At 49.3% G+C, this 70,104-nt stretch overlaps 3 protein-coding genes across 11 annotated transcripts in view; 1 reads left to right on the top strand and 2 right to left on the bottom strand.

The window, feature by feature from the left end:
* Nucleotides 1-5,334, bottom strand: part of Ttc22 (tetratricopeptide repeat domain 22) — a 17,748-nt gene extending 12,414 nt beyond the window's left edge. The window contains exon 1 of the mRNA NM_177667.5: nt 4,666-5,334. Coding sequence (NP_808335.1) covers nt 4,666-5,232 — 567 coding nt within the window. The 5' untranslated portion in view covers nt 5,233-5,334. The remainder of the gene's footprint in view (nt 1-4,665) is intronic.
* Nucleotides 5,335-10,385: 5,051 nt separating this feature from the next.
* Nucleotides 10,386-36,875, top strand: Lexm (lymphocyte expansion molecule). 9 transcript variants are annotated; one of them, XR_003954944.1, is made up of 12 exons: nt 10,557-10,658; nt 11,310-11,373; nt 11,794-11,881; nt 12,280-12,444; nt 12,626-12,748; nt 14,281-14,415; nt 14,531-14,674; nt 16,209-16,370; nt 17,258-17,383; nt 20,361-20,494; nt 36,096-36,267; nt 36,774-36,875. XR_003954944.1 is itself a non-coding variant. In XM_030253564.1 (11 exons), the coding sequence occupies exons 6-11, from the start codon at nt 14,377-14,379 to the stop codon at nt 36,166-36,168; spliced, it is 678 nt and encodes a 225-aa protein (XP_030109424.1). In that variant the 5' UTR covers nt 10,541-10,658; nt 11,268-11,373; nt 11,794-11,881; nt 12,280-12,444; nt 12,626-12,748; nt 14,281-14,376; the 3' UTR covers nt 36,169-36,875. The 9 variants fall into 9 exon arrangements, 6 of the variants coding, with proteins under 6 accessions (XP_011238830.1, XP_011238831.1, XP_006503149.1 ...); XR_376322.4 differs by lacking the exon at nt 11,310-11,373 and having other exon boundaries at nt 10,511-10,658; XM_030253564.1 differs by having other exon boundaries at nt 10,541-10,658; nt 11,268-11,373; nt 36,096-36,875.
* Nucleotides 36,876-38,669: 1,794 nt separating this feature from the next.
* Dhcr24 (24-dehydrocholesterol reductase) lies at nt 38,670-66,745 on the bottom strand. Its single transcript, NM_053272.2, has 9 exons — nt 66,386-66,745; nt 63,227-63,382; nt 56,266-56,371; nt 55,440-55,558; nt 53,792-54,055; nt 49,450-49,593; nt 41,796-41,993; nt 41,260-41,438; nt 38,670-41,171 (listed from the first exon to the last, which is right to left on the bottom strand). Exons 1-9 carry the CDS (start codon nt 66,614-66,616, stop codon nt 41,018-41,020), a joined length of 1,551 nt encoding a protein of 516 aa, NP_444502.2. The 5' UTR covers nt 66,617-66,745; the 3' UTR covers nt 38,670-41,017.
* Nucleotides 66,746-70,104: the final 3,359 nt, after the last annotated feature.

The following is a 70,104-nucleotide window of genomic DNA, read 5'->3' as shown; positions in this document are numbered from 1 at the left end:
TACATCAGGAACCCTGTGGAGGTGTGTGCCCAACTGCACCCGTGTGCACACAGGGATCCTGTGGAGTTGTATGTGAGACTAACGGCAACCATGTGTACCAGAGATCCTGGGGAGGTTTGTGTGTGTGTGCCTAAAGGCAGCCATGTATACACGGGGATCCGGGGGCTGCTGACTGAGGGTCCCCTCCAACCCTGCTGGGCATGAAAGATGGAATGCCCTCTCTGTTTGTGAGACAGGCCTGTGGCATCATCACCCATAGTGCAATCCAAATGGCTTAAGTGCACTGGACGCTCGCTTTCCCTCTGGAGCCTGCTGTGCCCTGCATGTGAGGGAAACACAGTGTCTGATGGGCAGTGTGGGTCTGTGAGGCCCGAGTTAGACACAAACATTTATGAAAGTGAACTTCTGAGCTCACACAGCCCACAGGCTCCAGTTTGGCAGTGGGTCTTACCGTTACCGAGGCCTGCTGTGACAGGTGGGGAGGAGCTTGTGTGTGTGAGTGTATGAGCATAAACGTGTGTGAGCACTCACTTGTGTGGGCATGCATGTGTGCAAATGAGTCTTCATGTGTGTTCACACGTGAATCTGCACTTGTGTTAGCAGGCACGTGTTGCACAGGACCACACACCAAGCAAAACTGCCACCATCTTCAGGAGTTCTCTTTACATAGCCCTGAACTTGCTGCATAGACCAGGCTGACCTCAAACTCAGAGGCCTCTGCCTCCTGAGTGCTAGGATTAAAGGTGTGTGCCACCACAGCCTGGCAAATTCTGTGCTCTTAATGTCCACGGAGCCTTGAGATTTGTGACCAGGAACCACCAAAAATCAATCTCTGTCTCTTTTTTTCTCTCTGTCTCCCTGTCTCCATCTGTCTCCTCCCTCTCCCTCTCCTCCCCCCACCTCTGTGTGTGTGTGTGAGTGTGTGTGTGAGTGTGTGTGTGAGTGTGTGTGTGTGTGTGTGTGTGTGTGTGTGAAGGTGATCTTCAGAGGAAGGGAGGAGTGATAAAAGCCACCCATCTCTTTATAATTCTGTCAAGAAAGAGGAGCCGGCCTTAGAAAGATAGCTCAGCAGTCGAATGCTTTGTCTAGTGTAGCAAGGCCCAGGTTCTACCCCCAGTACCACAACCCCAAACCTCCCAGCAGGGAATGAAGAGCAGAGCACAGACATCCCAAAGACCCGGCCCCTCACGCAGGTTACAAGTTGAACACACCAGCCTCCCACCGTTCCCCTTTGAAGTTAAAAGAGCAGCCATTTTCATTAGTCCTCTGGCCTCAAGGAGCTCCGGGCTCACCCTGCCTGCCTGCTGAGCCTCTCCTATCAGCTAATAAACCTCCTGCATTGCACTAGCTGTGGTAGCCATGGCTCGCCTCCACAGCTCCTGCAAGTGGTGGTGATTCTTGCAGGAGTCCTTTTCCCTACTCCCTGAGTGCCTCCACCTCAATCAACCACCTTCCCAACAAAGGGTACTGGCTTACCTGAGAGCTCTCAGTACTCCCCATCCCAGATTTGTGAGAGTGCCCATGGGTGTGTGTGTGTATGTGTGTGTCACTCTGCCCTCCTTTTCTGATCCCAGAGAAAAGCAAAGGCCTTCAGACAAGTTAGAATGGGACTATTCAACTCCCACTTGATAGCTCAGTGCCCTCAGGCAAACTGCTAGGCTCGAGAGCCTCAGCTCCAAGAGAACCACAGGATTCTGCTCTAAGATGCAGTGGGGAGGTGCCCAGAGTGGGCAGCTGTGTGAGGTTCCCAGGCGCAGGTGACATGCGGAATAGGCTCTGATGGATGCAGTTGCTTTCTAGGCCGCGGGTGGTCTAGGGATAAAACTGCATGGGGTATCTGGAGAATCAGGTTAGAGTCTCATGAAAGGGGGCTGACAACGTCAGGAAAAAAACGTGGCTAAAGTGGGAGGTGGGAGCCAGTTTCAGAGACTGAGTCAGATTGCTACAAAGTTTCAGGCTGCCTCTCTCTGGCCCTCTTCTCCTGCCTCAGGCAGACTGTCTCTGAAGTCCTGCTCCTTAGGCTCCTGCTGTCTCCGGCCTTTGCAGACTCCATGCTGGCAGTGCCCTCAGCCTACTCCTGTCCGCAGATTGCTGCCTCTTCTACAAGCTTCCACCGGGCACTTCTGCTGGACAGTGTCGCTTCTCTGGGACTTGCTCACTGCTCCTCTATTCCACCGGACCTGGATTTTCTGGGTCACTGCTGATGCCAACCTTGGGTCCCCATGTGCCACTGAAGTCCACTTCCACTGTCAGGCCTATCTAGGTCTGTGTAAAAAGTGTGTTCTTCTGTATACCGCAGAACATCCCAGGCAGAGGTCCAGAGCTCAGCACTGGCACCTGTGAAGTCTTCATGGCAGCCAGAGACAAGCAGCTTGTTAAAGCCACACGGCAAAAACAGCAACAGCTGAGTTCTCACGGCCAAGTTCCTGCCTGACTCCGATTGCGGAAATCATCACGGTTGCCATGTTTATTGAGCACCTATGTAGTACCAGGTACTTCATGAGTGTGGGCTCACTACTCTTTGGCGGATGGGGCAGGGGGCAAACCCTACCTCTCTCCTGGCCACAACTGCTCCCAAGCAACAGCCTCTTAGCGTTCCATCCTCTGGCTGATCACCGGCTGGGCAGTATCCACCGTGGCTTGTGGTGACTATACAGAGAAGAGCTGGTCTCTGTTTGCCTGCCACTCCCAAACCTTTGCCTCCCTTTGCCTCCCTGACCACCTCTAATAGGAAGCCTTCCGTCCCCCCAGACACCTCCTGAAAAAGACCTTGGTGGTTATAAATCTCCCTTCCTGTGTTATTCCACGGATGAGAAACAGCACCATGGAGAGAGAGCTTCCCCATGGGTGGCCCTGACACTGAGTCTCTGAGCCTCAAGCTTCCTACCCAGGGCCTTTTAAGCACCACACCGTTGCTGCGACCTGTGACCACAGCCGCACTCAACACACACACAACGCTGGCTGTTCTACCCATGCCCTGGCATTTGACTTCATGTTCAGGCTGGAGGTCCCAGCTCCCAGCCACACTCCCAGCTACACCTAGCTTGTGGTAAGAGGAGGAGGCTTCGTAGGTGAGAAAATAGATGTTCACCTATGGCTGCCTCTGTGCAGGCCCTTTCTAGGAACTTTACAAACATTAGCCCTAAATTATGTCATCAACCAAATGGTACCACCATTATACTAATGGGAAAACCCATGACACACATCACGTCATTATCTCACCTCACTGAGAGGGAAAGGGTACGCGGAGAGCCCGGAATCGGTTGAGTGGAGCTGGAGAGCTCAGAGAGCCTTGAACCTGCACTCCCAGGCTAAGTGCCCTCTTGACTTGTACCCTGCACTGTTGTCCGGAGGTCAAGTCCATGCCCTCCAACGGGGCCTCGCTAAAGTCACCACTCCAACACTTCTCTTTAAGAACTTGCATCTTTTGGTGGAAAAGACGCTCAAGATGTGTGCAGAGGCTTTGGAATGGTGTTGTGCCAGGGCATAGCGCTCAAGAGAATAACATTCCCACATCACTCTTCCATCAGTGACATGCAGCCCCCAGTGAGCCTACCTGACGGTATTTCTGACCTGTATAACCCTTTCCCCTGCAGTGTAGGCCAGACCCAGTGACATGTTTCTGAGAATGAGAAAACAGCCGAAGTATCAAGAGCCAGCTAGGAACCATACCCTGTCGATTATGAACTGGTGTGGCTGTAGATGGCCCCCAGTCAGGCAAACCTTGGGAGGACAGCATAGCCACACCTAGATCCCAGGGCTGCTCAGTCGTAAATGCTTATTGTATAGGCTGCTGCACATAGGACTCTTGTACTGCAGGATAAACGACAAGTATGCTAGGATCTATTTAGTGCCAGGACTTTTGAGAATCACTGTGATCCAGTGACACTCAGACGACCATTGTGCCCCCTCTCCAAACTGTTGAGACAGAGCTGGAGGGACAGGCTTGAGGGACAATTGGAACAGGGCTGAGGAAGCTGTGAGGGTGCTGTGACCAGCCTGGAACCATGGAGGCATCCCTCAAAGGGAAATTTCAAAGCAAATCTGAGAGCTACTGGGGGCTATGCAGGCCACAGGACCAGGAGGTACCCCGGGTAAGACACAGGAAGGAAGAGAGCTATGTGGAGCCCACCCACTGTAAACGGAGTGGATGTGGGGTGTAGTGAAAGCCTGGATAGAGGACGGAGGGCCTTGGATGTCACTCAAGCCTAAGTCATTCTGCCAGCAGGAGGAGGGGAGGCTGAGTTGAGGATGTAGCCAGTGAGATGCAGCAACTGTATATCTGCTGAGTGAAACGCTGGCACAGGAGAGCAGAGCTGGAGAGTGACCACAAAGCCAGGCAGGACACTTCAGAGGCTGGGCTGCCAGAGAAAGCTCGTATAAGCTGAGGCAGTGGCAAAATTGGGGTTTAGAAGGATAGGTGGATGAGGGGAGAAAGGAGGAAGAACAATCTGTCAAGTTTTGGTGTCTGATTGTACCTCTTACTTGTTGGCAGAGGAGGGAGAAGGGATGTGTTAGCCTGATTGGAGGATTTGTCTTGGTGCTGAAACAGAAAGCTAGGTGGGCAGCACCCAGGAACGCAAAGCTACCGGGTGACCTGGGGCGGGAATGGTGGCGGGCACCCCAGCAAAGGAAATGAATGACCACAGTCCTTCCAGCACCCACCTGCTGACCATAGCCCAGCGCTTTGTCGTAGAGGGCGATGCCCGCCTCCAGCACCTGCGCGCGCTCCTCTGGACTGGCACAGCCCACGTCGAAGCCATGCGCATATCCCTGCTCCGCCAGGCAGCGGGCAGCGCGGAGCCTGGGGTCTCCAGCATCCTCGGGGTCCCCTTCCAGGCCCATGAGGCTGGCCAGTCGCCCGGCGGACGCCTCCTCCTCTTCTTCCTGGCCCAGCTGCCCGTAGACGTGTGCCAGATTGGCCCAGGCGTTGAGGTTGCCAGGGTCTTTGCGGGCCACTTCCAGGAAATGCTCGCGGGCATCACCCAGCTCCTCCAGGTAGAAGGAAAAGGTTCCCAAGAGGTGACGCACGGCAGGCAGCTGCGGGGTGGCCACCAGCTCCAGCTCCTGCCGCAGACCCTCTCGCTGGAGCTTCAGGTCCCGGGCGCGCAGCTGAGCGGGTGAGCGCGGCTCGAAGTTGAGCTGCATCTCCAGGTGGAAGTGGCCGGGCAGATAGTCCAGTTCATCGAGAAGGGTGTCCAGGTCCTCGGCTCCGACCTCGGCCTCCGTCATGGCTGCCCCTGACTGCCCTGGCCTCCCCTAGCTCCCAAGGACAGTGGATGGGGCGGCCCCGGAGGGAGCCCCGCACGGCGGTCCGGGGCACCTCTTGCAAGTGGGTGGTACCCAGAGCCGGCCAAGGGCTCGCCCTGTAGGTGTTTCCGCTTTCGCTGCTAGACAGCAGCATTGCACAAGCAGGTGTGCCTGAAAAACAGGTGTGGTGCTTTGCCAAACGGGAGGCTCACAAACCCAGTAAGTGGCAAGGGCAGATTTCGACTACTCAGCAGATGAAGAGAGAGGTTCAGAAGAGAAAGGTGCCAAGGTCACAGAACCAGGTCAAGCTCAAGGAGACCTGGAGCCTCGGGTTGCCCAGGCCGGCCAAGTCCTTCCTCCATTGGCAATGCTCCACCCTCCACACAGAGCTGTCAGGACAGGCCCTTCCAGCTGAGCAAGCCTTGCCCACTCCAGAGCTGTGTGTGTATTCTAGAGCGCTTCCGCTGAACACAGCAGGCCACCGCCCCTCCAGTCTGTGCATCTGGCCTCTCAACTGAATATCTTGGCTCTCCTCTGCTCAGCAGGGGCCCAAACAGCAAAAACTAAGGTGCCTAGGTGCTAGGTTCTACTTCTGTTTCTCCATCCCTAATAAAAAGCACTACCCCTTATACTTCCGCTTTCCTCCTCTGTGACAGGACGCAGTTCCCTGTGAGGGACCAGGAGATACCTAGGTAAAACCAATGAATGCCTGCCCTGGGTATGCCTGGGCTTCACTCATCTGGATCAGTGTCCAGCCGGTCCTGCTCCCTGCTCTGAGACTGCTGTCTTCTTGCTCTATGCTGTCTCCCTCAGGGGCCCACCTGGCTTCTAGTGTGCAGGTTGAACTGGGGTGCCCTGTGTGATAAAGCAGAGTCCCCTGTAGACTAGGCTTTCCGGAATGTCTGGACCTTGGACTCTTCCTCACTTATCCTGAGGCTGGGCTCTTGCCTCCCTTGCCTCAACCTCGTTGGAAGGAGGCCAGCATTTTCACTAGAGAAAATAGAGCTGGTTAGTGAATTTGAAGAAACTATGACTTTAGCAACTTTTTATTAAAAAAAAAAGATTTATTTATTTTATGTATATGATTACACTGTAGCTGTTCAGGTGATTGTGAGCCTTCATGTGGTTGTTGGGAATTGAATTTAGGACCTCTGCTTGCTCCAGTCAATCCCACTCGCTCTGGCTCGCTCTGGTCGGCTCCACTAGCTCAGGCCCAAAGATTTATTTACTATTATACATAAGTACACCATAGCTGTCTTCAGACACACCAGAAGAGAGCATCAGATCTCATTATGGGTGGTTGTGAGCCACCATGTGGTTGCTGGGATTTGAACTCAGGACTTATGGAAGAGCAGTCGGTGCTCTTACCCGCTGAGCCATCTCACCAGCCCTTTAGCAATATTTTCAAGTCAAAACATTTGGATGCTATTTGTACTGGTTTTAGACTTTAATGTAATACATTTAATAATGTTTTAGCCTTTTAGAATTTGCTTTGATGGTTCCTTTTTATTTTTCATTTGCATTGGTGTTTTGCCTGCATACAGGCTGATGTGCGGGTATGTCAGATTCCCTGGAACTGGAATTACAGACAATTGTAAGCTGACATGTGGGTGCTGGGAATTGAACCAAAGTCCCCCGGAGCATCCAGTGCTCTTAACCTCTGAGCCATCTCCAGCCCCCATTTAATATATATATATATATATATATATATATATATATATATATATATATTTTTTTTTTTTTTTTTGGTTTTTTTGAGACAGGGTTTCTCTGTGTAGTCCTGGCTGCCCTGGAACTCACTTTGTAGACCAGGCTGGCCTTGAATTCAGAAATCTGCCTGCCTCTGCCTCTGCCTCCCAAGTGCTGGGATTAAAGGCGTGCGCCACCACGCCCGGCTCCATTTAATGTAGCTCTGAGATGGAAATAGAGAAGGTCCCATCCCAGTCCCCACTCTTTCCTCCAAAAAGGTCCTCAAGTGCCCAGTAACTGCCACTCCACTTTCTCTTTCCACATTTGAATACGGTAACACTTCAAGTAAGTGAAATAATATTTGGGTTTTTTTATGCCTGCCTTATCATTTAGCATAATGACTTCAAACTTTATCCATGATGTGGTGTAAGAGCTTCCCTTATTAATTTTGTACCTCTTTTTTTTTTTTTTCAGACAGGGTCTCTATGTAGTCCAGCTGGTGTCATGGTTACTAGGTAGCCCTGGTTGGTCTAGAACTCTCCTAACTGCCTCAGGCACCCAAGTGTTAGGATTACAATGCACACAATCATTGTTGGACAGCATTTCCTCCCTTTTTAAGGGTGAGCACTATTTCACGGTCTATATTGTCTGTATCTATCAGCCCTTGTTTATCCATCATTTACCACGGTAAATATGGGTCGTGATTATTGTGAATGAAGTTGCTACAAGCAGGGCTGTATTATACAGATATGTGTTTGGGTTCGCTGCCTTTACTCCTACAGCACATACTAAATGGGATTGCTGGGGCGTGTTGTAAGTCTATGTTTACTTCTTTGAGGAACCACTGTGCTATCCCATAGCAGCAGAATCATTATATTTGCCCATCACCAAAGCTCAAAGTTTCCAATTCCTCTACATCCTTGCCAAGACGTGTCATTTTCTCTAATGTTCATATTAACCATCCCGGTGGGTGGGCTAAGCTTTTGATCTGACTCTAGGAAGATGAGTAGGTGTTGGGAGGGAAGGGAGTGAGCGGGCGGGCATGCGTATCGCAGAAGCTGGAAAAATTGAAAAGGCCAGTGGTTTCTCTGCAACTTAGGGTAGCCCTCGGGGCCAGAGTTGCCCGTAGCTAGGGCTCACAGAGAGTGGGAAAGAGGTTGCAAGAGATAAGACTTATAAGTAAGCCGGGCGATGGTGGCGCACGCCTTTAATCCCAGCACTTGGGCGGCAGAGGCAGGTGGATTTCTGAGTTGGAGGCCAGTCTGGTCTACAGAGTGAGTTCCAGGTCAGCCAGGGCTATACAGAGAAACCCTGTCTTGAAAAAACAAAACAAACAAACAAACAAACAAACAAACAAACTTAAAGGTAGCAGCCAAAGCCCCCTCCCAGGCTCCGTCCTGGTTGAGACACTTGACTAAATTACATTGACAATGATCTCTGGGTAGGCTGAACTCCTGCAGCTCCAGACCTCTCAAGCGTTGAGTCCTGGATGGGTTGTGCGACCCATGCTTTACTAGACGTGACCAGGACCATTTATTCTGTCTGAGCCTTCAATTTCTTTCCTGCAATAATTAGAGTGGAGATGGAGGGGTGGTGGTAGCACCTATGGAAAAGGATGAATTAGTTGGCCAGGCAAAGTTCTATGACAGGGAGGAGCTGGACTGTTCGTGGCAGGTGGCCTCAATACAGAAGTGACTCACCATGGCCTGCTATGCCTTCTCTTGCAGCCAGGACTCTGGCCCATGCATGGACTTTGGCTGGTGTCTTCCACCACTCCTTCAGCTGTCCTGCAGCCAAGGGGATCACTGTAGAAGAGAAGACATGGGCAGCTACAGGCCGGTCTGTGCCACTTCCCCAGGAGTGCCTAAGGAGGCCCAGGCTGGTAGAAGGGCCTCCTGCTTAGGGCAAGGACAGCTACGACGCCATGACATGTTAGTATAGCTCTCCAAGGAAACTCTAGTCACATGCCCTGTCCCAGGTGGGGGAATGGAGGCCTCATGAGCATACCATGTCCAGGGTCACCTGGCGTCACCAGCAGGACCAAGCTTCAAATTTATGGGTTCCTGATAAATCGTACTACATTTATTCACTTATTTATCACCCAACAAACATTTGCTGTGTGTTTGCTATATGTCAGGTACTGTGTCAGGAATGAACAAGACAGTCTCTCTCTGTGGGCCTCTGAGAGGCCCTTTCCCAGGGCCAGGAATTGCCTCCTGTAGATGTTTTAATCCTCTCAGGAGCCTGGGAGATAGAATGTTGCTTCATTTCCCAGGTAAGCATGAGGAGACTTAGAAAGGGACGCCATGGGCTGGTGAGATGGCTCAGAGGATAAGAGCATTGACTGCTCTTCCAAAGGTCCTGAGTTCAAATCCAGCAACCACATGGTGGCTCACAACCACCCGTAATGAAATTCAGACGCCCACCCTCTTCTGGTATATTTATAGACATCTTTAAAAAAAAAAAAAAAGTAAAAAAAAAAAAAAAAAAAAGGGACACTACAGCTGATGTCTCTGACACACACACCCCCCCCCCCCCCGCTCAGTGGTATACTGTGGTCGCTCTATCAGCTGTGACTCTGTGACTGCCAGGCCTGGAGCCATTAGTCCAGCTTTCCATTTAAATACCAACTGTGGTGTGGGTCTGCTGTAGGAGGCTGCTGTGCCTCTGGTGTGCTTTGCCACTGGTTGGATGCAGGACTGAAGGTATCTTCCATCGACCTCCAGTTATCTTGTCACAGGAGTGGGGTGTAGACAGACATCTGTTCCATCTCTGCTGAAAGCCCTTGCAGGGCTCTGGGGTAATGAAGGAGACATTAGCACAGCCAGAGGATGCTATCAGTAGGGGAAGGGAGGAGGAGGGAGAGCTGGTCACACCAGGTTGGGGGCACACCCTCCCCTCTTTCTTCACCTAGCAAGTGATTCCTCCTTTGGGATTCTTCCCTGAAGTGCCTGTCCACAGGCTGGGCCCCACCCCATTCCCCACCTGCTAGCCTGGCCAAGCTGTGGAAGTGGTTGTCAGAGGACAGGGACCACATTTGGGGGCCAGTCGTCCTTTAGTGTCTGCTCAGAGTGGATATCTGAGGTTCTGATGCCACTGCATCCCTTCTGATGTCTCTAAGTACCTTCACCTATCTCTCTACTTGTCCTCCACGTGCCATCTTCCTTGGCTTCCCCGCCCCACCCTGCCCTGCCACGCCCCTCTCCCCATCGCTCCCCTCCCCCGCCAGAGTTCCATCCAGCAGAGAAGGACCAGAATTCCCAAGTCTGCTCTCCCCTCCGTTTCCCTTACAAGGTGAACATGAAGGCAATTTCTGAGCCTGGGCTCTCCCCAGTATAAGCAGAAATAAACAGATTCTCAGCAAGTGACAAGAGCTCTCTCATTAAACCCCAGGGGGATCCTAAGGTCTGAAGGAGCCCAGGAAGGGTCTCAGGCAAGGCAGCATTGGGAATATAAAGTGAATGATAACGTCAGGGGGCAGCCAGCACGCTGGAGAGCTCCCACGTGTCACGAAGCAGGTCTGTACTTGCTGAATCATAACGCCCCGGTTGCGGGTTGCCGTGGCAGCGCGCGGTGTCAAGGGGGTGTTGTGCCGGGGTGGGGGCAGGCTGGAGTCTAGGCTCAATGAGACCTCGCACCCACGGCGCCCCCCCGCGCAACATCATGTCCACCATCCCCAAGTGGTTCAAAGGGGCGCCCTTTGGGGTGCAGAGCCACAGGTGGGGCCCAACTGCTTCCTGGCCTAGCACCCAGGATCCAAGGGAGTTCCTGTGGCCCCACCAGCGCCTCTGCCTCCGCCTCCGGGAGGAAGGCTAACCCAGAAGGCTGGAGCCCGGGAAGGAAGGGAAGAGGGCTGGCTCGCCCCTCCCCCACTCACTTTCTCCTCCTCCTCCTCCTCCTCCTCCTCCTCCTCCTCCTCCTCCTCCTCCTCCTCCTCTTTTCTCCTCCTCTCTTCCTATGTAGCCCTGCTTGGACAGAACTCACAGAGATCTGCCTATCATTGCCCTCTCTGTGCTGGGATTAAAGCCTCTAAGTTTGTTTGTTTTCTGTTCCATTTTTGTAGCAAGTTCTTGCAAACTATTTCCAAACCACCTAATGTAAAATATTCATAGAGGCCACATGGTCTGCCCATCCCATGAAATTTAGCTAAAAAGTTTTGTTTGCAACCCAGGTGTCTTATTTCTTTTTTCTTTTTCTTTTCTTTTCTTTTCTTTTCTTTTCTTTTCTTTTCTTTTCTTTTCTTTTCCTTTCCTCTCTCTCTCTCTCTCTCTCTCTCTCTCTCTCTCTCTCTCTCTCTCTCTCTCTCTCTCTCTTTCTTTTTGAGACAGTCTCTCTACATAACCCTGGGTGTCTTGGAACTCACTCTATAGACCAGGCTGACTTCAAAGTCATAGAGATCCACCTGTCTCTGCCGCCCAAGTGCTGGGATTAAAGGTGTGCACCATTATGCTCAACTGTCATATTTCTTTTTATGTTCTATTATGTAATATAGTTGCATATAAATGACCTACTATGTGCCACACACGGTTCTAGAATCTGTGATCATGAGGTGGTCTGGATAATTAAACGTATATGAAAGATGATATGAAGTATCCACCCTGTAGTATAACATCTATCTATCTACTTGAGCTGGGAAGGATAATGGTAAGAACTCTGAAGAAGAATGAAGCTGTAGGGAGAGGCAGAGCATAGGGTGGGTGGCAGAGCATCTCAGGAACTCTCAAAATGATGAAGCAGATCCAAAGTGACATTCAAGGGTCAGCTCCAAAGTCGCCTGTCCTGGGAAACCAACTGCCTGTCCACCAGGGCTGCCCCAGTCAGGACCAGATGGGCCCTCACTTATACCTCTCTTAGGTTTGATGTCTCCGCTGTCTATCCCAACCAGAAGAAATTCAGCACCTTCACAGAGGCCCCATACTCCAGACATCATTCGGTGGAACTGGTGAGCCTGCTTCCTTTCACGTGGTCTGTGTCCCGCCCCCAATACGCCCGCGCATGCTCCAACCGCGTCCCTTCCCCAATACACCTGCGCATGCTCCAACCCAAGCTTGCCTCATTCTTGGCTCCAGATGTTTGATAAACTCAGGACTATGCTAGAACCCTAGGAGTTTAAGGGCCGCAGGCTTCCTCTTCCACAGCTGTTTCTACTCTGTATTTCCCTGAAGTGGAACAAGGCCAGTCACAGAGGTGGTCAGGACTCGATCTTGAGTGCTGAGCTCCTCCTGGTCGTCAGACTGGGGAACTGTCTAGTTTAATTCCTAGGCCAGGGGTGACTTGCACATGCAAAGGGGTGGGGTAGGTGGTTATGACCGACTCAGCTGAGAGCCTGCTTTAACTTAGTCCCACATAGGACCTGGGACCTATAACTCCAAGGATACCTGCTTCAGCAAGAAGTTCCTGGAACAGAAGTTGGGCTCAGGATGGTCCCAGGCCCACGAAGCCACTCGGCTGACCCAGCTACCCCACTTCCACTACCAGGCCATCAAGAAGGAAAAAGAGCAGCAGGTGAACTTCGGGGCATACCCTTCCCGACCTCTAGGAGCAAGGCTTCCTGTCCACATGGCTATCCCTCCAGAGTCCTAGTGGATACAGCTTCCTCTTGGAGAACACCGTCACCCTTTGGGCTCTTCCTGGCTGGACCTCCCCAGGTTCCTTTTCCATCCTGCGTTCTTTTCTTTTGGGGCAGGTGCACAAGCGTGGCCCTGGCTCCTACAACATCAAAGACTTCATAACTGAGCTGCAGAAGAAACCACAGAGCAAACGGGGGCTGCTCAGCTCTGGGGAGACACGTTTCCGAGGTTTTATTGGGGTACGTGAGCTTGTCTCTTCCACCCTCCGTCCTCTGTGGGAAGACTGTTGCTGTTTGGATGTTTGACAAGCACCCTTCTCTGAACCCGTCTTCTCCCTAGGCTTGCCCAGACCTTCCTGGCTTTCTTGTTGGCTCTTCTGCTCTCCTGTGTCTTGAGCCTAGAGAAACCTAGAGTATATTAGAAACCCAACAAACATATTCATTTAGCTAGGCAACCAGGAAATAATGATTAAGCAGCAACTGAAAGCTGTGTACTGAACTAGGCTTTGGGAGAGCGGGGTGTCTGGCAGTGACAAACGTCAGAGCGGGCATCTTAGTGACACACACCACAGTATGAAGAAGGAAATACATATCGTTCTTATGGAGTTTTGAGGGTAAATGGCACAGGGAAGGAGAGTGCTGTGGGGTGATTTACAGAGAGCAGTCTGGGGAGGCCTCACTGGAACAAAATCTGCAGGGGACTCATAATACCTGATCCATGCACTGGCTTTCTGAGCTATGGACGGAAGCAAGACCCAGTCTCCTTCTTTGGGGGACAGACAGAGCTGATCCTCACAGTGGCCTGATTTTTGTAGCACTGGCCCCACCCCCTCTACCAGGTCTGGCTCCCCAAGGGTCTGGTTGCAGGGTCCAGAGAGGAGGGTGGATTGCATCACCTATGGAACAGCAGTGCCCCCATGTGGCTAGAAGGGGCATACCAGCCTCAGAAATCCAGCCAGGTCTCACCTCCCGGCACCACTTAGCTCTGTTCACTGTACTTCAAAGACCACCTTTGTGTTTAGGCTCCTAGCCACAGTTCTTCTGATCTCAGGACTTCCTGTCACCTCACCCCGACTTGTGGAATGGGACCTACTATCTGCCGGGCCCTGGGCAGAGGGCTTTGCAGACATTCAACTCTATCACTATTCCTTGAAGGAAAGTATTACCATCGCTGTGTTAGTCCCATGGACCATGAAGCTCAGAGGCCTGAGTTCGCCCAGCTAGGAAGTAGCAGAGCCAGGTTCCTAGCCTAGGATTCCGGTGCTCATTCTTTCCAGCCTGTTCACAGCATAGCGAGGAAGTTGATCAGCTTTGTAGTTGTAAAGGGCAGATCTATGGAGGCTGCGGAACAGGAAGGTGGGTCTCAGGGAAGATGGTGTCTGGGGATCTTAGTGTGGTTGATGTGGTTGACAAACCAGAGGGTAGGGAAGGCATTGGGAGAAAGCATTGTAAGCAAGTATGATCAGGGAGACCAGGCTGAATATGAGGTGCTGAGTCAGAGGTGCTGAATCAGATGTGCTGAGTCAGATGTGCTGAGTCAGAGGTGCTGAGTCGATGTGCTGAATCAGAGGTGTAGCTGGACTTGGAGATAAAGGAGTGAGCAGAGGAGGGGGCTCACCGGGGATGCTGTGTGGTGGGGTGGGTAACAGGTGCTCACTCCAGAAACCCTGTTTCCCTTCTTGAGATCTGAAACCCCAAACATGTCTTCCTCAGATGAACCAGAACAAAGACTGGGACTGACAGTCTTTGCATTTCCGTCTCCTGCCCTGCAGAATTATTATCCTGGCCCTGGAAATTATGGGGAGAAGGGGAACCCGTACACACAGCTGGAGGAGAAGGCCTGGAACCGCTCACATTCTGACGGCCTGATGTGTAGAGTGTCTAACAAGCCACCCTTGTTTCATCAGGTACCCCCTCAGCAGCCTCATCTTGCATGGTCCTATGGGGTGACCTCGGGGTAGAGAGGCTGAAGCCCCACCTTGGCCACTCCCCTACAGGCACCATTACCGCTTTTGTCTCTAGGGCAGTGGCCTGGGACCTGGTACCTACACCATCAAAAGCGATCTTGAGACCTTTGTGAAAAAGTCCACTGGTAATCGTGGCCCCTATGACATTTTCTCTGGTGAACGGAGCAGTCCTTTGCCCTATGGACATTACTCTGTGCAGGTATGTGCCTGAGTGGGTGCTGTGAGGTCTAATCCTTGGTGAGCTAATTTTTGATTATCCACAGGAATGTGGCCGTGTGTACCAAGTGCTGCCGGAGAAGGGGGTCTACTCTGTGCTCCTGCCAGGGCAGGGTATGGCTCCCTGTGTGAGGCGAAGAACCTGAGGTTGGCCACACAGATATGATGGGTCAGAGTCACAGTTTGGACATCTGACCCCGCGGCTACTTCTCTCAGCAATAACATGAACTGTACTGATAGACAGGTGGCCTGGCATGCACCAACAGGCCTGTGGGGACCCCAAGGGCACAGGCGCAGTGTCTGGCTGTAAACATTTCCCAGGCTTCATGGACTCAGCTGGGTTAATGGCCTGGGTTAAAGGAGCCCTAAACTGGAAGGTGGGAGAGGAGACTGGGCTAGAAATGTAGCTTGCCAGACTTCTTTCCCATCCCCATCAAAATCCCTTACAGGTTTGGTGGCTTTCTCTGCTTTGCTCTCTTCATGCCTATGGCTGTGGGGGCCAAGTGTGTGTCCAGACTTATTTGTCTTGTCCCCAACTTGGGGTCACTGAAGAGCGGGATTAGTCCAGTTCACAGGTTAGATGCAGGGAAAGAGACCGTGTGGAATTTCCAGTCTCAGGGAAAGAAAAGTGCAATCAATGGAATAAAAACAGCAGCTTTAGTAGGAGACCCTTGTAGTGGGAGTTCCTTGGTAGTCACTGTCCTATGTCCTGTGACATGACTGATCCTAGGGTCTCCTACCTGCCACTAAGACCACTGCCCAGTACAGCAGGCCTTGGGACCCGCCTCCCTCACCCCATGTTGGTACTACAACCAGAGCTGAGCCTCTTTGCTTGAACATTTTTGTTATAGATTTATTTATTTATTTTAAAAGATTTATTTATTATATGTAAGTACACTGTAGCTATCTTCAGACACCCCAGAAGAGGGTGTCAGACCTCATTACAGATGGTTATGAGCCACCATGTGATTGCTGGGAATTGAACTCACGACCTTCAGAAGAGCAGTGAGTGCTCTTAACCGCGGAGCCATCTCTCCAGCCCTATTTATTTTTTTAAGAGCAATTTTAGGTTCACAGAAAAGTTGAGAGACAAATATGGAGTTTCTGCATCTGACACCACATACAGACTCTCCTCACTATAAATCTTTTGAAATGTACATTTGTTCCCTTATATGGGTGTGCGGGATTGTTTCATGTGTTTGTGTGTTTGTGGAGGATAGAAGACAGCTTGCAGGAGTCAGCACTCTGCTCCCACTAGGCAGGGCCTAGGGCTAACACTCAGGTGTTTAGTGGTCTTTACCTGCCTCCCTCCCCCTACTGTCAATGTCCCAGGTCAGAGCAGAGCCTCTGTTAATCAAGGAGTCCCATCAGCATCACTTGGTTTTCTGTGAGGGTTAGTGAACCTGCGATCCCTGGTACAGTGAACCTGCGATCCCTGGTACAGTGAACCTGCGAGCCCTGGTACAGTAACCTGCGAGCCCTGGTATAGGATTTCTTTCTCTCTTCCCGTTCCTCAGAAAATGAAGCCCAAGGAACTGACAGATTACAAGAGCTTTCTGGACGAAATGAACTCACAACACAAGAAGAAACAAGGGGTTTTCTCGAAATATCCCCGAGATCCGAAACACCCCACAGAGAGAATTTTCTGGACAACCCTTAGTCAGTGCCCCAAAAATATGGTCAGTGTACCCCATAGCTTGTTTCTCTCCTGCAGCTTTCCAGTCGGCTAGGGAGGTTGAGGGAGGTGGGGTGCAGCGGTCGTGTAGTGGGGAGCTGCGTCTGTTATTGCAGCCATGATCAGGATTATCCTTGTAGAACCATAGCTGAGCCAGGCCACCAGGAAATCCCAGCCAGTGAGACTTTCTACCTGCGCTCCCTCCTCTGGATCTGGAGAACGGGCCAAGAAAGCCGGGCAGGAGGGAGTGCGATAGGGTACTTGTGTATCTTCAAGTTTGCCTACCTGATCTACCCAGGGAGGGGCCAGGTTCTGCCTGCCTCAAGGCAATCCTCTCTGGGGGACAGTGACCAGTTCTTTGAGTGACTTTTGGTTTTTGTCACTACCACATCTGCCACCCCCTTCTCCCAGCAAGGCCTGCCTCAAAGGCCATAGGAAGAAATAAAGTAGGGGAGGCAAAGGGTGTGTACGGTCTGACCTCCTGCTAACCACTGCCATCCCTCTCCCAAGGGAGCTTGGGAGGGCCATCCCTTGCATTTAAAGGGAAACTAGGCTGCACAGGTTAAAAAGGGTTCACTGGGTCCCCCAAGAGGGGCCAGGAGACTCTATATAAGGCTCAATTCTCTGGCTCCAGGGTCAGTATGCTTGAGTCCCAGGCTGCACTCTGCTCATTTCGAGGGCCCCTGGGAACGTGTAAAGAGGTGTCTGGCTGTGGGGTACATGGAGTGGGTGGTATGGGACATGTAGAACTTAAGGACACTTCCCTTCCCTCATCCTTTGACAAAAGGTGCAGTAGCGCGGGGCAGGTGAGGTCAGCTGCCATCAGCCTTCAGTTATCCATCCTGGGCTGAGATTGCTAGGGCTTCCTCAATCTTTCTTCTTTATTCCCAGGATATAGCTGGCCCTGGTTCTTGGCTTCCTCATGAGACGGAACAGAAACATGTCAACCGGCCACCGTTCCTCCTGGCCTCCAAACGGTGCGGCCTAAAGGCCTACCAGATGATTTTGGGAACCTGGGTGAGTGGGTCTGGGTTGGGGAAGCATGGTGGTAGGCAGGGGACATTCTCCTGCCTCTTCAGACAGCCCCAATTCTTTGTGGTCCTGATGCAAAGGTCAATGGACCCCATACCAGGGCTTCTGATTCAGTCTGCCTGGGGGAAGGGTTTTTTGGCTTATAATTCCGGGTGACAGTCCATCATTGCAGGGAAGTCCAGGCAGGAACCGGAAGGAGTGAGTCACACTGCAGCCACAGTCAAGAGCAGAGCAATGAATTAACTAGTGCATGTGTGCTTGTGTCCCACTCCCTCTCTCTCTATACTTACACAGTCCACGACTCAAACATGGCAAGGTGACACCTAGGGTGGGTGAGCCTGCTCACATTAATTAATGTAAACAAAACCATATACCCCACAGACATGCCCACATGCTGACCCAATTTAGACAGTTCATTCCTCCATGAGATTCTCCTCCTGTGTGGTTCTAGGCTGTTGACAACTGAAACTGATTATCACAGAGATAAAACACTTTGAGAACCAAGATGCTAAGAGGCCCCAATGTACAGCTCTCTCATCTTCTTTCTCTTTTTTTTAATGATTTTTTTACAGATTTATTTATTTAATGTATGTGAGTACACTGCAGCTATCTTCAGACACACCCAGAAGAGGGCATCGGATCCCATTACAGATGGTTGTGAGCCACCATGTGGTTGCTGGGAATCGAACTTAGAACCTCTGGAAAAGCACTCAGTGCTCTTAACCATTGAGCCATCTCTCCAGCCATCATCTTCTTATCTTCCCTGAGAAATGCTTCTCCCTTCTCTCAAGTCTTGGGGCTTCCAGGGCAGAGCTGTTAGCCCATTTTCTTCTGCCTGAATGAACAAGTCTTCTGTCCCTTTCCCTGTCCCCCGCACTTTTTTATTACCCCCAGGTATGTGATGACACCTTTGGTAATGTTCTACCAGAACAGGCTAGTCCTAGAATTTGTGAACACTTTCTTGTTGGTGTTGTGTTTGTTTTTCAAGATAGGATTTCTCTGTGTAGCCCTGGCTGTCCTGGAACTCACTCTGTAGACCAGGCTGGCCTTTTCTACAAGATAGAGATCCACCTGCCTCAACCTTATAACCATACACAAATCCTAAGCAAACAACTCCACGAGTCACACAATCAGCTTACACCTCCTCTACCCCCTCAAACCACACACCCCGCCCCCACCCGAGTTGCCGCAGGTGGTTTTTTTTTTGCCTCTAACAGCCCAGGGAAGGTTTGAGCTTTGTTTTTAGTTTTTTTTTTTTTTTCCTTGTCTTTGACCATCACACGGGTTTGTAGTGTTTTGGGGTTTTGTTTTGTTTTTTGCCATTGTGAAAAAAAAAATCCTTGAGAAAAATCAACTGAAGCTGGGCGTGGTGGCGCACGCCTTTAATTCCAGCACTTGGGAGGCAGAGGCAGGCAGATTTCTGAGTTCGAGGCCAGCCTGGTCTACAAAGTGAGTTCCAGGACAGCCAGGACTACACAGAGAAATCCTATTTCGAAAAACCAAAAAAAAAAAAAAAAAAAAAAAAAAAAAAAAAAAAAAAAAAAAAAAAAAAAGGAGAGAGCGAAATCAACTGAGAGGAGGAACAATTTATTTTGATTCTGGTTCTCAGAGGTTTCAATCCACAGCTACACTGAACTATCAGCTGGGGACGGAGACTTTTCCTGTCCAAGCCATATTTAAACCAAACCCTTCTGACCTGTAGCAGTCTCTCCGAGACGCACTTTGCTTGTGACTTATCTGCCTTTGCATTATTATCCTGCTCCCTGCCCCAGCCTGCACCCCAGCATGTGAGTTCTCAGACATCACAGGTAAGATGCTTAGACTGGAGCCCGATGGCCGTCACAGGGCCAGGGCCTGAGGTTCATCTCTGTCACCGTGATTAAAAAATTCCTGACACAAAACAACTTGGAGGAAAAAGTTTATTTAAGCTCATGGTTCCAGATTGCAGTCCACCATCTCAGGGAAGCCAAGATGGCAGAAACTTAAAATGATCAAAATGGTTAGCCCACTGCATGCACGGTCAGCTTGCCCTCTCTGCTCTTATGAAATCCAGGACCCAAACCCAGAATGGTTCGATTATCCACATCAATTAATAAAATTAAGACCAACCCACCATGGACACACCCAGAAGCCAACCTGACCCAGAAAGTCTTTTGGTGAGACTCTCTTTCTAGATGCTTCTAGGCTGGGTCAAGTTGACAATGAAAACTAGCTCTCACAGTTCAGCTGGCCATGCAAAAAAGGAAGGACCATGGTCGGGCCAGTTCCTGAGGCAGGGCAGGAAGGACTCCTGGACATGCCTACTGGACATTGACCCAGACTCTGATCTTATGACTTCCTTGCCTGTGCTGTCATGACTTTGCTTTGTCATCTTGAGGAGCTGCTTGCTGTCTTGTCTCTGAGCTTCTCTTATGGCAGACACATGGGCAGGGTGGCCAGGGCATCCTACAAAGGACCACAAACCAGGTGTCTTAGTGAACAGAGCTGGACTTTCACAGCCGTGGATGCCAGAAGACTGGAGTCCACACTTCCTATGAAGCTGATGGTAGAGAATCCTTTCTTGCCTCGTCACAGCTTTTGGTGGTGGCCAGAGACCCTTGGCTTTGCCAGCTTGTGACTGTACCAATCTGATCTCTGCCTCTGCGTATGGCCACTCCCCCCTCCCCCCAGCACCTTTTCTTGCAAGCACATCAGTCATATTAAACCAGGGTTTCACCTGCTATACCAATGGCTTCATCTCATCCCATTATATCCATCACAGTTCTCCAGTAAGGGCACAGTGGGAAGCACTGTGTTAGCGCTTCAGTACATTTTTTGGATGGAGTGGGTGACACAATTTGATTCCTAACAGCTGGGGTGGTGGTGGTGTCAGGGGCCCACAAAGAGGATTAGAAAGCCTGAGGACAAGTCCTCACACCATGCTCATCAAACATCCTGATGTCTTTTTTTCTCCCTGCCACAGAACCCAGTTGGCGTAGGCCGCTATCTCAACACCACGCTGATGGAGTCCATAGACCGAAGGCAGCGATACCGTTCTCTGTACATGAGTGAGCCCAAGCGATACCTGCAAGACCTAACCCGAGACAGACTCATGCAGTGAGTATAGCTGGAGCTCTTGGAGGGGTTTGAGGGGAGGTAGGATGACTCTTTGGTGGCCTGGAGAGGAGGCTTGCTTGGTTTCCACGCTAGCCATTTGGCAGACACAGTTTAGATCTTGGTTCAGCCTCTGATTGGCTGTGTGAAGAGGGGCAGCCTCTGATTGGCTGTGTGAAGAGGGGCGTGCTGCTTTCCTCTGAGCTTCAGTCTGCGCCCTACTCCCTGGCCCTCTGGTGTCTCGCTGGCGCAGCCCCTGCCTAAAACCTTTCCACAAGCTAAGCTGCTGTCTCCAGTTCAGGGAGAAGGAGGTGAGAAGCCAGCGTGGATGGATCTGGTACAGATTTCCATCTCCGTTTTCAGTGTTGGTCTCGGGCCTGCAGCCAGAGATCCTGGAACCAGCAATTTCTGGGCCTCCCTAGGGTCTGTGGCAGAGCCTGGACTCCCCCCCTGGCCCAGATTTCTCTTTTTGCCTTCGCAGCTCTGCTGACCCCACCCCACCCCCTGCCCCCACCCCCCACTCCGGCACTGTCCATTTTCTCAGACACATTAACCCCCACACCTCTTCTCTCTCTATTGTTTGCCTATCCTTTAAGGACTCCCTTAAACATCATCTGGTGGATCTCAGGTGGGAGCAGAGATGAGTGTACATATCACTTGCGCTTTTTCTTTTATTTATGTATTCAGTTTTTCAAGCCAGGGTTTCTCGGCGTAGCTCTAGATGCCCTAGAACTCTCTGGAGTCCAGGCTGGCCTTGAACTCAGATATCCATCCACCTGCCTCTGCCTCCCAAGTGCTAGAATGAAAGCCACTACTGCCCAGCTAATTTTTAAAATAATAAAAAAAAAGATTTATTTTATGTGTAAGGATGTATGTATGCGTTCCGAGTGTGTACCTAGTGCCTGTGGAAGTCAGAAGAGGGCATCAGATTGCTTGGAACTAGCGTTGAGGTCGGTTGTGAGCCACCACGTGGGTTCAGGGAGGGTCAGCAGAGCTTCGAAGGCAAAAAGAGAAATCTGGGCCAGGAGGGAATCCAGGCTTTGCCACAGACCCCAGGAACTGAACCCAGGTTCTCTGTAAGAGCAGCAAGTGCTCTTCCCAGCCGAGCCACCTCTCCATCCTTCACCTGTCATTAAGGAACACTAACACGTTTAGTGTAGAAAAGCACTTCTCCCCTTTCTGGCCAAGGTGCTCAGCCTTATTTTACACATATTGAACCAAGATCAGAGAGGGAAACAAGGAGATAGGTTGACAGGAGTCATACGGCTGGCAAGAAGCAGAGCAAAGACTAGAAGCCAGTCCTTTCTCTTCTAGGTCTGTGACTGTGCTCCCATGGCAGGCCCTTGGGAGGATTTAGGATCGTAGGAAGGGTCAGGCCTGGATGTTCAAAGGGCTGTGTGTGTGTGTGTGTGTGTGTGTACATGCAGGTAGGGATGTGGGTTTGTGTGTACATTTGTATGAAGCAAATACCTTGTCCCGCAGAACCATCTCACTGGTTAGAGCATTAAAATTCTGACCATAGTTATGTCTAGGGAGAAAGGCTATGGGTTCTTTCACCACATACTTTGTTTCTGTATATGAGCACACTGTCGCTGTCTTCAGACACACCAGAAGAGGGCATCGGATCCCATTACAGATGGTCCTGAGCCACCATGTGGTTGCTGGGAATTGAACTCAGGACCTCTGGAAGAGCAGTCAGTCCTTTTAACCCCTGAGCCATCTCTCCAGCCCCATACTTCGTTTCCGAATTGTTTGATTTTTATCAAAAGTTCTTTGTGTGTGCTTTTTACTTGTTTTTGTTGTTTTGAGATAAGGTTTCAAGAAGCTGAGTTAGTCTCCTTCTGCATCTGTCTCCCAGGTCCTGGGTTATAGGTTATTTTTAACAAAACAAAGCAAAACAAAACAAATAAACCCTATGAATAGAGCAGGACAGCAGTTGAGATAGAACACAACTTAAGAGTTCCTTTTTTTCTGGGCTGTCTCTAATCAGGATTCCCCAGCTTTTCTTCCAGTCCTCAGTTTTCCAGTCTGTAAAAGGAAAATAATTTGTACCCTACAGGGTCATGATGCAAAGCTCAATTAGTGCGTGTGAATGCTACTTAAAGGGTCCCTGTGGGGGTCAGATCATCTGAGAAGTTCCTCACTGGGGAGCCATGGATCCACTTGGGCTCCTGGGACAGGAGGGCAGTGCCTCAACAGGAGGGAGGCCAGGAGGTGTGAGAGATTCTAGATCCCCGATATACACTTCCATCACGTGGTATATATCGAAGCCTGCCTCTGTCCCGGCTTCTTCTGTTTTCGGGTGGGTGGAAACGGCTCCTTACCTACTGCAAATGTCATTTTTGCCTCCCTACACTAACTTCCATGTTTCTGCTTTCTGGATGTTTCTGTTAGCAGCAGCATGCTCTTATGTCACGGAAGCAGTGCTTTCTCATCCCAGACATCGTGACGATGCATTTGTTCCGTACGGTCTCTCTTTTTGCCTAATCTCTTTTGTTCTCTGTTTGTTGGTCTCTGTTCTCTGAGGGTGATTTCCCACAGTGTCTGCTTAACCTTGACATGTCTGTCCCTCTAAAGACCCCTCGGGAGGTCCCTTTGTACTCCATGATAACTGATGGTGCCCCAGAAGAGCAAGTATTAGTGTTCTTGTTGGGGTGTCTTCTAGTGCCACTGTTGGTAGAGCTTTGCCCTTGACCTAGGCCTGAGAAAGCTTTTTGGGACATCCAAGCTTGGCTGCCCAAGCTCTTCCATGTAGAAAGAATAAGGGGAAGAGGCTAGAATAATAGTCAATGATTCAGTTAACATTTAATTCAATTTTTTTCTTTTTATTTATTTATTTATTTATTTTTAATATTTTTATTACATATTTTCCTCAATTACATTTCCAATGCTATCCCAAAAGTCCCCCATGCCCTCCCCCCCACTTCCCTACCCACCCATTCCCATTTTTTGGCCCTGGTGTCCCCCTGTACTGGGGCATATACAGTTTGCGTGTCCAACGCGCCTCTCTTTCTAGTGATGGCCGCCTAGGCCATCTTTTGATACATATGCAGCTAGAGTCAAGAGCTCCGGGGTACTGGTTAGTTCATAATGTTGTTCCACCTATAGGGTTGCAGATCCCTTTAGCTCCTTGGGTACTTTCTCTAGCTCCTCCATTGGGAGCCCTGTGATCCATCCAATAGCTGACTGTGAGCATCCACTTCTGTGTTTGCTAGGCCCCTTAATTCAAATTTTATACCATGGTGCTCACTGGCTGCAGAGGGCTCACCATTAGGGGTACTTGCTGCTCTTGCAGAGGGTCTAGTTTGGTTCCCACAGGTGTGGGATCCAACACTCTCTTCTGGACTTCGTGGGCACCAGGCACACACGTAGTACACATACACTTAGGCAAAACTCTCATACCCATACAATAGAACAACAAAACCAATATGGCGTACACAGACTGTGTATGGTTGTGCATGCCTATAATCCCAACAGTGAGGAGGATGAGGCAGGAGGACCACCAGTTCAAGGTCATCTTGGGCTACATAATGAGCTAATTGCAACCTAATTGTACTTCAAGACCTTGTCACTGAATGAAGGGATGAAGGGATGAATAGATAGATACCTAGATATTGAGATAGAGTACTCAGCTGGTGTCACTGTGAGCAGAGAACCCCGGTTTCCAAGAATAAATCTCCAATCTTCAGCTAGCTGAGAGCCAGTGTTCATCTCTCTGTGTCCTAAGCGGGGACACAGTGTGACCAGGTGCCTCACACTCTTGCTGCCACAGAAGAGCTCTTCTCACCACCGTCTTCTCCCCATGATAGACTAGACCCACACACTCTGGGTCACCATAAATTCTCCCTTCCTCCTGTGGCTCTTGCCTGGTACTTTCTTACAGCACCGAGAAAAGTAACTATATAAAAACATATGTAGAAGCCTGCTCCAAGGCACCGCTTGCTCCGGCTGCTGGGAGTGGGGAGGGAAGCTGACACCTCAGACTTTCTATCTATGCTCCTGTTTGCATTTTCTTCTTCTTTTTAAAAAATTTTATTTATTTTATGTATGAGCACACTGTAGCTGTCTTCAGACACACCAGAAGAGGGCATCAGACCCCATTACAGATGGTTGTGAGGCACCATGTGGTTGTGGGAATTTAACTCAGGACCTCTGGAAGAGCAGTCAGTGCTTTTAACCACTGAGCCATCTCTCCATCCCCTGCTTGCATTTTTAACTTCAGTCCTGTTTTCAGTGGCACCTGATGCTGCCAGCTCCTTAGTCTTTCCCAACAGGAGATTCTGTAGCTTCATGCTCTACCAACGTGGGGCATAGACTCTTGGATCTGCTATGTTGCCGGTCTCCCACCTACTTTTCCACTTAACAAAGGACTTTTTTTTGCACATGTATTCTTCCATTTGTTCGCGTGGGTCTATGCTGTAAGAGTTTTGTTTTCTTTTTAGAGAAACATTTATTATAGACTCATAGCTAGGAGTTTCAGTGGAGGAGAAAACGCCACACCGTTTGAGTTAAGCTGGCATGCAGGTCAGCCACATGCCAGAAGGGAAGCTTTAGAGAAAGACTAAGGCCAGTGTACCAGAAAAAGCAAACTTCAGCTCTGGCCAGCATCAGCTTTAAGACTCTTATTTCTTTACTTTTACTTCAGTGCATTTACAGGAGAGCAAGAGGCGAATGCATTGTCTTAAGTTACTTTTCTGCTGCCATGACAAAGCACCAGGACCAGCAGGTTATAAAAGAAAGAATCTAGTTTGGAGACTCACAGTTCCAGGGGTTACAGTCCATGACCTGTAGGATGGGGAACATGGCAGCAGATAGGTAGGCAAGGCTCTGAAGCAGAAGTTGAGCCACAACATGAGAAGCAAGAGCCAGAGAGCCAACTGAGGATGGTGTGGGCTTTTGAAAATTCAAAGCCCGGGCCAAGAGACACACCTCCTCCAGCTAGGCCACACCTCTAATCCTTCCCAAATAGCTCCAGCACCTGTGAACCAAATATTCAAATATATGAGCCTATGGGGGGCCATTCTCATTCAAATCACCACACCTACCCAGTCAGTTCACGTGAAGTATAGTGTAATTTCTGAGTTTCAAAGGTAAAATAAAAATCTCTCTAGTATATATCTAAAAAGATAGGTTTTTATTTGTTTGTTTATTTGTTTGTTTGTTTGTTTGTTTGAGACAAGGCTTTCCTGTTTAGTCCTGGCTGTCCTAGAACTCATTCTGTAGACCAGGCTGTCCTCAAACTCCTAGAGATTGGTCTGTCCCTGCCTCCCGAGTGCGGGGCTTAAAGGTGTGCACCACCACTGCCCAGCAAAGGGCAATATATATTCTTTTGCATTTACCTTTATTGTTGCCCTTTTAACTTTTTTCCTTTAAATTTTTAAGTAATTAATTAATTTGTGTGTGTGTGCATGCATGCATGCATGGACATCCGTGTGTACAAGTGCCACTGTACATATATTGTCAACGACAATAGTCAGTAGTTAGTTACAATTAACAGCAGTCGGATCTCTTCGACCACATGGGTCCCATGATGGAACTCAGATCCTTGGGTGTAACAGTGTCTTTATGAGGCTAGCCTGGTCTACAGAGGGAGTTCCGGGACAGCCTGGGCTGCAGAGTGAGTTCCAGGCCAGCCTGGTCTACAGAGGGAGTTCCGGGACAGCCAGTGCTACACAGAGAAACCCTGTCTCGAACCCCCCCCCCCCAAAAAAAAAAACCAACAAAACAAAACAAAAACCAGTGTCTTTACCCTCTGAGCCATCTCACTGGCTCGAGACAGCTAATCTTCAATCAAATCCAAACAGCCAGGCATATTTTAGGTTTACTCTTCTGAAACATACATGGTCGAATACATGATTTATACAGTTCTCAAGAAAAAAAAATTGGGTTGTAAAGTCTTTTTTTTTTTTTTTTTTTTTTTGTAGTCAAAATATCTTTTGTTTTTACACAAGGCAAACGAGATTCTCACGAGGATGTATCCCAAACACATCCCTTCTGAAACTACTGCCAGGGGTGTTCTCTAGTCAGATGAAGAGTGAATTAGGACAAAGAGCTCAAGAACGGGAGGGACATAAAAATATTTCTGGCTGCAATATACAAGACTCAGGTAACCAGCAAGAAAAGACAGACTAATAATCCAGACGCCAAGCTGCCGGGTAATCTCCCTGCTCACTGGGTAAAGCTTGGTTTTGTGTTATCCAAATGTTGGTGTCTGGACCAGCAGAGAGCTGAGGACTGTCTGGACTTTGGTGTTGCTATTTTTGTCACGCATCGTCAGTCTCAGTGTTTTGTAAAAATAACAACACCAAAGTCCAGACAGTCCTCAGCTCTCTGCTGGTCCAGAGGTCAGCATCTGAGTAATACAGAAACAGGCTTTATGTGATGCACAGGAAGGCTATCCCAACACCAAGCAAAGAGGAACTGAAGACAAAGTGTTAAACAGAACAAAGGCTGGTATTTTTGTTTCCTTTGACAAGTTCTTGCTATGTAGCCCAGGGTGGCCTAGAACTCCCAGTCCTGCTCTAAGCTCCCACGGGCTGAGATTACTTGAGTGTGGCACCATACTCCACTACAAGATGAATACTTCATCCTGACAAACAAAATCCATGAAGAAATCACAATAACCATGATCTTTCCCATACCCAAAATATGTGGCAAAGTCCCACATAATAACAGGAATTTTCAGTATATCTGTCTGAAAATATGTCAGATGAGGGCATGTAGTAATTATTTGGAGGCTTCGGATAGATAAAATTTACCCTGTCATTTCAGTCACTTGAGAAATATTTATAAGGGGACTAGATGACTCAGCAGTTAAGAGCACTGACTGCTCTTCCAGGGGTCCTGAGTTCAATTCCCAGCAACCACATGGTGGCTCACAACCATCTGTAATGGGATCTGATGCCCTCTTCTGGTGTGACTGAAGACAGCTAGTGTACTCATGTATGTAAAATAAATAAATAATTTTAAAAAAGGAGACATAAAAACTGATTGTCTAGGAAACTCTCAATAGACGGTCTAAGCGAAAATGTCATCATAGAAAATTTATGTCCATTTTTCTAAACATAATATAATAAAGCAAGAAGTTAACACCGAAAGAATAATTTCCCCAAACTGGGAGCCTGGAAATTAGGAAGCACATTTTTTTTTTAAATTAAATTTTCTGTTAATGCACAAACAATGGTCTTAGGTATAGGAGCTCACACATACCTGTTAATACCTATGTCATTGACCTCCCCTGCTCGCTTCGACCCCTTGACTTCTGCTCTCAAAAAGGCCTCTTCTGGCTGGGTGTGGTGACACATGTGTCTAATCCCATAAGAGACAGGTAGATCTCTGTACATTCCAGCCAGCCTGGATTACATAGCAAGTTTCAGGTCAGCCATGGGCTACATAATTAGTTAGACCTTGTTTAAAAGCAAGCAAGCAAGCAAGCAAGCAAATATCCCTTAAGCTCTTAAGTCTAAGAGAATAACTGAGTTTGAAAATTTAAACTCTTAGAAAAGAATTACAATGAAGACTGTAGGTACAGACTGTGAAATGCAGCAAGGCACCCAGCTCAGGAAGCCCACAGCTGGAGGGCTGAGGGCTGGCTCTGCAGCTAAGAGCAGGAGTGACTGCAGTGCACCCAAGTCTGGGTCCCAGCACCTGGGTCGGGTGGCTTTCAACCAACTTCCTCTAACTTGAGTTCTGGGGATCTGGTGCCCTCTTCTGGACACTCACATGTGCACATACCCCCATGCAAACACACATCCATACTTAATTTTAAAATAAAATGAAAAAAATTTTAAAGCAGGTTGAAGAGATAGCTTAGTAGTTAGGAACATTTGCTGCTCTTGCAGAGGACTGGGGTTCAGTTCCCAGCATCCATGTAGAGTGGCGCGCGCGCGCGCGCACACACACACACACACACACACACACACGCGCGCGCGCCCGCGCGCTGGGGCTCCGGAATCACCACGCAAACCATATGAACACTGATCTCAGCTAAGCAAGAATAGTTTATTGAATGTACAACCTAATACTGATCAGATCAGGACCACAAAAAGGAATGGAGAAACTGGTTGAGGTACCAGTCTGTTCTTAGGACAGGCTTATAAAGGAGAAAGCCACAATGACCACGATGGCTCCCATGCAGGTGCAGGAAGCGAGCTCAGTGGTCAGCTCTGACTCAAGATTAGACAGAACGGTTCATATTGACCTTTGATTTGAGGGGTCCTATCTGAAGCTTTGTGGAATTTCTTAAGATTAACAAACCTCATATAGAACATACTGAACATAACAGGGGTTATGTGGTCAGCATGGCCCTGCTCTGAGTCAAGGTATTTTTCTGTGTCAATAACTGGCAGGCATATTGCAGCAATAATATGAAATAGCTTGTGGGCATTGAACAAAATGGCTACAGCTGTGCTGGGGGAGGGGGCAGGCCTCAGCAGCAGCAGCAACAACAACAACAACAACAATATACAATTTATTTTTAATTTAAAACACAGCTGGAATAAACAGTAAAAATGAATAGAGACTGGATGGGGGAGGGATTCTCACTGGATCCTTCCTGCCCTTTCATGTTGATGTCTGCCATTTTCCAGGGTGGTGGCTATGGTCCCCTGGGCTTGTGGCTGTGAAATGTGTAAAGCCACAGACAGCAGAGGTGTGTAGAAGAGGTTGGTCTGCCATTTTTCCGTCGTCTAATATGAGTAAGCAGGGTTTGAAGAGGCATTTGAAGGGATTTGCCACGTCTCACAGGAGGGCAGAGAATGCAGGAACAGGATATGTGGCTCTGACCCTGATCTGTGCTTCATGTCATCTCCTGGGCCAAGGCAGAATGGGGCCATGGGTGGTGAGACACGCTCTTTCCCAGCATGCCGTCTGTCTCTAATCCAGGTGAGGGAGAGCATAGGCCAGAGATGCAGAACCTCCTGACGTGTGTCAGTTTGCTCACTTTTTCTTAATCTCAGTTCCAAATCTTACCTGCTTTTTCTTGGGCTTTTTCTTGGGTCTCTGGCTTCTAACCAGGTAACCGCTTATGTGAGTCCTGTATGGGAAAGCCCTCTTTTTTTATTTTACTGTGTATACAGTAGGTGATCTATGTGTGTTCACTGGACAGCAGACATCCATAATGGTTACCTTTCTGGATCTTTTGGCTAGGATATTTTATTTTATTTTATTTTGTTACAGGCCCCCAGACCATAGAATAACTGACCCCATGATGGAAATACCATTCAGGCCTTGGAACCTAGCACGTAGGCAGTGCCACCTGCAAACTGAGAATAAAGTCCTACACCATCACATAGTTCTGGGAAAGTCCCCAAGTATTCTTATTTTGCTTTTCGGTTTCTGTAGTTCCACTTCTGGATAACTGTCCCTGCTAACTGAGGTATGTCAATACAGCACGTGGGTTCTGTGCTTAAAAGCTCACCCTGAGAAAGATGCACTTGGAAATTGAACACCCACTGTAGTCAATGGCGTGGCTTGAGCCCATGACTGAGTAGCTTTGTCTGGTAGATGCTCTGCAACATTTCTGTTTTTGAGACAGAATCTTCCTATTTAGCCCTATCTGGCTTGGAACTGTGTAGACCGCGGCTGACCTCAAACTCGTACATGCCCACCTCTGTCTCGGGCGCTGGGATTAAAGGCGTGTGTTGTCACACCCAGCCCTAACTGGGATTTTAAAGTTGCACCTTCACTCCCAGCGCTGGAAATGTGCATCTCTAAATTTGAGACCAACCTGGTCTACATACCAAGCTCCAGGCCCTCCAAGGCTGGATCGTCAGACACTGACTCAAAGACAAAAATAAAGCAGAGACTCCAGTCCGCCTACTCTCTGTCCATGTGGACCAGTGTCAGCCTGGCAGCTCCCTTGCTGGCCTCGTCCTGGGGACACTGACTGTACATGGTTGTTCTAGTGTTTATCTGGGAAACTCCTCTGTCATCAGCCACAGCTCTGCTGAGTTACAAAACCTTCCCTGATTTTCAGGACAGTGTCTCTTTATTCTCAGCCTCTTGCACACCCCAGGGTGGCACATGCTTCCCCGTGGGACTGGGGCTTCCTCACATGCCCACAGCGAAGCTAGACACAGTGTCTCTGTTCCCCTGCTCCAGCGTCTTGCTGATACGTAGAGGAGGAACACCTGGGACCTTGTCAAATGATGAGCCTACGTGTTCATTAATGAAATGGGGCCAGCGACTAAGTGACGTCATGAAAGGAACACTTTCGAAGCTTCTGGGTTTACTTGGCAGAAATTTACACTTTTTATTTTTTGTATAATGTTTTACTATGAGAAAAATGGAACATGTAGAAAAGGTGACAGGATTTTATACCACATGGCTCTACACTCGTGCATCATTTAGACTTTGTTACTATGGCCTAGCCAGATGGCTCATGGGATAAAAACATTTGATGCCAATCCCGATGACCTGAGTTCAATCCCTAGAGCTCATATGGTGAAATTAGACAACCACCTTCAGAAAGTTGCCCTTAGCTAGGCGGTGGTGGAGCACGCCTTTAATCCCAGTACTTGGGAGGCAGAGGCAGGCGGATTTCTGAGTTCGAGGCCAGCCTGGTCTACAAAGTGAGTTCCAGGACAGCCAGGGCTACACAGAGAAACCCTGTCTCAAAAAAACCAAAACCAAAGAACCCCCCCACAAAAAAAACCCCAGAAAGTTGCCCTTTGACATACAACATGGCATTCATGTGTCTGTACTCTCTTTTATATACAAAATTGTCATCTACATAATTATCACATTACTAATGTTTTAATACTTAGTGATATCTTCCATCTGCCACTCCATTAGACATCTTTATAAAAGATTTAAATCATGTGTGTTTGTGTATTTGTTATGTGAGTATTTATGCATGGCTGCAGTGCCCAGAGAGGCCAGAAGAGGGTGGCAGATCTCCTGGAGTCAGAGTTAAAAGCGGTTATGAGCCACTGGGTGTGAGTGCTGGGACTAAACTCAAGTCCTTTGCAAGAATGGCATATGTTTCTAACCGCTGAGCCTTCTCTTCTGCTCCTCTTAGTCATCTTTTATTTTTGATAAATCTCAAAGGAAACGACAGGCATTAATACACTTCTGCCAAAACACTTCTGCATGCACTGTCCTTTCAGCATTTTAGTTAAAAATGCAAATTCTTTGCCTAAAAAAAAAAAAAAACCCTCAAATTGGGACCATAAATGTTCAGTGCTTAAAGTAACAGTAAACTCTTATATTCTTGAAGTTTGCAGTATACACAGAGTTTTAAACTCTGTATGTTTCTATATGGTTACTTTCCTCATTGCTGTAAGAGGATTCCTGATGAAACTAACTTGAGGAGAAAGGGTTAATTGTGGCTCTGAGTTGGTGGGCATAGTCCACCAAGGTAAAGAAGATGGCAGTGGAAACGGCTCTTCCATGGCAGCAGGAGTGTGAAGCCCCTGGTCACTTTGTGTCCCCAATCAGGATGCAGAGAGAGAAATGCTAGTTGTAATGGTTTGAATAGGACTCCATAGATTTGTGTGTTTGAATGCTTTGCCCATAGGAGTGGCACTGTTAGGAGGTGCGGCCTTGGTAGAGTAGGTGTGGCATTGTTGGAATGGGTGTGTCCTTGTTGGAGGAAGTGTGGCACTGTGGAGGTGGGCTTTGAGGTCTTCTATGCTCAAGCTATGCCCAGCGTGGAACACAGTCTCCTGCTGCTGCTTGTGAATCAAGATCTAGAGCTCCTGACTCCTTCAGCACCGTGTCTGCTTGCACGCTGTCATGGTTCCCGCCATGATGATAATGGACTGAACCTCTGAATCTGTAAGCCAGCCCCAATGAAATGTTTTCCTTTGTAAGAGTTGCCCGGGTCATGGTGTCTCTTCACATCAGCGAAACCCTAAGACATTAGTGCTCAGTTTGCTGTCTCTGTTGTGTTCAGTCCTGCATCCCAGCTAATGAGATGCTACTGCCCACATCAAGATGTGTCAGAAGATGGGGTAAACATCCCTGGGGACACCCTCACAGGCATGCCCAGAAGTGCACTTCCTACCTGGTTCTAAAACATGCCAAATTGACAAATTAACCACCACAGTATATTCTCTGTGAGATTACTAGGCATTAATTTCAGTATTTCTCAGCTGAGACTATTGGAGTTTTAAGGGAGCATGAATTCCCAGAGTCACTGTTAGTGTGTGGAGTTGATGCCTGCCTTCCTCAGGAATTCACTGAGCATCACCTATTCTGTGCAGGCACTGACCTGGCTCCTGGAACAGTGTAGCAGAGAAGACAGCAGATCATGGGGGGCATACCCTACTCCCCATAACTGCAAGAAAGCATGAGATCTGGAGGAGGCGGCTAGCTCTCCTGGACAGTATCTGCCCCCCACCCCCCGCTCTTCCCAGAGTTCCGGAAAGAGAGACCAAGTTTGATGATGGACAGTTCTTTGGACTCGGGAAGGCTGAGACAGGAGCCCAAATCTTGTTCTCACCCCGCCCACTTCTACCTCACCCCCTACCCCACCCCCTCTACTCACTTCCCTATACTTCCTGGGCTTTTGTATATACTTTTTGCTGAAAGATTGAGATGTTGGGGACAGAAAGAGGGGCTCTAGGAAACCCCTCCCTGACCTTCAGCTAATATGAACATGGAGAGTATCACTGGGTATGGTGTACAGAGTGTGTGAGTGTTAGCAAGAACAGGGCAGGGTGGGTCAGCAGGTCACTAAAGGCCTTGGACATCGAGCTGAGCTCTTGGACTTGGTTCTGTTGTAAGCCATAGGTTTTCATAAAAAGATTTATTTCTATTTTTTAAAACATTGTATTTATGTATGTATGTATGTATGTATGTATGTATGTATGTATCTATGAGTACACTGTAACTGTATTCAAATACACCAGAAAAGGGCATCAGATCCCATTACAGATGGTTGTGAGCCACCATGTGGTTGCTGGGAATTGAACTCAGGACCTCTGGTTAGTGCTCTTAACCACTGAACCATCTCTCCAGACCTACTTCTATTTTTTATTTACTTATTTTTTTCAAAACAAGGTCTCACTAGGTAGCCTTGACTAACCTGGAACTCATTATGTAGAGCAGGCTGGCCTGTAACTCATAGAGATCCACCTGCCTCTGCTTTCTGAATGCTAGGAATAAAGGTCTGTGTCACCACACCCAGGCTTAAAAGTAAGATTTAGAATAGTATAATCTACCTACATAAAAGTCACTCTTGCCAGGCAGCGGTGGCACATGCCTTTAATCCCAGCACTTGGGAGGCAGAGGTAGGCGGATTTCTGAGTTCAAGACCAGCCTTGTCTACAGAGTGAGTTCCAGGACAGCCAGGGCTACACAGAGAAACCCTGCCTCGAAAAAAAAGTCATTCTTTCTCAGGCATGCAATTTATGAGGTTTAAACTTATTTATTTTAAATGTTCAATTATGAGTGTTTGTGTGTATAACTGCAGTGCCCATAGGGGCCAGAAGAGGGCGTTTGATCCATGGTGCTGGAGTTAAAGGTATTTGCTGTGCGATGTGGGTGCTGGAAACTGAACTTGCGTCCTCTTCAGGCACCTCGTGCTTTCAACCACCAAGCCATCCTCTAGGCCCTAAACATTTCAATGTATTCATGCCTGTGGAAGCTAGAGGACAAGCTGAGGCGTGTCTCAGGAATGCTGTCCATCTTATTTGGGTGACGGGATCTGCCATTGGTCTGGAGCTCACCCACTAGGCTAGGCAAGCCCAGATCTACTTGTCTCCACCTCCCCAGTGCTGGGAGTACAGCACATGCTACGTGCCTACCTTTTCACGTGGGCCCTGGAGAGCAAACCCAAGTTATCATGTTTGCACACTAAGCCGTCTCCCCAGCTCCCGAGTTTGGCAAATGCATAGTCATGAAACTACAAGAAAGTTTCTTCATGCTGCCTGCATCAGTGCATCAGTGCATCAATGCATCAATGCACTGCCCATGCTGGTGACAAACATGTCTGCCATTCCCAAACGGAATCAACCATGCACAGACACATCGTTCCCAGTGTTCCCGAGGCCGCCCATTTTGCAGAGATAGCTTGTTCCTTTGATGCTGAAATGTTATCAGTGAGTGCGTGGGCTGCCTTTGTTTATATCTCAGTCTTTAGTAAAGCTAAAGATCTTTAGTGTAGATCTCTCTAGATAGCCAGCTTTCACTTCTTTCTGGTAACTAACCCAGGATAGGATATTTAAGTCATTTGGTAAAATGGACATACAGTGGTCTAAGAAATACTCAGTGCATTTGGTGACGCTGAGCCGCTTGTATTTGCACCCGAGTGAGGCTGTACTTGCTCCACGTGCTGGGTTTGTTTCCATACTGTGTTGTTGGTTGTTGGGATAGAACCTATGTCTTGTATATGCTAGACAAACACTCTGCCCCTGAGCTACATCCCAGCCTCACAACATCATTGTTATGTGAGAGATTTGTGTTTGAATTTTTGTTCTAATTGTGTTTCACTATGGTTTGAATTAGCACCTCCCTATGTTGACCATTCTTTTTCACTTCTTTGCTGAAGTATTTTCAAAGCTTTTTATTTATCTTAAAGAGCAGGTTGCTCATATTCTTATATTACCTTTGTCTTTTATTCTTAGTTTTTCCTTATGTGTGTATGTCTGTGTCTGTGGGTGTGTGCACGTGAGTGCAGATGTCTGCAGAGGCTGGAGGCTTCAGATCTCTCTGGCGCTGGGGTTATAGGTGGTTGTGAGCCTCCCAATGTGACTGCTGTGAAGTGGCATGTGGGTCCTCTGCACTCGGACACGTAGCCATTTCTCTAGCCCCCACCTTTTGAGAATGCTTCCAGTGTTATTAGCATAAGTCATTTTCTAGACATTGTATTTACAAATATAAGTAAATATTTACTCCAAGGTGCTCAGAGGGTTTTAAAAGGAAGTACCTCTGGCGTTCCCTTTAGAAGCTGCGCTATGGTGTTTAGGTGGGAAGATGGGGTTGGGAAGGACCAAGACAAAAGATTCTGACTCCAAGTCTAGATGGAAGATGAGGCTCCAGGGGGAGAACAGAGACATGACACAGATCCGCCTGATGGCAGGAGAGGCCCCTCACTCTGGTGAGCCTTCTCTCCTACCCTCTGTCCTTTGACTGGACAGACTGAAGGATACAGGCAAAGGCATGAAACAACCGTAGCTCTGACTTCTTGGAGACCCTGCCACAGTTGGCGAGAACAGGCAGTAACCAAGAGCATGCCAGCTTGCTCTGTTGTTTTCTTTTTCTTTTTTCTATGTGTTTGTTTTTCATGTGTATAAAATGTAGTTGTGAGTGTGTGTATGTGTGAGCGCACACTTGTGTGGATGCCCAGCACATGTGTTTATATGTGTGTAGAAGCCTCAAGTTTATGTACGCTGTCTCTCTGGATCACTTTCTGCTTTATTCATTTGAGGCAGGGTCTCTTGCTGAAGCTAGACCTCACCGATTCTGGCTAGTCTCACTAGCCTTCTTGTGGTTTTCCCTGGGAGCTATTATAAGACATTCTGGCTATGATAAATGGGTATAAAATAGAGAACTCTCCCTTAGAAAGGACTCTGTGTTGTAAAAGGTCTGGAGGTCATGGATGTGGAACTCACTTCCTTGCAAGGGATTGTGCCTGTTTTCTTCTTTCTCCTTTTTACAGGAAACGGATTACACCTATTACGAAGGGCAAGTGCCGTCCAACTGTGGACTACAATTCAGATCCTACTCCTTAAAGCCACTCGGGAAGAACAGCCTGATGCAACCAGAGAGCCCAAGGCCAGAAGAGAAATCTTGAGATGGGAAAGGAAGCAGGGATCTTGGAGAATGCCTGGGTGAGGGGAGAAGGCAGGAGGGTCATCTTTGCTGTAGCCCTGCGGTCAAAAGTCACAGTGTCTACTGGGACAGCAGGGGGACCAGGTATCTTTTGTTACAAGAGATCCATTGTCCTAAGCATTCCAGTCAGCTGGTGACGTGAATTTGGGAGCCAGAGAGCAGGTGGATGGAAGAGGGGGTCGTGGGTGACTTCCTGGAACCCCTTGCACTGTGAAGCTAGAGCGTGGGTACCTAACTCACCGTTGTCCCAGAATGAGGCGGGGAGAGGAGCATTTGTTACGTAGCAGTCTGGGACCTGTAGGAAAACCCCATCTCCATGCTAGGGTGCTCTGGACACTCAACAGAGCCTCGTGCTGGGAGGAGACTGCTGACTTCCAGTGTTCAGCCATTGAAGCGCTGTACCCCACTTTAGCATTGTGGGCCACCAGTGTGGTTAGAGGTGGGTCCTCGGGGGTGAGTGACAACATCCTGTGACGTTCCCCCTCACTGTTTACATCAATGACAGTGGTGGGGGGAGCCAGTTGTCCCCTGGAGAAGAGGATGAGGAGACCTGACAGACTCAGCCACAGAACTTACATAATAAAGCGATTTCAGACATGTTTTCAGAGCCGGTTCTACCAGTTGTTTTCTCACGTGGGTCCAAGTCGTGGTTGTGAAAGAAATGAAATCATGACTGTTCTCTTCAGCATCCGGAGTAGCCAGGACCATCAGCATGCACCCTGCCTAGAGCCCCTTTCATTCCTCATTTGGAGTTTGGATCTTTGGTTTTCTCATCATGGTGAGCTACTTAATAACCGCCCACACCTAAGCTGGCCGGGCTCTTACTCTGGCCCTGGCGTGGTCCTTCATTCTGCAGGTGCTGTATACAGCCTGCTTCTGGGACTTCCTCTTCCAGTAACCTGTATCTCAGGCCCTGCTGATCCACTCTCTAGACACCCCACCCCCAGACTCAGCCAGAGAAAGGGGATCTAACCAAACTGAGGGTAGATGGGTTGTTGGGTGCAGAGCAGACCCCTGGGAGGTGACTGTCCCGGGTCTGGGATGTGGGGCCACTTTTCACGCTGACCTTGCATTCAGGGGTGTGTCCGGAAGCACAGCGTGTCAGGAGATGGTTAAGCTGGCTCTCAGAGCAAAGCAGGATGTTGCAGCTGTGGTAGTTAACGTTCTGTGTCAACTTGTCTGTGTCACGTGGTAGCCAGGCACTGGAATGTGCCTAACCCGGTCACTTGGCATGTGAGATTGACAAACTGCGTACTTTATGTGGGTGGGTGGGTCATGGCCAGTCAGCAGATGCCCACTTCCGTTTCTTGCTTACAAGACTGAGATTTGGAGACACCCTGTGGTGAAGACTCATCTCAATGTAAGGTTATGTCTAGGACTGAAGAGCGAAAGCTATTTTAATGGTAGTTTGGGCTTGGGATGTCTCCAAAGGCCTGGTGTCAAGGGCTGGTTCTGTTGGGAAAGGCTCAGTAGGAGGTCTTTGGATCCCTGGGAACATGCCTGTAAATGGTACTGAAGGACTACCAACTCCATTTTCTATTCTCTTTTCTCCCTGGTTTCTGACCATTTCCTCTGCCACACCCACCCATTACTATACACTGTCTCACCTCAGGACCAAGGGATCATGGATTGGAACCTCTAGAACTTAGAGCTGAAATAAAGCTCTCCTCTTGATCAACATCTCAGGTACTTTGTTACAGAAAGAACGCTGGCCAGCAGAGGGGATATTACAGATTTAAGATACAACTTATGAAATCAGAGAAGGGACTTCCCAAAAGGTTGCTTGAAGCCAGTTTCGGAATGAAAATCACAGGTTCTAGTAAAATTCCCATCACATACACACCTGTGCAAAGTGTACCAAGTTAAAACTTGATTCTCCCGGCTCTGGGCATCAAAGTCCTGGGGTGAGCCAACTATTAAAAAATACAAGTCCATGTGGTTCAATCCTAACAGAAGCTTATCTGGGTCTCTAGTGACTGCAAAGCTAACCACTTAATCCCTGTGGACACATCTGGCTGACAGGAAGGCTGGTAGTGTGCAGAGGAAGGCACTGTGTTCTGCTGGAAGGGTCGTTGTGCCTTCGGCTTTTGGATGAGGACATCGACACAGGAACAATGAGCTTGTCAAAACTGGTTTGTCACAACCGATTGATGAAGCCAGAACACCAGCCAGACCTGACAAGTGTACCTGGTGCCTGAGGACAGAGCCCATCCCTCCTGAGGTGCCAGCATTTCTTCACTGGAATGACAGAAATCCATTTGCTACCCGCTTCCCCCATGTTTTTAGCCCTCATCTGTGGGTGCTTGTGTTCAGACAGGACATTGGAGCTGAATGGCACCAGTGGCGGTGGCTGCGTCCTTGTCCGACTCTACACTGGTCCTCTGAATAAATGACAAAAGACTAGCGTCCAGGCTGTACTTTATTTTACACAAGTGGTGGCCCCAGAACCACAGGGACATGACCTGGAGAGTAGGCACAGTGCCTGAGGCTGCAAGAGCCAAATACAGGGATTCATGCCTTCTCCTTGGTCCCCATGACCAAATTAAAAAAAAAAAAACAACAAATCACACAGCACACATCGCCACACCCATCCCCTCCTTCCTTTCAGCAACAGCCAATTCAGCTTTCTAGCCAAAGACAGTGGCTACAACTGAATTTACAGAGAACCATGCAGCCAAGAAACCAGAGCCACGGAGGGGAGAGGCTTGCGTTGACTTCCCACATGTGCTGTCCCATAGCAGCTGAGTGACCCCACCAAGCCACCGTGTGGTTGGACACTGACAGGACAGGCGATAAGACAAGGCTGGGACCCAGAACACCATGCTTGGAAGACGACCACTTTTCGGGCAAGATATTACTGGAGCCAAACACTAACCTGAGGCTAATGTGACTCAAAATCCCTTCCCTCCCCAGGTCCTGGGGAGTGTCTGTGGAGGGCTGGATTTTGACTATTTTGGGTGACACAGGTTGCTGGCATCATTGCCACAGCTCCAGGTGCTTTGGGATGGAGGCTTGACTTGAGGAATGATGGCGCCTTATACATCACACTAACTAACCTAGCTCGCGTTGACCATTCATCTGCAGCAAGCAGGGTCATCAGTCTGCGAGCGAGTGCACATGCGCAAGGATGCACATGGACCACTAGGAGAGCCCATGCCAGGAATACATGCTGCTCAGACAGCAAAGTGAGGTTACTTCCTTCACAGGCCAAATGGATGAGGTGATTCTGCCTTCCCACAGCCCTGAGTGCACCAGCCTTCACAGGACACAGTAGCACTGTGCAGTATCCCAAGCCCTCGGCCGCATCAGTGAGCATCCTTCAGCTAAAATATGATTCTAAGGGTCCTGGGCTCTGCCAGATAAATGAAAACGACCCAGGAGCTGGCGTGGCGGTGGAGGGAAGGACCACTGATGGACGGTCCCTAGCTACCACCTGGATCATTTAAGCTCCCCCGGCTTTCAACACGAGGCTTTCCCAACGTCTTAAGACAGACAGGCTTCAGGAGCTCTAATGTTCCAAGTGACAGGCGAGAAAACTGCAGCCTCTGGAGGGGCAGGGGTGGTGGGGGAGGAGTGACTGTGACCAGCTCAGCTCTGGAGTTCTGGCTTGCCTTCCAGAACCTGATTCCCCCTCAGACTCTGGGTTTCCAGCTGGGCCAGGCAGTTCTGAAGGTGGGGGCTCTACAACCAACCACTCTTCATCAACAAGGCAGAAGGACCTCAGAGGCCCCTCCCTTGGGAACGGAAATGGAGCTAACTTTCTCTGAGCTTAGGATTTGTAAGGCACTGAAATTAACTAGAGCCGGGGGGGGGGGGGGGGGGAGGGGGGGGGAGGGAACAAAATGGGGGAGGGGGAGATGAGTGACCCTGGATGCTTTCTTTCTAACCCCAGGGAGGGTCCTCACAGTAGCAACAGGGCAGATGCCCCTTTCTCACTCAGTGTGGGGACCGCCCCTAAGTGACACAGTCATGAGCATGTGCCCCCATTGTGACTCAGTGGACTCTAGAGGAGGCCTGGATGGTGGGAGTTAAGAAAGCAAAGCCCAGGAAAGCCAGGCTTCCCACCTTGAGATGTCTTCCAGGAGCAGTCCTGAGTGGGCTCAGTGATGGCTGGGGCAGCTCGAGCACACAGAAGTAGGGCCAGGATGGTCCGAAGATGGCAGAGAGGACTTTGGAGTAGACCTGGCTTTGGCACAGCACATCCTGGGCCTGCCTGCCAATCAGATGCCCCCTGCCCCACCCCCGAGGCCAAGTGGAAGGCTGACCCTCCTTTGCCCTCTCGGGGCTGATGCAAGCTATGCAGGTGAAACTCCAAGGCAACTCCTTCATGGTGTTGGCCAAACCCGTGCAAGGGTGACCTGTGGGGAGCCTGTCTGGACTCAGCTGTTAGATCCAAAGCAGGAGCCAGGCGTGAGGTTGCATGGAAGCAGTGGTGGAAGCCCTTAGTGTGGGGTGACATCCAGCAGGTAGATATTTTTTTTTTTTTACCTCCTTTCACAGATGAACACGGGGCACACAGGGGCCAGGTGACTAGCCCAGAGTCAGTCACACAGCTAACGAGTGGCTAATCTGGGCCTGGGACTTAGGTCTGTCTGACTCCACGTGCTTCCACTTGCCCGAGCCACCCTGGAAGCCATCGGGCTGCCTCGGGGATGTGGAGGGGTTTCTTTTCTGAGACCTGGGAAAGCAGAGAAGCCGGAGCGAGCGAGGGAGAGCAGGTCCATGCAGCTGGCTCCCCAGGTGCCCTGCTCAGTGCCTTGCCGCCTTGCAGATCTTGTCGTACACCTCAGGGAAGGCGTCCTGGCAGCCCAGCTGCTTGCGCAGCTTGTGGTACAAGGAGCCATCGAACATCTCCCAGAATTCCTCGCGGTTCATATAGCAATCGGCGTATAACATTTGGAACCTGCATGGGAGGGAAGGAGTGCGGCGGCGGTGAGGATGGACAAGGTGGGTGTGAGGCCCCTGTGTCCCCCAGACCCCGGGTCACTTACCCGTGCACACTCCGCACAAACTTCTCCAGCTGCCTCATGCAGGACCTGGCCTCGAAGTGCTTCACACGTGGCTCCCCGTATGCCCCGATGTCCACGTAGAGCTCTGCTTCATCTCCCTTGGGATGCACTAGTCCTGGCTGGCTGGGCAGGATGAATGGGCACAGCCAGATGGGGTAGACCTGAGTGAGAGGTCAGAGAAACAGCTTGGTCTGTCTTTTCCCAGCAGGTAGCAGACCCGGGACTAGCTCACCCACATCCTTGCAAACGGGAACTTTGACTTTGTAACCCACTAGAGGGTCCCAGGTGCTTGCTTCCAGCTTCAGTTCTCCCTCCAGCCCTGCCAAATACTTCCATATTACGGGGCCACTCTAAAGCAGCTTATCAGGGTACTACAGTTCCTGGGTGGGCTAAGATCCTAATTGTATAGTTGGAGAAACCAAGGCCCAGAGGGCAGATACACAGATGGGTGGGCGACACAGAGCTAGGGAGAAGACCTGGGTTCCATGGGACCACGCCCGCCTGGTCACCCAGCTTACGTGGATGTCATTTTGGAAGGTATGCAGGGCCTGTGACATGCACTTCATGGGCACCAGCATGTCCTGCACCACGTGGTGCTGCTCGTACAGCTTGCGTAGCGTCTCGCCCTGGGTCAGCTTCAGGAGGGAGATCTTGGGAGGCACCATCCAGCCGAAGAGGTAGCGGAAGATGGGGTTGTTGCCGAAAGGGATGATGTCCTAAAAGACAGAGATGGCGATGGGGAGGAGGAGGAGGAGGCAGGGGCAGCTCCTCAAGCCACTAGGGACAGGTAACTCCAGGGTGCACGCCCCTCTTTATAGGAGGAGAGCTAGGGCTTGATTCCCATCTCGCAGGTTTACCAACTATAATGGCCTTGGTCTAGTTACTTAGCTTCTCTGAGCTCAGCTCCTTTGTCTCTGACAGGAGAGACAAACAGATACTGTGACCAGTAACACAGTAAGGTGACTACCATTCCAGCTTTCAAGAGTGAGTCGAGCCGGGCGTGGTGGCGCACGCCTTTAATCCCAGCACTTGGGAGGCAGAGGCAGGCGGATTTCTGAGTTCGAGGCCAGCCTGGTCTACAAAGTGAGTTCCAGGACAGCCAGGGCTATACAGAGAAGAGACAATTCTTAAGAGAGCTTGAACAATTTTTCTTTCTTTCTTTTTAATTGGATATTCTCTTTATTTACATTTCAAATATTATCCCTTTCCCTGCTTCCCTCCCTCCCGGGAACACCCTACCACATCCTCCCTTCCCCTGCTTCTATGAGGGTGTTCCTCTCCCCACCCTCGATTCCCCTACACTGGGGCATCTATTGAGCCTTCTTAGGATCAAGGACCCCTCTTCCCATTGATGCATGACAAGGTCATCCTCTGCTACATATGCAGCTGGAGCCATGTGTACTCCTTTGTTGATGGCTTAGTCCCTGGGAGTTCTGGGGGTCCTGGTTGGTTGATATTGTTTTTCTTCCTATGGGGTTACAAACTCCTGCAATTTTTCTAAGGTCTGCAGCAAGGACAACTCTCACCAGGTAAATGGAATCTAGCTCCACATCGAGCCTTCCATTTAGTTTGCACACAGCCAGCCATTCACATTCTCCTGCTTCCCCTGGTCTCCCTGGAGATCCTGACAGGCAGATGTCTCTAATGCCAGCTGCTTCCTCAGCCACACCCTTAGCTCCCTAGCTCACAAAATTCCTCCCAGCTCTAGGCCTGGCTACCTTCCTAAGTCACCAACGTGCAGAGGGTACCACAGCCTCCGGAGCCTTGACACCAAAGGTGGGTGTCAGAAACAAAGACATTCATGGCATGGTTGCTGTTCTGTGACGCTCACTATGGTGGCTTGAATATGCTAGGTCCAGAGAGTGGCACTATTAGGAGGTGTGGCCTTGCTGGAATAGGTGTGGACTTTTTGGAGGAAGTGTGTCACTGGGGGGTGAGGGTAGGGCACTTTGAGACCCTCCTCCTAGCCACGTGGGGACAGTCTGCTCCTGGCTTTCTTGGATAAATATGTAGAACTCTCAGTTCCTCCTGCACCATGCCTGCTTGGATGCTGCTGTGTCCATCTTGATGATGATGGACTGAACCTCTGAGCCTGTAAGCCAGCCCCAATTAAATAAATGTTGTCCTTTAAAAGAGTTGCCTTGGTTATGGTGTCTCTTCATAGAGATGGAAGCCCTAACTAAGACACACTCTCTCCGGAGTGTAGGGTACAGGACTCTAGACAGCAGTGGAGCTGGGACAGAGTCAGAGGGAGCTCCCGAAGATTCCCCAAGAATGGGAGCCCAAAGCTGCAATGAATGCCAACTGCTAAAAGCCCAGTAGCACCCCTCAGGCATCCCTGGAGTCAGGGCTCTCCTATGAGAGCGCCCAACCACTGTCCATCTGCTTGACCCACACAGCAGGCAGAGTTTAACCACCAGCTTGGCTCCCACTGTTGTGCGTTGAGCATCAGAACACAGCAATGCAACCAGTAAGGCCACAGAGCTGTAGAACCACTTATTTAAGCAGCTCTGTATTTATGAACACTTAGATCATTGAGAGATTATCAGTAAAGATCCTTGGCACATGTCTTTGCCCATCAACATGTACTTCTGATGTTAAGTTCCTGGACACAGACAACTCTAGATTAAATATTGTGGGTAGCTTTAAGGGACCCTACTTTAGATCCTTGCACCATCTTGTACTCTGAAACTAGAGGTGAACACTGCTCCCTACACACTTGACAGCAATGTGCTATCCCAGGTCTCTGATGTTTCCAAGGTGAACAGAGAGACACCATGAGATGCCTGCCTGTTCCTGATTCTCAGGTCCATTGGTTTGTATCAGATGAAACTGTCAGCCACAGAAAGTCAGTGTTTAAACACTGCTCTTCTTTTTGCCACCTCCTGACACATCCTTTGGCCCTGGCTTTACTCCTGTCCTGGGTCCTGCCAATACGCAGAAGTCACTCATTCCCTACAAGGGAAGTAATTCCCTCGGGCTCTTAACAACTCAATTGTGGCTTGCATCTGGCCTGCTATTGGCCACCTCTGTTCTGATGGGCTGGCTGCAGAGTCCCAGGGATGAGCAAGGATCCCCGATCTCCTTTCTTATCTATGATAATCCCACATACTAGCTAACAATGGAACTCACTCTGAGACAAGGCTAGCCCTGAATTCAGAGAACTCTCTACCTCTGCCTCCTGAGTGCTGGGATTAAAGGCGTGAGCCACTGCCCGGCCTAGTGCTGCATTCTTAGGAACAAAAAATACACAAGTAGGAAGAGTTAAATACTCTCAGATTGATATTTAAAAGATGAATGGCAAAATGCCCACTGATAACGTAGAATTAATTTTGTATTTACTATGCAAGCATCAGGACAGGACAAAGGAAAAGGCGTTACGTTTTAGTACGCTCGCTCAGTGGCACTATAGGCCTGCTTTGTGTGTGGGCCCCACAGCTTACCTAGCTGGCCCTGGACTTTGGTGTTGCTCAGTGATGCAAGTTGGGAAGCTGGGAGGTGTCTGGGCAAGTCAGGCTGAGAAGAGGGATGGGCTGGCTTATCACCCAGCATGCAGGTTCACTGGGTTCTTTCAAAGCTCTTTTCTACTGGGAGCAAGGTGAAGAAGGCGGCCAATGAAAGGGTGGTGTCTAGGAGGGAAAGCCTGCATTCTGAAAATTGTGTACATGTGTCCCTTATCAGAAAGGTCTCAGCTTCCGGGTAAGGTCTATAACTCCGCCTAGCTGGGTGTTCCACCCACTTCCCCAGGGACATTCAGAACTGGGTCCCTTCCTCAGGAAGCCACCCATGGCAGAAGGGAGTTAGTTGCTTCATCAGGCAAGGAGGAGGGAAGAAAGGCCTGATCTAGGGGCAGAAGTGTGGGCAAAGTCCACGGATCTCAAAGGGCACACTCTTCTGAAGGCCACCCCCACTCGGACCTCCTGTGGGCCAGCTGATACTTTCCTTGTGACCAACAGCATAGCTTCTCCTGATACCCGGCCCTGTTTCCCTGCCGCCCGGCATTCCTAAGTCCCCAGTGTAAACTCCAGGTGAGCACACACAGCTGTCAACACTCCTGTTCCTTCCTGTAAATGAAGGCGGCTTAGGACAGTGTTCGCTTAACAGCACCAAAGATATGGCAAGTCTCATTTTGAGCACAGACTGAAGTGGTTTAAAAGTCTATCTCATGAGATGGGGGCTCAGTGCCCCTCAGCTGGAGTGGGTTCAACTAAATGACACATGATGCTAACATGTGGGGTATGGAGGGGGGGCCGGAAACCATGATGTGGTAGGCACACTGCAGCATCTGCAGTCTCTCTCTGGTGATCTGTCATGGGCGAGGTGTCACTTTGCTGTGATGAGGCTCAAGGAGCCCGAGGAGCAAGAGCTTCCTTCATCCATCACCCTCCCATCCCTCGCTCTCACGGACCCCTCACTTGAGCCTGAAGCACTGCAATCCGCCTGCCCTACTTCATGGCACCATCCGCTCACCCACACTCACGGCTACCGCTTACCTCACATTCGTGGCTATCGTCACTGAGGCGTGGGCCACCGTATCCCCCTCACAGCCCCCTGGCACGCTGCAGCTCTGCCTTTCCAAGTCTGGGACCACCGCTGCCTTCATTTGCACTCGTACTTGGTGATTTTAATTCTCACAGATATGATCTATCCACACTTCGGTACCCTCAGCTCCCCGGCTCGTTTTGCCTTTATCTTCCAGCATTCTTATCTTTACTGAGCTGAGTTACTGCTCTTAAGTCCTATCTCAGGCAGCACTGTCACCATGGTGATCCAACCTCAGAGCCAAACCAGTCCCAGGATATCTTTTCCCAGAGCCAGTGGTACCACATGGGATTACCTCGGCAGCAGAGCTCGATTACTGGAGTAGAAGAGCTTAAAATATCAGCTAGTTGGTCCTTTAAGAATGTTCCGGAGCCTCAGACGACCAGTGTCTATATTTGTCTACTCCACAGTTCCTATCATCCAACCTCCCCTAGAGGTGGCCCGCTCTACCCACCCGGTGTCACTTTCACAGCGTGAAAACCCACAGCCACACACTGGCCTTGCCCTGAGCGCACAGTCACCAGTCACAGGAGGCTGAATTCCGTGGTCATTCCCAGACAATGAACTTTCTATTGTCTAAGGGGCAAGTTTCATGTCACCCTTCTCAAGCTGTGGCCACGCCCTGGCTGGAATTCCTACTTCTGATTTCACTGGGAAATTACAGGCAACCAGAAGAAGGGACCAAGCTGTGCCCAACTCCAGGAGCCTGTTCCTCACTACACATGCCACCAAGAGGCCACCCAAGGCTCCATTCCAGAGCCCCCACCCAACACCGTCATTCCTCTCATCAGCCCCAGGACACATAACCATGTTGGCATCTCTCCTGAAAACAATCACAGAAGCAAGCATCTTTCTTAGCGCCATCCTCAGCTTCGTCTGGCTCCTGTCCCCTGCCTGGGTCTGTTTGTCCTGTTAGAAGTAGCCTCTGAGATTGGTTTCCACCAGCCCAGTCTTCCACCTGCTATTCAAAGCTGACTCTATCCCTTCATCTCACTTAGGACTCAATGCTTTCCTGAAGGTCTCTACTTGGCTATGGTTAAGGGCACCTTCTCTTTCGCTGGCTGCTCCTCCCCAGGGCTGTAGGGCACCCAGGCTGGGCGTTTTTATGCGCCTACTATCTTGGCTTTAAATATCATTTGCTAGAAAGAAGAAAAGGCCAGGTGTGGTTGAGCTCAGCATCTGGAGGAAGTGGGGGTGTGGATGCAGGAAGATCAGCTACATAAAGACCATGATGGGCTACAAGACCTTATCTCAAACACAACACAACCAAACACAAACATTTCCCCTACAAATTCAAAAACATTTCTCTGCCACTGGCCCATATTTAAACACATGGCCTTTATCTCTGCTGAGACCCTCTGATTCTCAAACACACAGTTGACTGGCTACCAATTCAGGGCCCAACCTGCATTCCCAGTGAATCTACCTTCAAAAGATATGCTCAGGGCAGAATTTCCCGTGTCCATCATGTGCCACCTCCACCCACCCCCAGCTTCCTGTCACAGTTAGGGGACCTCTTTCACCAGTTCTTGGGTCTCCAGCCTTGATCTCATGCCAATCTGTCTGGCAATCCTGTAGGCTGGCTCAACAGTCAGTCCTTCCTGGGCCTCAGGCTGCTTTTCGTCCCCATTGCCTCCCAGACAACAGAAATCTTTCATCTCTTCTTCCATGATCACTCAGTCCCCAACCTACTCAATTCTCCATCCAGCTACCAATCAATTCTCCATCCAGCTACCAAAGATTTACTTTTCTTTCTTCCTTCCTGTTTGTGTGTTTGTTTGTTTGTTTGTTTTTTGAGACAGGGTTTCTCTGTGTAGCCCTGGCTGTCCTGGAGCTCACTCTGTAGACCATGCTGGCCTCAAACTCAGAAATCCACCTGCCCCTGCCTCCCGAGTGCTGGGATTAAAGGCATGTGCCACCATCGCCCGGCTAAGATAGTCTTTAAAAATAAAAACTAGGACACATCACCTTCCTGCCCCAAGCCCCCACTGACTTCCTATCGCACCTATAATAAAGTGTAAGGTTCTCACTTGACCTACAAGGAGCCATGAGACCTAGCCTCAGGCTACCGTGTGACCTCGTTCTGCATCTCTGCTCTAGCTAAGCAACCTTGCTGTGTCTCAGACATATACAGCTTGCAGGGACCAGAGGACAGACTGTTGTAGGAGACTGCAGCTGGCTCTTGCTTCGAACAGTATGTGCCAAATGTTCAACCCAACGCAAGAGTTACAACCTCGGAGTGCCAGGGAGGCAATAGATTGGGAGATATAGAGAGGATTTCTGTTATCTTGCATTTGTTAATACATTCCTAAGCATGACTGAGACAATAGATAAGCCGGGATTCATCTACATGAAAAGCATGTGCGTCATCACGCACTGCCAAAACTATGAAGAGCAGCGTGCAGGATGGAAGAAATATTTGTAGATCATGTATCTGCTGATGGCTCAGCATCTTGTGTGAAGATGTGTAAGTATGTGAAAAATGCACACACATCAACAACAAAACACAAACAGACCAGGAAAATTGAACAAAGGCGCTCATGAGATGGCTCCGTGGATAAAGGCGCTTGCCACCAAGCCCGACAACTCGAGTTTAATTCCTGGGACCCACAAGGTGGAGGAGAGAACTGATTTTTATAAGTTGTCCTCTGACCTCCACATGTACATCATGTTACACACACACACACACACACACACACCAAAAATGAATGAACGGACTAAAAATAAAAACCAGCCAAAGACCCCACAAATGGCCCACAGGCACTCGACAGACGCTCAACATGAAGGGATCAATAAGGAGCTACAGTCAGATATCTCTGGGGCACCACGGCACATCTGAGGATGATTGTAATCACAATAGCTTACAAATCAGAAAGTAAGTCTTGGCCAGGACAGGAAGACTGGGACGCTGCCAGATGAGATGTAAGCATCATAATTTCATAATTACTGTGGGAGACACCGTGGCAGGACCTCTACCAGTTAGACACACGATTCCCATTCTCCAGCAACTCCACTTCCTGTGTTTGTGTGTCCCCTAGAGAGTGTGCAAAATGCGTCCTTGCTCAGTGGGCACGAGGTTAACGGTACAAAGAAAACATCTGTGGTCCTATGAAGGTGAAGCTAAACAGCTTCATGTGTGTACTGAGCTCTCTGAACTATGCACCAGACACTAGTTAATTCTCATGGCCTGCCTCTGGCTGGTCCTCTGCCCAGAGACTCCCCTGGAGGTTCTGTGTGGCCTGTCCAGGGGCCACAGCATGCACCATCTCCTAAGGTTCCCACTCATCCCTACAACATAGTGACAGACTTATGTTCACCTCCAGGCTCAACTTGACTTCCCCCTCTTGCTTTGGCCCCACACAGAGCTAGAGCCCCTCTGCTCGGCAATGGTAACACTTCCAGGAAGATAAAGGTCTACCTTTTCCCAAAGTGAGGCTAACACACTCAGTGTGAATGGTGAAAAGCAAACTCTTCCCTGCAGCCGGCTGTCCCCAGGCCAAATCACAGCAACTGCTCTGCTGGACCACACGGGCGAGACCATTTCCTTCACCAGAGAGAGACAGAGAACTGTGGCCGCAATATGAATGGCCGCTGTCCTAAGAGCCAGGGCCTGAGAGAGCCAAGCCTCACCTGGAGCTCCCAGAAGATGCTGCGCGTGTGTCGGTGGTAGTAGTGTCTCAGGGGAATGTATTCGAGGCCCTCCCGGTTTGTCTTCAGGTAGTTCTCCACATGCTTGAAGAACCAGGGCTTGTAGTAACTGCCAATGCTATTCAGCTGAAATGACAAGAGGGCATTGTGATCAGGCCACACAGGAGCCACCGGGGAGCCACCAGGGAGCAAGAGCGATCCAGCCGCTGTCTAATGCGTTTGGCCTTTGCAAAGCTCTGATAAGTCAATTGTGGCCTGGGAGAGTCTTCAAAGCCAGGCAGGTTGGGCACAGCAGGGACTCTCCTGCAAAAAGCACACACTCAGTGAACCTCAGGGTTATGCACAGGGCCATGCAGCCAGCTCAGGCAGTATGGGGGGTGGGGGGGGGGGCGGGGGGGGGCGGGCGGTTAGTGGCTCTTGTCCTCATTAGAACAGAGTCAATGTTCACGGTGTCAGTGATAACGCAGGGCTCTGCACAGGTTAGTTCCCCGCTGTCCTTGCTAAGCCAGTGTGGATCACCCTTACTGCAATCCACGGCCCCTGCTCCAGCCAACCGTGACACACTTCCCTGTTTTCCCGGGGCTGGCACCAGGCCTCTGGGCTCAGCACTTTCCCAGTATTTTCCTTCTCTTGGAGGGATTGTCCTAGGTGGCTAATGTCCTGGCTGTGGGCTCTGTATCCTTGAATCCTACCTGGCACACTGAACTAGTAGTGCCTTACAGCCCTCAGAGGGTCAGGCATGATCTGCTGGATGCCAAGATGACCGAGCTGCTCAGACCTTGGGCCCAACTCCTCTGAACTGAATTCTGGGCAGGTTCTCTTGGGAAGAGAGCCAAGCATGGCCTAGCCATTCTCTAGTTGTGTGAAGTGGTGCAGGCTACTCCCTAACCCTGTTTTCTATGAATGTGAATTAACAATAAAATATACATTCATTTTTTTTTTCAGGGCTTTCAATTGCATCCCCGCCCCCCGCCCCCCCCCAAACCAAACCAAACCAAACCATTAAAGCCCAAACTAAGACCATACTGTATACACTATACTGTTCTATCTCTGCTGGTCTGCTTTTCCCACGTACAAGCCACGAGGCTGATCTTTTAGCCTGTGTGTCTCACTTTCTATATGGCAAGATGGAGACACTGCTGACTGGAATGGCTGTGTAGGTTAAACGTATAACACAGGGCACATCTAGCATGGGCGTGGCCTACAACATCTGTTCCTTGGCCTCCCGATGGCCTTTCCTTCTGCAGCCAGCACCTGCGACTTCTCTGCGTACCACCCTCTTTGGAGCCTCCTTTGCTGGTAGGCACTCTGCGGGGAGGAGAGGGGGAGCCACAGTTTTGCACAAGAGTTTGTTTGCCCAAGCTGGCTTCCCTGTAGACAGAGGTAACAGAAGGGGGCCGAAACCGACAGCAAACAGAGCAACTTGATCTAAGGCAGTGGGGGCCAGGCTACTTGCCTGGCAGAGGCATCTACTGTGTAATTAAGTCGAAACTTGGGGTGTCTGGGTCCAAGATCTTCAGGAAACGCTGTGCCAGAGAAGCTCAGAAATGGTAACTAAACCTGCTAAGCATCACTCAGGACACGGAGCAGCTGGGAAGCCTAGGCGACTGCAGAAGCTCAAGCTGACTTTAACGCATCCACAGAGAGCGACCCCCAGCTTGGCTCTGAAGTGGGTTACAGTCTCACAGGATGAGAGCCTCACCCTGGGTGGTGCCACCTGAGGGCCCCTCATGGTACTTGGCTGGCCCATGTGACAGCATCTACTCCTCCTGTCCCGACTCCGTTTGCACTTGGTGTCCTGGTCTTATCTGCTGGGACAAATGGCAAGAGACTCTGGCCCCTGGTCTTTCCTACCACTTGACTTGAAAGAGCTCCTGAAAGGGTCTCGGGACCTTTGCTCTCTCCTCAGGAAGTTCAGGGGTCTAAACCCGTCAGGAGCTGAGCGAATCCTTCTAAGGACTCATGCTGATGGTACCGACTCTCGGACCACACTGAAGCTATTTTGGTAGTGATGGGTGGCTTCTCTTGACATCCCCCTCCCTCAGCTTGACACCGTGGACAGCCTCTAAGGAAATGCCCTAGAGAAGCTGCAACACCTCTACACCAGATACCCCACAGGCGATTACGGGTGGGGGGCTCACAATGACTAGGCTTGAGGCTAGAGAGAGCCAGAACACTTCAACTCTACGGCTACTGTTGCTAATGCTCCTGGACGCCCTCTTCCTGACACATTTCCTGCCTGGAATCAATGCTGTGGTCACTGCTAAATTCTAGGAGTTTCCACTCAGGGACCCATGTGACTCGGAGGGCGGAGACAAGAATGTAAACCTGCTTTGTTTGTTGGGCATCTCTAGGAGTCTCTACCTCTCACTGGGTCTCATTTCCTAATATGAAGAAGGGACAGTTCCCCGTGACTTTTGAGTCTTTTTCGAAATATATTTTACTGAAGCCAGAGCCTCACACATATTAGGTAAGCATGCAGCCACTGGGCTAAACCTCTAGCCCTCCGTTTCAATGAAACAAAAACAAATTTTAGTGTGTGTGTCTGTGTTTGTGTGTAAGAGAGGATAACTTGTGGGAGTTAGTTCTCTCCTTCTGTCACATAGGTCCCAGGGATCAAATTTAGGTGTCAGCCTTGGTGCGAAGTAGCTACAGAGCCATCTTGAGGGCCCCGATTTTAAAACATTTTAAGTATATAGGTATAGACCAAATGCCTTAAGACATGCCAATACTTTGATGAAGAGCAAATTTTTTCTCACTGCTTTAAAATTAATTAAAAACAAAACTGGAAGCAAGTTACATTGCCACCTAAGGACAGAGAGGGAGGGCATTTGCTCAATGACCTGTTCTGAAGGCATTACACTGACTAAGGCGGGACAATGCTTATCCACTTGAACAAGGCAAATTTGAAGAGACAGTCACAGGTAAGGGCAGCCAAGCTAGAAAACCCTGTAAAGATATGTTCACCCTCAAAAGTAACAAGAGAGCTACAAAACAAAGAGGGACTATTTTTAACCTTATCAGATTGGCAAAAATCAAAGTGTGATTCTCTCTCTCTCTCTGCAGCTGGCAAGGGATGCAGCCACCTGCTGCCGGACACAGGCACGCACGCAGCTGCCCGACTGAGGCCCGTGTGGCCTCCCTCCCTCCTTCCCTCCCTCCCTCACGTTTCAGGTGCTCACACCTGGGCTTAGGACTCCATTTCATTCGTACATGTTGGTAGGAAAGGAGAAGAGAGTCTTAGATTTTCAGCGAAAGGAAGTGCTTATCAGGCCAAGTACTCTGACACACAACCAAGTGACTGTATAGAAAACCAGGGCACGCACAGCCACAGACACTGATCAATGGAGAGAAAACTGTGGACGTGATCACCCCAGGGGGTGATGGGAGGCACCTTAACTTCCTTACATGAGCAACACCGACACCCTAGTTCTTATTTTAAAAAGGTTTTCTACACGCGTAAGGGGGAAACAAATGCGGGACCATTTTGGGTCACGTATGTGAGTGAGTCTTTTATTTGTTTAGACTTCCAGGTCTCTTACCATAGGCGCGCATCCTGTCTGGATGGAGGGAAAAAGAAACCTGCTATTGAAAATTACTTGGTTGCTGGGTTATAGTGGCACATGCTTATAATGCCAGCCCTTGGAAGGCAGAGGCAGGTAGTTCTCTGAGTTTGAGGACAGCCAGGTTTACATAGTAAGATCTAGACTAGCCAGGACTAAACAGTGAGACCCCGTCTAAAACAAAAACAAACAAACAAACAAACAAACTCCAAAATATTACATAGTGATTCACACCTATATTTCCAGAACTTACTCAGATCATAGCCCTAAGTTGGAGGTTAGCCTGGACTACCCAGTGCGCTCCAGGTCAGCCTGAGCTAGTAGGTAGGTAACCTTGTCTGAAAATAAAGACTAAAACATTACTTGCTTGTTATGTGTAACAATAAGTTACACATTACTCACTTGTTATGTGTCAAATGTTAATAAAACACTAAACGTTGTATGGTGAAAGCTGAGGTGTGCCCATTTGATCTGGAGGAAGTATCAAGGCAATTACTCCATCTTGGCTCTGCCACCTTGTAGAAATCTAAATTAGCCCTTGGAGCATCGGTTTCTTCATCTATGACATGGGCTGTCATTAGACAACAGGTTCTGTCTATAAGGGAAGCACGTGACTGGCGGGTGGCAGCAGTGGAGGAGATAGGCCTCTTATGGCCCCTCACATTTCTGAGGAAGCCTGTTACCTGCATCCTGGTGGACCATGCCACATGAAGCAGTCTAAATAGGCCCAGTGCCTGCCCACCTTTCTTCCCCTGGCCTACCTTGCTGGGCTCTACGTCGTCCGTCATGACCCCTGTCATGATGACAGCCTCATCCAGGGAGTACAGCAACCCTTCCACGAAGTGGTTCTCCAGCCGCTGGGACTCGCGGGTGAATTTTTCACAGATGGCCTCCAGGCCCCGAACAGGCTCAAACCGCAGCTTGACATACTTCTTGGCCGGGATGATCCGGATCTCGGCAGCCACCAGGAAGCCCAGGGTCCCACAGGACCAGGGCACGGCATAGAACAGGTCTGAGTTTTCAGACTGGGAGAGAGAATTGGCATAGGCTGAGAGCTTGACCTGATAGGGCAGCGAGGGGGCGCAGGGCCTGGACTGGATTCCCGCCTGTTGCTTTCACCTGTATTCAATTTCCCTCTGCAATTTCTGCTTCACGTGACTTTAACCTCCTACTGCTCCCTGTTTCAGAGATGCTCAGGTAAACAGCATCCACTTCCTGCTGCTGAGGCCTAGGCCCTGAAGCACCCAGCAAGGTCATAACTAGAACTGCCTGAAAACCCCAGTGGGAGGACTAAGGGGGCAGAGAGGGGCAGAGTGCAGGGAACATGAGCTGGGTCCCTACTAGAGTCAGGGTAGCCAGGAGACATGAAAATGCAAATTCCCCTCCTGAGCTGGCTGGCACTAAAAGTAACAATACCTTTCCTGGCCCACTTTACCCTACACTTAAGAGTCTGGCAGAACACTGCCCACATCTGATAGGAGCACGACTTGACCTGTCTCAGTCAAGGCTCCCTGGAAAGTCGGCTACTCCAGCTGGGCCCAGGTAGGCTCTCCCAACTCTGAAGCAGTGGCTGTTGGTTAGATTCTTTATATCTAAATGAGCCCCCCCCCCCCCAAGAATCCAGCCTTGGGCTGGTTTACGCATAGGCTACTTGTGTGCCAGTGTAACAAATGTACCATGGTGGCAGGCAGGATGGGGAACGGTGAAATAGAGGACTAGACAAGGACGCTCTGAGGAAGGCGGCAGAAGCCTCTGGCACAGCAGGGCTGTCACCAAATCCAGTCCCTGGGCTACTCGCTCATCTCACTGTCCCCAGCACAGCAGCACGAACTGCAGAAACTGCACCCAGGCTCTATGGCAGGATTCCCCCAGAGACCCCAGCATGTTCTCCATCCAGTTCACACAGCTGTCAGAGGAGAAACCGGCCTCAGAGAAGCCTGTCTTCCTTTCTTCTCTTGAAAACGGACAGACAGGGCTCAGATGAGTCTGTGGAAGATGGGCTGAGCCAATGTGATTTTAGTGCTTGGCTGACTGGGATCTTTTGATCCCAGACCTGAACTCCTGAGCTAGTTATCCTTCATCCGGCTCTCTTCTGGTGGCTGTGATGTACCCACCTTGAACCCAATTACGGAGGTTTAAGTCTTAGCGGTGTAGGATTTACTATCTGTGTGACCCTGGGCAGGTTATTAACCTCTCTGAGCTTTAGCTTCCTAGCTGGCTCTGGGTAATCTTAGTAGTCACCTCATAGGTTGTGAAGAACATAAACACCGTAATGTGTACAACGTGTTCTTAACAGCGTCTACGCCCATCTAAGGACAGCCCAAGAGGTGCCCTGACAATGAAGCAGTGCGAGGAGAGCTTCCTCCCTGACTCGCTGGTCAGCCGCAATGACCCCACCTCTGAACTTACCGGTGTGCAGCGCACAAAGCTGCCGTCTGCCAGGATCAGCTCGTAGGCAGTGCAAATGTGTTGGAACAGGCCATACTTGTGGGACGATGACTCGATGCCTGTGCCCATGATCAGGCCCCCTGCAGAGACATGTCTGTCAGCAGGGAAAGCTATAGAGTGCTGGGTGGGGCTGGCGGAAACGGGGCTGCTAAGATAGGACATTCCCCATCCATCAGTTTGAGGGGCAGGAGTGAGAGGTCTCCAGGATGGTCACCACCCTCATCTCTGACCAGACTTAGAGGATTAAAAAAAAAAATCTGTGTGTGGCCGGGCAGTAGTGGCTGACACCTTTAATCCCAGCACTCAGGAGTTTGAGGCAGGGGGATCTCTGTGAGTTTAAGGTCAGCTTGGTTTACAGAGGGAGTTCCAGGACAGCCAGGGCTATACAGAGAAACCCTGTCTCAAAACAACAACAATAACAACAACAACAACAACAACAACAAAAACCAGTGTGTAAAGTCACTCTAAGAGGAAGTCTAATGAAGAGAGGTTACTAGGTGGCAGGAGCTATGACCTATGGGAAGATCATAGCCTTGGATAAGAGCTTTGGTGGCCACAGACCCTACAGGGAGAGGCACCAAACTCATTCTGTGTTTGAGACTGGTATAACTGGAGTGATGGACAGTCACGAGGAAGCAGATGGGATGAGAATATCTGAACCACTCAGAAATGGAGCAAGGCTATTTCTGGCCCAAACGGGAGAGTAGCCAGCAATGAAGAAGATCTGCGGTACGGAAGGGGACCCGTGTTCCTCTGCTGCGATCCTGCCGTGAACATGGAGACTCACCCACTGTGAGGTCATCAAGCTCAGGCAACACAGGCAGGGTCCAGCCAATGGAGTTCAGCAAAGCTGTCACCTGACCCATAGACACCAAGGGCTCCACTCGAACAATCTGTAGACAGGGGAGAGGCTGGGTCACTGTCCTGCCTTTAATTACAGAGAATATGATCTCTGGTTCTGAGTCCACTAGTGTTGAAAGCCATCCTCTTGAAGATCTCCTAACAGCTGGGTGTGGTTACACACACTACAGCTGTGTGTGGTTACACACACGTGTAATACCACCACACAACAAATGTTCAGTTCATCTTCCTAGATTCTAGGAGAAATATTAATTTGGCATTGACAGCAGAGACAAGGAAGAAGGCATCTATCATCCAGCTTAGCTCTTCACTTCCCAGCGACAACCACGAAGCAGATCTGCCTCTCTCTCCATATGTCTGTGCTGCTCTTTCGTATGCTTTGATACAACACCCATACACACACGTACAAACCCACACATACACATATTAATATTTAGCATGGGGGGGGGTGTTGGAGAGACGGCTCAGCAGTTAAGAGGGCTGGATACTGATCCAAAAGACCTGGGTTTGATCCCAGAATCCACATGGCAGCTCACAACCCAGTTCAAAGGGCGAGATGCTCTCTTCTGGCCTCTGCAGGCACCAAGCATACAAGGGATACACAGACGCGTACGTAGGCAAAACACCCAGATATATGAAAAGAAATTATTAGCATTAAAGACTGGGGGACCACTCAGTGGATACCACAGGTACTAGGACAGAAGTTCAGACTCCCAGCACCCATGCAGATGCCTGGGTGTGACAACCTGCCCGGGGCATGAGAGGCAGGGACAGGGGATCCTCAGAGCAAGTTGGCTAGCCAGACCTGTCAAACCGACAAGCTCTGGACTCAAGTGAGAATCCTTGCCTCAATCTATATGATTGAGAACAATTAAAGAAAGCATCCAACTTAACCTCTGACCTCCACAAATATGCACACACATCAGCACATGTATGTACGTCAACATAGATGCAAATAGGCACACACACATGCAAACCACACAAACAGATCTTAAAAAATTTAGCACAAGGGGCTGGTGAGATGGTCCAGCAGTTAAGAACACATGTTTCCCTCAGAGGACCTGAGTTTGGTTCCCAGCACCCACATGGAGGCTCAAAGCCATCCAGTTCCAGGGAACCTAACACTGCCCTCTGGTCTCTTTGGGCACAGCACACAAACATACATGAAGTTATAACGTTCACACACATAAAATAAAAATAAACAGAAATTAGCATTAAACTATGAACATCATCTTTTATCATTAAGGCTTTTTATAAAACTGATTTTTCATGGACACGCCAGTGAGCAATCACGTGACTATCTACATGCTGAGACACAGCACCAGGGACCAGAATACTGCCCCGGGGAAAAAAGAAAAAAGCAGAGTGAAATACATGGAACAGGAGTTTTCAAGAAGGTAGACACAGGCCACAACAGTTTACCATACCTGAGAGACGGGACAAACTAGGAGTTCTGAGAAGACCCTCATCTGCCCAGAGTGAGAGGAACCTTTGTGGAGCCTGTATCATGATTTAGAGGACCAGCGCTCCAGAGGACCAATCAGAAAGGAGCTGACAGCACAGTGGACCAATCAGAAAGGAGCTGACAGCACAGTGGACCAATCAGAAAGGAGCTGACTGCACAGTGGATGAGAATACAGTTCTGCCCAGGCCCAAAGAGGATAGCTGGAAGAACTGCAAAGGGCACCTCAGCGTCTTCATCCAGGTATGGACTGGTATATACGAATTCAGCTACTGCCTGAGGCTGAGGCCAGGCAACACAGCCCAGAGGGAAGATTACAGGTAAAGACACCAGGAGGTCAGCCAGAGCAGGACACAGTTACCTGTTCCTATAAGCTAGCCTGGGAAAACGGATTCATGGGGTCTAGGGCAGGTCCTGAGAATGGCTTGCCTCAGTGGTAGGGAACAATTAGCTCAGATTAAATGGTACTCTGGTCCATTTCAAGAAAATCAAGACCCAACAAGGATCAAATTGTTTCCAAGGGATTTAGCCGCCTCCTGGAAATATAACCTTGAGACTTGTGGAAATGCAATGCCTGCCACCCACTAGGAAAAGGGCAGAGTGTCCCAACAGTCCAGTTAAAAGTTACAGGCATGCAAAGAGGTAGGAAAACACAGCCCATACTGATGAGAAAAATCCATCAAGCAAGACAGACCTAGGACTGACAGACAATAGAATTAGCAATCAGGGACATCAACTGGATTCTCCTTATTCAAGTAGTTAAACTTCAGGGCCAGCGAGAGGGCTCAGCAAGTAAAAGAACTTGCCTGGCAAGCCTGAAGACCTGAGGTCAATCTCTAGAAATTGAGACTTTTGAAAATGATTCTCTTGACCTCCACATGTGTGCCAGCCATAGCATATCCATGTGCACACACATACAATACAATACAATACAATACAATACAATACAATACAATACATACATACATGTACAAAAATATTAGCAAGACCCAGTGTCTGAAATGAAAGATATAGTGGACTGGGCTAACCGCAAACTGGGTAACACAGAAAAAAAAAATGCAGTGGATTTATATGTATAGTAATAGAGATCATCTAAAGTGAGACTGAAGAAATAACTTGAACAAGTTGAAGAGGCCAAATACACCTGTAATAGCAGTCTCCAAAGAAGGAGAAAAAAAGGAGGCAGGGAAAAAAAAGCCCTCAAAGTTTCTACAACCAGTGAAAACCTTACAAAATTTGAACCCAAGAATTATGAAGAAAACCACACCAAAAACTTTCATAATAAAATTTATCAAACCCAGTGATTAAAATACATTAACCGCTGGAGAGGAGGGAAAGCCTATCTAGAGGGTTGCTATCCCTCCCTCCCTCCCTTCCTCCCTCCCTCCCTCCCTCCCTCCCTCCCTCCCTCCCTCCCTCCTATCTTCTTTCTCCTCATTTCCCCTATATAGTCCTTTCCTGGTTATGCCTGTGTAGCTCTGGCTGTCCTGGAACTCATTCTATAGACCAGGCTGGCCTTTACCTCAACCACTAAGCCACTAAGCCCAGCTCTGAGTTTAATTTCCAGCATCCATGCTGGGCGACTTACAACCACCTGTAACTCCAGGATCTGATGCCCTCTTCTGGCCTCTTTGGAGACTCACACACATGTGTGCACACACAGACACGTAAACAAAAAATACCTTGAAAAGAATGCATATTTATATATACTGTGATGTATATAAGAAATGTAAAGAGGTCCTTTGTTTGTTTGTTTTTTGGTTTTTCAAGACAGGGTTTCTCTGTGTAGCCCTGGCTGTCCTGAAACTCTCTCTGTAGACCAGGTTGGCCCCGAACTCAAAGGGGTCCTTTGAGCAAAAGGAAAACAGTGGCAGACATAAATCTCTAGAATAGACTGAAAAGACAGTAACTCTATAGACAAACAGATGTTCTTATATTTAAATTCCTTTAACAGGCAACTGGTCATTAAAATATTGATATAATACAGTGTGGAGCTAAGAAAAACGTACACAGTAGTAGAAAGGGTGGGAGGAAGGCAATGTAAGTATGACGTCGTAAGGTCTTTCCACGGTGTGTGAAGTGAGGTAACATCACTGCTGTGAAGAAAATGTAGATTGGAAACCCCCAGGCAGAGCTACGGAAGGACGCCAGAGAGGACGCTCTCACAGACTGAGATGAGAAGACGGGAGAAAAAGGAACAAATGCACATAAATAGACAACACGTGACATACTCCAGCCGCCACGTCAAGGAAGGGCAGTAGGACCAACGGTCTTACAACCTCAATTAGAAGACAGAGAGAGGGGCTGCAGAGATGGCTCAGCGGTTAAGAACACTGACTGCTCTTCCAGGGGTCCTGAGTTCAATTCCCAGCAACCACATGGTGGCTCACAACCACATGTAATGGGATCTGATGCTGTCTTCTGGTGTGTGTCTGATGACAGCTACAGTATACTAGCATACATAACATAAGTAAATTAAAACAAAGGCTAAATAAAAAAACAGCAAGACCCAACTGGGTGTTGCCCATAAGAGAAACACACTCTGTTAGGTCAACCGTAAATATTACAAAATTACACATCATGCCATGCTAGTTTAACGAGATTAGCGACTAGTGTCATCACTATCGGACTGAGTAGATTTCAGAACAAAGACCATAACTAAGGCTTTTTAAAGAGGTAATCTCCGCCAGGTGCAGTGGTCACACCCATCCTCCCAGCATCTGAGAGGAGGCAGCAGGTAGAAGGGTGATACATCTTTTCATAATTAAAAAAAAAAAGGAGTTAATCAAAAGGACATCAGAAAAAATAAAGAAACATGTTTGCTTCTGCCTAGTAGAGAAGTAAGTGATAGAGCTGTAGAGATAGATTTGGGCAAGCCAATGAGCAATGGGATCTCGATGACATTTGTCACTCCCAAACAGTTCATTCACGTGAGTGTACGTACACACACACACACACACACACACACACACACTCTTAACTTTTTTTTTCCCTTAAAAAGTTGAAAGCACTCAATTTTCTGGCAACAGCTAAATTAAATCAGAAGTCCAAGATAGAAAGATCTTGCTAAATACTTGAAAACTAAACATTCTTGTAATAACCCGTCAAAACACATAGCAAAAGGGAAATCAGAAATTATTTTTTTGGGGGGGTGAGTGACATGGCTCAATAGTCAAGTCCTGATCCTGTAAGATGGAAGGTGACAACTTATTCATTCCCGAAGCCGTCTTCTGACCTCCACACTCCCTGAATGAGTGGTAAAGTTCTGGTTTTCAGAAGACAAGCCATGGTGCTAGGAGACAATATGGCATGATTTCAGATTTTAAAAAAATTAGCAAAAAATATGAATGGGCCTCACCAAAGACAACATGCTGGAGGCTGGTTATGTATATGGAAGGATGACCTGGGTCTTCAGCCACCACAAGGAGACGCCACCCCAACACACCCTGAGAATGGGTAAAACTGAGACCCGCTACAACAGGTTCAGCAGTATGCGGCCAGCAGCAGGCACACAATACCCACGGCACTGTAAAGTGAAACTTCTCCTTAGGAAAACAACCTGACCGTTTTCCTTAAACGTAAGTAGACAGCTGCCTGTCAGGGGACTCAGCCATTCTACTCCTAGGCATTTGCCCAAGGAAAGACTTTTAAAGACTTACTTTTATTTATTTATTTATTTTTAGAGTTCTTATTTTAATCTATGTGTCTGTGTGCGTGGGCACGTGTGCAGGTGTCCTGAGAAGCCAGAATCTTTCTATCCAGAGCTGGAGTTACAGGTGGCAGTGACCCCCTGATGGAGGTGCCAGGAACCAAACTTGGGTCCTCTCCACGCACAGTACACATGCTTTAACTGGTGAGTCATCTCTCTGGCCTCTATTTTATTTTTATGTGTTTAAACTATGTGTATACGCATGGTGGAACCCCCCTGAGCTGGAGTCGTAAACATTGTGAGCTGCCTGACATGGGAACTGAACTCAGGTCCTCTGAAAGAGCTGAGCCAGCTCTCCAGTCCAAAAGAAATACCTTGCATGTTTATAGAAAGCCTGTTTGTTACTGACCACTTATTTTGTAACAGCTTCAAAGTGGAAAAAGCAGGGATGCCCACCAGCAGGTCAATGACTAAGCAGACTGGCCATGCAAAAGATACTATGTAGCAGTAAAACCCTTTGTACCAGGGACATCAATATGGATGCATCTTAAAATACTCATTAGAGAACCCAGACCCAAAGAGTATACACTGAATGATTTCTTTCAATAGTATCCAAAGTCTAACACTTATTTATAACAGCAGAAAGAGAACACTGCTAACCAGAGGCTGTGGGTGGAACGGGCAGGGAGGGGTTTGGGGAGAGAATTACAAGTCTGTCTGTGTGTGTCTGTGTGTGTGTGTGTGTGTCTGTGTGTGTGTGTGTGTGTGTGTGTGTGTGTGTAATGGCGGGGGTGAGTGTTCTGTATTTTGTGTATTTTGATAATGGTTTCACTGGTGCAGTCATGTCAAAACTCATGTCAAAATTTATTACCCAACTGCGTACTTTAAACATGTACGGTTCATTGTGCCAGGCAATACCAACAAAGCTGTCTCAGAGAAGGCACAGTGATACCAGTACTTCGGCCGGGGTCTCACAGTGATGAAATATCACCAGGTGAACACACCGCAGTCAAAACCACTCCTGTCCCTGGATATTGCAACTTTCTATTAAAATGAAAGTGCAATCCAAATCTCCGCGCTGGAGACCTCTGATGACATGTAAGCCGAGTCCCCCTTTCCTTAAGTTACGTGTTGAGAAGAAGAATATCTACACGTTATCTTAGCTAAAAGGCCCAGAAGCATTAAGAAGTAAAATTAGTATGTGGGGGGAGTTAGGGGGTGGAGGTGGGGGGTGCAGAGGGCAGCAGTGGCAAAGAGTGTGTACTTTTGGGCTAGCCAACCAACAAGCCTATACCAAATTCCCCTCGCCAGCTACCTTTGTAGCCTACCAGCATACTTTCTTACCAGGATGGATAGATAAACAGGGTCCTTTTGTCTCTCATTTTTGCCTGGGATTTCTCCATCCCTATTTTTTTTTCCCTAACAGAACTAAGACAATCAAAAGATTCCCTGGAGTTCTCAGCTTGCCTGGCTGACTATGGGCAGACTTTCCTCCTAGTGGCTACAGCGCTCGGAGGCCAACAATGGGAGGTAGAGACTTGCCCGATGGCCTCGGACCTGTCCACTCTGGGTGAACTGAACTCATTTCCCAAGAGTCACTCATACCCGGGGCAGTGCTGACCCGACCCCAGAGCCAAGGACAGCATGTGCTCACTCCGTTTTGTCACTTTTTTGGGGGAAGGAGGGGGGCAGTACCTGGGATTGAACCCGGGGCCTTGCACAGTGCTAGGTAAATGTAAACGCTCCACCACTGAGCTACGACCCCAGCCCCCTCACCTGTTTCTTGGTGTCCACCTCCAGGATGTCCATCAGGTTGATCATGATGTTCTTATGGGTCTTCTTGTACTTTCCGACTCGCAGCGAGACAGTGAGCCAGCCTGGGCGCCCCGTGCACATGAAGGTCTTACTGCCCTGTTCCTTCCATTCCCGGACCTGTAACCACAGGATACGACTCAGCTGGCTCCATCTGGGAGTCCCAGGGGGATGGACACACAGCCCTTCTTTCAGGATGAGGGAGCTGGGAAAAAATGCCTTTACCCAGGCCCCATTGGAGAGGATGGTGACGCTGAGGGCTTTCCCCTGTGCAGTCTCCCTAGCTCAGGACGTCAACAGAACAGCCAATGTGTTGTTACTGCACGAGGACGAATGCAAGAAAGCCCTAGAGAACAGAGTCCTCCAAAGACAGTAAGTGGAAAGCCCAGGGAAGGCTTTCTAGCAGTAGCAGAGCAGTCATAAACATGATTATCATCTCCATCGTACAATCACCCAGTGAGGCACCTACTGTTCATTGTCTGGTTAGATCTCTTCATCTCAGGAGGCTGGGTGACACACCCCCCCTTTGCAGATGAGGAAACCCAGGCAAGATAGTTTGTATGAGGTTGTACACCCCATGACTGGAAAGACCCGAATTCATAACCAGGACTGAACAAGCCGAGCCCGAAAGACAGAGAGCTGGGAGGGAGACAGAGGGGCTTAGTCCATGGAAGAAGAGCGTATCCAGTGCCAAGTAGATGCCTGCTGTCAGCATCCACATACGCTAACTCATGTACCAATTTGACAGAGGGGACAGGGAAGGAGCAGCCAGTCAGTGGGAGGAAAGACTTTGGCAAAACTTCCACACTGGAGCAAGAAGGTGCAGAGGGTGATGCACTAATGAGGAATAGAGGAAGCTGTCCTGTCCCTGCGGACGGACAAGGCAGGCGTGATGCATTGCTGTGGTCAGGGCACCCAAGCACCAACCGGTTCCTCTTCCTCTGCTTCTAGTGATTCCTCTCCCCCCACCCAGGCTGACTGTGCCCTGCTGGCCACAGTGACAGTTTTAGGAACAGGACTGTGAGCCCAGTAGGCAAACCCCTTCTGGGTCTGGTTCCAGGAGGGCACTCTCTCTTTACTGAGGTGGTGGCAACACTGGCTGGATCTAAGCCGGAAAGTGTTGGGGATTCCACAGGAAAACAGCACCCCACTAGAACGGAGCCAACTCAAGGGAAGGAAGAGCCAAGAATGACATGGCAGGCAGGATGAAGATAAATGGGGGAGGGGGTCCTGGGTTCAGTTATGCCTCAGCCAGCTGTACTGATCTAACAGGCATTCGCAAACATACTCTGACCCCAAGGGCAGCTGTCAGATAACAGTCACTGTCTTCTAGAACTCACAGGGCATCCAGCAGGTAGATGCTGTTCAGGACACAAGCTAGTGTCCTTTTTACTCAAACCAGCTTCAACTAAGTTTTGCAAGAGTCTGGTCAAGGGTCAGTGGGCTGCCCTGGAGCTGTCTGTCAGAGGGCTCAGGATGGGGAGGGGCTTTCCTCTGATTCAGTCTGGCAGAAATGCAGGACTATGAGTCCCCGGTGGGAAGACAAAGGGTGAATTCCAAGACCACCCAGCTCTGCCTGACCCTGCAGTGGGAGACTTTATGTAAACAGAGTGTGAGGGAGTGGATTAGCGGTTGCTGCTGGATCACACAGGCAGAAACTATCAAGCTTGGGACATTGATGGGATTTGGGGGTTAAAAAGTTCTTTGTCAAATCCTCAAGAGAGACAGAAAGGGTCCAGAAAGTAGGTAACTATTTGGGAAGCTATGGTAAGAAACTAGGCATGAGGCAACAAAATCAGAGATGGGATGGAGACACAAGGCTGAGGGGGTTGAGAGTTCAGGCTCTTACCGAAGCCAATGTTGACTGCCTGCCTTATTTATCGGTTGTGCTGTCTTGGGCACATGACTCACACTTTGAACCTCATTTTAGTAAAACTGGTACTAGACACCAGGAGGCCGTGGACTGTAAACTGCACACACGAGTGGCACAGGTATGGCGTGTAGGGCCCCATTGTTCCTTGCGCATCCTTCCATTTAGTTTAGGTTAACAACCTCTCACTAATACACTCTTGCCCCAAGGGGAGCCGTCAGGTAACAGTCCTGTCTTCTGGTGCTCACAGGACATCCAGCAGGTAAATAAATGGCAAATAGAACCTGCAGACAGACCCAAGGAAAATGGTGCAGGTGGGGGTGGAGGTGCAAAGTGATTCTGATCGATGCACCCTCTGCATCTCCTCTCCCTGGGTAAGGTCTTCTGGTCTGGAGGTCACTCTGCCTGGCACCTGCAGGCTAAGCCTGTGGTGCTCAGTCTGCAGCATACAGCAAGAAGTAAATAGAACAAGAGGGTGGTTGCCATGCGGGCAGCGGCAGGAAGCAGACGCTCTCTGAAGCCTGATGCAAGTTAGAGAGGAATATAAGGAGGGCAAAGGGAGCCCATGCTAACCCTGGATGAGGGGGAAGACGCTTCACTGTGAAGAGAAGTCTTAGCCTTGGTGCCGGCTGGCCTATATGAACTCCTCATCTACTTACTGGGACGACTACATCTGGATGCAGAATCTGCTGCACATTACACGGAATTGGGGGCTGATCCTGCCTTTTAATCTCTCTTTAAACCTCCATTGTAAAAGGATCCGAAGCACCTCGGACCGCAAAACAAACTTTCACCTCTTTCCTGCATAAGGCTCCTCTCCAAACTGACTTTCTAACCTTTTTCCTCTCATGACTGTGCTCCTCAGCTTCCTACTTCTGCTCAGCCAATCTCTCCACTTGGATCTCCCCCCTCCCCATTTCCCAGAACCACCTTCCAGAGGCCATTCCTCCTTTGGAATGTGGGGGGCCTGAGTTACCTGACTGTTGCGCACTTCCCGAGGGTTTAGGGTCCCTCGTTTTCTAGGCACTGCGCATGCCCTGCACCTAGCAGACACTTTATAAACCTAGGGTTAGGGTTCTGTTTGTTGCCCCGGTGCTTTTGCTGCTTCCGTTTCATCCTTGGACAGTCCCTTCCCCCATCACACGCCAGGTCCTTTGCGATCCCCACTCCCACGCCCATTCCTCCGGCCCCACACGCCCCCGTCGCCCAGAGAACCGCTACCCCGGCGCACAGCCGCGCCCCGCGCCGCTCACCTGTTTCTGGATGTCCCGCACGCGCTGCTCGTGCAGGCGCGGCGCACTGCTCAGCTTGAACACCACCCAGGCGCGCACGTAGTAGTAGATATCGAAGATGAGCGAGAGCGGCAGCAAGAAGAGGCACACGAACACCCAGCGCTGGTGGATGAGAACGAACTCCAACCCCTTCACTCGCACCCAGAGCAGAAAGAGCAGCGCGCACACGGCCAGCGACACGGCGGGCTCCATGGTGTCGCGGCGCACCGCGCGGAAGGGTGCGGGCTCGCGCCGCCCGTCTCCTTCGCCCGCTCCGCGCTCCGCCGGCTCAGCGCCTGCCGCCACCGCCCCGGGAGCCTGTAAGTCGGGCCCGCCGCCTCGCGATTGGCTTGGGTCGCCAAGGTTCGGTGGGCCGAGACCCAGGCGGCGACCAATGGTGAGCCGCGCCGGGGATCGGACCAGGGAGCCGCTGCGTTCATTGGCTGCGGGAACCGGGATGCTCCACCCTCTTCTAGTCGGCGTGCGAGGAGGGGCTGACCTGGGCTGGGGGCGCTGGTAGGGTCGGCAAGCGGCGGGCTTGGCGGGGTTTAGGGCTCTCGCTCTGGAGGCAGCGGGACCACCCTTGATCTCCTCCTTGGGTGGTGCCTCCCGTGGACACACGTCAAGCAGTTGTGCATTGGGTTACCTCCCCAGGGTGGGAGGCGCTCCAGACAACCACCCTGCAACCCTGGCAGGAGAGCCTCTGGCCTTGACCGGGGCAGGTCATGACACTCTGTAGGCACATGGCCAGGAGGGGGAATCCTTTCAATTTTCAGGGCGTTTACCATAAATGCATTTGAACTACCCCCCTTAGCAGTTCTGGGCCGTGGGTAGCTGGGACCCCCATTTTAAAATACGCGATGGTGAATTCCACCTGTCGAGTAATTTTAAAAAGCACAGAGGCGTTGATGGCATTCTTCCATGCTGAACCCAAAGTGGATGGAGGCTTGGAGACAGGAAGAAAGAGCTTCAAGGCGGCATGGCAGCCCTAGATTAAGAGTAAGAACCCAGCACATGGCCCCGGCCTTGCGGAGCAACCAGGCCAGGCTGCGGAACAACCTCTGACCTCGCCAGAAGCTTGAGTCCGGTGGTATTTGCACTTTCCCTGAACAGGAGGAAGCTCTGAAGATTTTTCAAACCTCCCAGGGCCTTGTCTGCTTCACGTGTCTTTCCTTCCCCCCCCCCCCCCCCTTCCACCTTTGTCCGGACACGGACTCGGGCACTCCATTCTGCCATCCTTTATAGCGCCACCTTCCACCTTCGGTGAATCTGTCCCTAGAAGGCTCTTTCCCCATTGTATCACCGAGGTAAAGCACTACACAGCCTAGAGATTCGCGAGGTGCCACTTCTAAAGCCAAGTTTATGTACTTCTTTCAGAGGCTCACAGTTCTTTCCATTTTTATATAATTGTCCCTTTATGTGTCTCTCCCTCCTACAGATGGAGCTTTAGGGCAAACAACACCTTGTTATTACAGCACTTTTGAATTTCCAATTTGTGGCATAATGACTAGGGCATTGTAAGGCACACCGTTGTTGACCAAAGGATAAGTGAAGAATGTATGTGGGAGTTCAAATATCCAATAGAAATCAAAGTTCAAAGTGAGAGGTTGTTTACCCTCAGCTTCCAAAGGGAGGAGTCCAGACTGGAACCGACCGTCCTACCCAGCTATGACAGCTACTGATAGAGCTGTCAGTAGCTTACACAAATTGAAATGTCCTTTAAGTGTAAAACACATGTTCATAATATTCATATTGACTTTGGTCAAAATGATTACATTATCTTGGGTTAATAGTAAAATTTTTATTTCTTGGTGTGCATGTATATGTGTATGTGTAGACATAACTGTGACCTCGAACACTCCTGTTTGTGCAAGGGAGGACATGTGTGCTTATGTGTGTATACAAAAGTTCAATGTCCACCCTCCTTTTTGAAACAGTGACTTTCAAAGAACCTGGAGCTTGCTAGACTGGCAGGCCAGTAATTCCTAAGGGATCCACTTTTTTTGTTTGTTTGTTTGTTTCGTTTTTTTTAAAATTTCCTTCCCAGTGCTATTGCAGGTGTTCACTGACATACCAAACTTTGGAAATAATTTTTCACAGTTTTTGTGTGTATGTGTATGCTTATGTGTGTTCATGTGTGCCATTTGAATACAGAAGCGTGTGAAGCTCGGAAGAGGGCAGTGGATTCCCTAGAGTGGGAGTTACAGACAACTGAGAGCCACCATGACGGTCCTAGGACCCACAGGCTTCTTGACTGCGGGGCTCTCTCCTGCCACCAACACCTGGCTTTTAAGGTGGATGCTGGGACCGGAACTCAGGCTTTTAAGGTGGATGCTGGGACCGGAACTCAGGTCCTCGCGCTTTTCGTGGCAAACACTTCAATGTCTAAACCATCACCCCAGCCCTGATTTCATGTTTTAAAGGTAGTTTCTAGAAACTTAAAAATGACAGGTTTGTGTCGTGCTATGTACCTAGAAGCTACAATCCAGAGAGGCTGTCAGAGAGAGCCTGTTCGGACCGTGTCCTGCCCTGGACCTGTTTGATGCAGCTGTTCAAACCAACACTTTATTTTGGAGGTTAAGTGTTCTGAGAAAAGTTCAAGTCTATTGTAATGTGAACAGCACGTCTAACTTAAAAATTAACTAGCGATGAGTATTTTGTAGAAGAAACAATGGAAATTACTAATTGGGATAGTCTTATTCTTGAGAAGAAGGAAGCCCATGGAAAGTAGATAAAAAATTTATTTTCAGGCAGCAACTGTCAGATAAAAGGAATGAAAAAGTAGTCATAGCAGTTCCTCTCTTCACAAACTCTCGTCCTCTGGGTAGCTGTCGTCTAAACAAGGAGGAGAGTCACCCGGAGCTGGGCTAGTTAATGGTGGGCTTCCCGCAGTCATGCAAGGACACAGAATGGCCTGGCACTTCAAAACCTCCCTTCTGGGCCTGTTTGGAGTTACAAACTCCTCTCTCTCTCTCTCTCTCTCTCTCTCTCACACACACACACACACACACACACACACACGAGAGAGAGAGAGAGAGAGAGAGAGAGAGAGAGAGAGAGAGAGAGAGAGAGGAAATGAAATCTTCTTGAGCCATTTATTAATTTGTCCTAAAGTCAAAATGACTGCTTTGAACCAGGAACCTGCTCATAACCACACATTAGTTACAGAGTTGATGAAGCATGAAAACAGGTCACTCAGAATGTGGGAAGAGGTGCTCTGGCCAGCATTTTGCAAGCTAACCAGAAATTAAGGACAATCCCTGTGATGGTTCAACCACAAACACTTTTCCTAAACTGCAGTTCTCCATTTCTTTTCCTGATAAACACAAACTTTTTAAACCACACAGCACCCCCCCCCCCAATTAAAGAGTTTAATAAACACCAGAGTCCTGGAATTTCTAGTATGTATATACAGTAGTTTCTCAGATCATTTGGTCTTTAAGCCAGGTTTATTCTAAGGAAATGGAGATGTTCAAACTCAAAGGTCAAGTAAATTGTGTTATTGTCTTATTTGGAGAAACAGTGAAATTGGAGTATGACTCTCACCATCTGGATCTTTCCAGTATTTGAATCTTCTCCCTTGGTTGGGTGGGTCATCATTTCCTGTGGCTCCACTCAACAGATATAAAGTAAGCATTCTTTTTTTAAAAATTTATTTATTATATATAAGTACACTGTAGCTGACTTCAGACACAACAGAA

The sequence above is a fragment of the Mus musculus genome, chromosome 4 (assembly GCF_000001635.26).
Source record: "Mus musculus strain C57BL/6J chromosome 4, GRCm38.p6 C57BL/6J".
In the NCBI taxonomy this organism is placed as follows: Eukaryota; Metazoa; Chordata; class Mammalia; order Rodentia; family Muridae; genus Mus; species Mus musculus.
This window is presented reverse-complemented; position numbering and strand designations above follow the sequence as displayed.

Coding starts and splice junctions, on each gene's coding strand:
- Lexm (NM_183182.3), top strand. CDS start 10,564: ATGAGACCTCGCACCCACGGCGCCCCCCCGCGCAACATCATGTCCACC. Junction 11,882..12,279: donor GACATCATTCGGTGGAACTG/GTGAGCCTGCTT, acceptor GCTTTAACTTAG/TCCCACATAGGACCTGGGAC. Junction 14,416..14,530: donor AGCCACCCTTGTTTCATCAG/GTACCCCCTCAG, acceptor TTTTGTCTCTAG/GGCAGTGGCCTGGGACCTGG.
- Dhcr24 (NM_053272.2), bottom strand. CDS start 66,616: ATGGAGCCCGCCGTGTCGCTGGCCGTGTGCGCGCTGCTCTTTCTGCTC. Junction 63,383..66,385: donor TGCGGGACATCCAGAAACAG/GTGAGCGGCGCG, acceptor CTGTGGTTACAG/GTCCGGGAATGGAAGGAACA. Junction 54,056..55,439: donor GCTTTGTGCGCTGCACACCG/GTAAGTTCAGAG, acceptor TCTCTCTCCCAG/TCTGAAAACTCAGACCTGTT.